The sequence below is a fragment of the Ursus arctos genome, unplaced genomic scaffold (assembly GCF_023065955.2).
Source record: "Ursus arctos isolate Adak ecotype North America unplaced genomic scaffold, UrsArc2.0 scaffold_13, whole genome shotgun sequence".
Classification (NCBI taxonomy): domain Eukaryota; kingdom Metazoa; phylum Chordata; class Mammalia; order Carnivora; family Ursidae; genus Ursus; species Ursus arctos.
In genome coordinates, this window is record NW_026622797.1 from 58,878,120 (window position 1) to 58,950,208 (window position 72,089).

General features: G+C 43.5%; 1 protein-coding gene and 1 pseudogene across 1 annotated transcript; both read right to left on the reverse strand.

Moving 5' to 3' along the window:
- Positions 1-6,715: 6,715 nt before the first annotated feature.
- Positions 6,716-8,169, reverse strand: POU3F2 (POU class 3 homeobox 2). Its single transcript, XM_026511593.3, has one exon. The coding sequence runs from the start codon at positions 8,045-8,047 to the stop codon at positions 6,716-6,718; it is 1,332 nt and encodes a 443-aa protein (XP_026367378.1). The 5' UTR covers positions 8,048-8,169.
- A 1,030-nt stretch (positions 8,170-9,199) lies between these two features.
- LOC113264701 (forkhead box protein H1-like) lies at positions 9,200-54,197 on the reverse strand (annotated as a pseudogene).
- Between the last annotated feature and the right edge of the window lie 17,892 nt (positions 54,198-72,089).

The following is a 72,089-nucleotide window of genomic DNA, read 5'->3' on the forward strand; positions in this document are numbered from 1 at the left end:
ACTGTAACCAACTTCCCCAGGGGCGGCAGCTGTACCCAAGGCTTCTGCCCTCCTCTCCCTAGCCACCACCTCCATCCTCAGCCTCGGGTGGGCGAACCCACCAATCGTTGACTGACCCCCCCCCCAGGGTGTCCCTGGAGAGTGAGAGTGATGGAATAGCTCGCGACGTCGGGGCTGGCGACCCTCCCCCTAAAGATTCGGACGTCGGAGCCGCAGGAGCCGCAGAGTCCCCCGGTCCCTGGCAGACACTGCAGGGCTGTTCAGTGTCCCGGAGCGAGGGCCGGGGTTGGAGGACAGGGAATGCCCGGCTCCTCGCGCCCCTCTCCTCCCTCCGCCGGCAGGCTGGGCGGTGTGGGCCTTCCTTTCAGAGGCCTGGCCTTCCCCGAGGTGGGGGTTCACGGCGGGGCTGGGGCGCCTCCTCTGCGTCCGGGCGCCGGGGAGAAGCCGGCCCGGCAGCACCCTCGCCAGCCTTGGCCAGGCGCTGTAACAACTTTGAAGGAATATTTTGTTAAGGGAGCAAACAAACAAAAAGTTATTAATGTCAAATCATTGTCTCCAGAATCGTGTGCTGTGGAACGTAAAAATTCTTCTGACGGAATGAGATTTCTGAACGGGAAGAGGGAAAGCACTCCCAACCCTTTCCACGAGGATTTGCCTGAACCTTAAAGCCCAGTGATTTACAACGGCTAATTTGTGTTACAAACCCCGCAAGAAACTTTTTCTTTCTTTCCACTCTCCTGCCAAACTCTGGCCATATTTTTGTGTGTGTGGCTATGCCCCCCCCCTTTAAACAACAAACCCGGAGGAAACACTGGTAGGAGGGAAAATAGATGCCCCAAATCAAAAAGGATGTAGATTCGAACGTACTCCACAGCGAGATTTCCTATTGCCGTCGTTCTGCACGCCGAGAGTTAACCGTACACAATTTATAACAATCAAAATCCCCTCCATATTGCTCAGATGGGGTCCTAGTGCTCCCCTGTCTTTCTAAAATCAGTGACAAGTGAGTCTTTGTGGGGCATTTATTTCCTTCTTTTTTCTAGATGACAGCTCCCCATTCTGAGAGCAGAGAGCTGTTTGCCGCCAGCTACAGCCCACTCCAGAGCCCAGGCTCTTCACGGACGAATCGCATATGGAAGTTTTTGCCCCCCTCCCCCCAAATCCCAGACAAAGAGCTATAAAAACTCAGAAAGACGTGAAAGGAATAAACTTTAAGATATAGATGCACTTTTACTGGTGTATTAAATAACATTTCAGACATTTTTTAAAAAAAAGAAATACATCTTCATGTTATCAACAACCAGAATTCTAACAATAAGAGGCCAGGGTTGTTTTGATGGGATATGATATTGTTTCTAAAACCTCTAACAGCTAAGCCAAGCAGAGTTGTTATTAAGGTAAAGGGAAAGTACTACGTGATAAAGTTAATTAACTTTTTTTTTCTTAAAAAATAAAGGAGGAAACGTATTTCCTAGCTTCCCACAAAACACAAGAACAATGTGAAAATATTCTGATTGTTTATCTCCATAACCGAGTGAAGTCCTTAAGAAAACTAAAAAGCCATTTTCTGGCACTCCTGTACCCCCCTCTAGATAAGGAAGCATTGAAATAACTCTGGCCCAAGTTCTACCAAGGTGGGCAAGTTTATTCCTTGATTTTCCAGTGAAGTGGCAAGCCCCTGCCACTTTTGCATTATCTCTTGTACTGAATCAAGCGGTGAGAATAGATACCAAGAGCCCTAGTTCTCTCCTACCACCATCTGCCCCCTGTTAAGAGATTATGCGTCACTGAAAAAAAGTAAACTTTCCTGAATAGGGATAATGTTGGTATAAAATTTAGCTGAACATCCCATTTAGTCCTATTGTCAAGATTCATTGCTAGTACCTCCAGATGCATTTTTCATTTTAAATAGACACTGTCCCTTTTGCCTTACTGAAATATACAAGCAGACCCAAAGAAACACTTTTACCTTTGACCCTCCCTTCACCATCCGTCTTTCTTTTTCGGTTAAAAGCTCCGTTCTTTAGCTCATTCTTTAACTTGTCTAGGAATTCAATAGAATCTAAAACACAGTTCTATAAACTGATTGAAAAATCAACAAAGACAAATCACAGAAGCCAGTGACAAAACGATAATTCCTCTCACCCAGCACCCCAGCACTACCCAAGCTGCTTCCACAGTAAGGCAAGTGAAAAGCAAGAGAAGGCAGCCTGGAGACAGACAGGCACAGGTACCAAAGCACTCACATGCCATTTCCCCCCATTGTTGCGGTTGCACCTCTTTATTAGTTGCTCCTGGAGAAATCAGAAGATAAGAGAGATGAGTGCCTTTATTAAAGCCATTTCATCAGAAAATCTTGCCAACCAGTGTGTGGCTTCCCTGAAGGAGCAGGAGGTGAGGAAGAGTGCTTTTGTGGCTGCCATCTCAAATATACAGGAGGTAACTTCATGGGAACCGAGAATGTCTACAAGTGCCAAGCACAGTATTATTTGTGGCCATTCCCTCTGTCTGACCTTTACCTAACTCTCCCACATGATCGTTTCTCCCCCATCTTACACCATAAATTTTAAAAAGTGACATATTTTGAGGAAACACAGGAGCTCTTTCAGGATGGCCGTATTCTGCATTATTGTCTTTGGGGGAAAGAAAGGGTTTGTCATTGTGGCTGGCCAGCATCTTAGGGATGACTGCCCCACAAATTTCTCCCGGTGGCAGTGATGGAGTTTTTCCCTTTAGCATGTAATACATTCCCCAAACCGGCATTGAAACTGCGTGAGTAGCTTTAGAATCTGAACGGCAAGCATGGGTCAAAACCATGGCGTGTCCGTTTAACACGTGATGGTTTCCAGTCAGTAGCCCCTGTGGCTAAGAACAAAAACTGCCTTCTCAAGGTCCACTAAAATGCCCTGCAGAGGGCAGATGCTGCTTGTTTTCTGCCTACAATGGAGGAGGATATTGACCCAGAACTCAAATCTATACCCAGCTTAAACATTTTACCCATCAGCATGTCTGCGGTCACAAAACACTTCTTCTTTCTGTCACTTCTCGTTCAGACTATTGATAAGATCATTTGGCTGAATCTGTTTGGGACCTGTGTAATATTGACTAGGAGTTAGAAAAGATGATCAGATGTAATAAGCCCAGAAACTGCCTTTCAAAATGGACATTTATACTTAAACCAGTGTTCCAAGGAGGACTTTAAATACATCAGCAAACTCATAAACTAACCCAACACTGCTTGGATGTTGTACTAACCTTAAACTGACTTTGGTAAGTATAATGTTCCCTCTAAGAATCTCTGAAACAATCTGTGATGAGCGTCACAGCCTTGAGTGTCTTCCATACGTTCTTTTCTTTTTTCTCGCCCTGTTTTAGAGCCTATTTGCTTGCCTGGAGAGAAACAGACACTATTGTATAAACCACTGCAAAATCCATTTCTTCCCCTGTAAACCTAACAGGAATAATACACGGGACTTACTTGGTAAACACACATCTTGTATATTGTCAGAATTACTCTTTGTTGAAAGATATTTGTTAATTATTAAAAAGAATAACACCCTTAACTAAGCTTTGCTTTTTTAGATCCCAAATTATGTGAGGACATGTGGGTAAAGATTAAAGTCCACCTAGTTCCACTGATGCTCTCCAAAAACAAAAGCACAATCAGTTAAGGGAAAGGTAACCTGGAAAGAAGATGTAGGGAAATCTGCATTTATTTAAAGGGGACAAACATCTCTTTGTCGGACCATGAAATGGCAAAACAAATGGAAGCTCAAACCCATTGGCCACTTCCATTTAATGCTATAGGTGTAGTGACTGAAAGGGCTGGGACTGATAGTTTTTTACAAAGAAAAGTGAATTAGGATCAGAACAGTAGTCTCTCTTTAAAAAAAAAAAAAGCTCTGAAAGTTATAAACATGAAACCTGGCAGTATACGCATAAAATTTATTCCAAAACTTTATGAAGTATAAAGGAAGGGAAGTATTTTACACACAACTCAACTCAGTCAGTATAAGGTCTAGGGTTTTCTCCCCCCTTAAAACTTGGCACTATCTTTAAAAATAAAATAAAGATATTTCAATAATTAGAACAAACTATGAAGGTATTGTGCATTTCTGTTTTATGTAGATAATAAAATATTACTTTAACATAAATATATAAGGATCTCTGCGTTTTTATTTTCCCCACAAGCACAACCAAATGTACCAAAACAAAGTATTCTTAAAGAGACTGAACAAAAAAAATTACATCCCATATAGATTTTGCTCATCTACTCATTTAAAGCTACAGAAAAACAGTTTCCAGAACCTTTTTGCTTTAAAAGAAATAAATATACATTGAGGCAGGCCACTTAAAAAATGATATGAAAATATTTCCCTGGGTAGCATTAAAAAAAAAAAGAAAAATAGACAAAGAAACATTTAAACTATTTCTGCATTTCAAAAGACAGATATTAAACATATATACATAGTGGTAAGGTTCAGTGGTAACTTTCATCTTAGTAAACCTAGGAGAGTCAGAGGAGCTCTAGACACATCCCCTGAACTCCAGCATCTGACCTTACCCACTTGGTAATAAGAATCTGAAAATTCATTTCCTCCCTTTACCATTGGCTATTTGCCCTGCTCTGGATTGCTTCACTGAAGGCCAGTCCCCACACCTCAGGACCAAGCAACGTGAGGCAGCCCAAGCAGCAGCTCCGTGCCCATCTCCTTGTGACATTCGTTGGGGGAAATGAAATACAGGCAAATAAATATGCCCATTATAAGTCATCATTTATCTTGCAAAAACACTGAAAATGAAACAATCACAGGTGTTTGAAAAGACAATATAAAGCGTATTTCCTAACACCTTAACTACTGAGTGCAATGCTAATCTGATGCTGAACCATCATTTTATGGTCTTGAGAATTTAATTTTTTAAAATAAAAATTTGCCTAGTGCTTAACCAGAAAAAAAAAAAGCCCCAAACTTTTCAGATTACTAAAAAGTGTTTTCCCTTTGAGCGCCCTTTTGTGCTGATTATTTTTAAATATTTTAACTGATCACAGTTTAATGGTATTTATTTTCAATGCAGTTAGAAGTTTTTCACCTACACTTCCCAGTAGAGTCTTTTGTTATGGGAGTTAACCATTTTCCATCAAGATAAGGTAAAGACGCACTTAAAACTACTAACAAAGGGAGAAAAGGAAGATAGAAAATAGCATTTTTTTTTTCCCCAGTTCATTTGGCTTCCTTAGTGAAAGAGGGGGAAACACTGTCCAGGTCAAACTGGTATTTTCTGTAATAAATTATAAGAGAAGAGGGTGTGGGATCTTAAATATGATTTGATAAACAAATGAGCTAATGAAGACAAAACCAGTCTAGAGTGGAGATATTCTCTGTATGCATGTGGGTATTTGTGTGGTAAGAAACAGTCTATGCATACACCATTAAGTTCCCAGATTATTTTCTTTATGTTAAAAAAAAAGCTATTAGAGGAACAAAGTTTAACTGCTGTTGTCAGCACAAATAATTCCTCATAATTAAGTTATTAAAACTGAAGGCAGAGAACTATACAGGGGTTTCTGAAGATATATATTTCCCTAGTTCTCTTCAAAGTGCCACTTTCTGTTGGACAACTCTGGAAATATGTTTAACCTCCACATTTCCTCTGAGCTCTTTCACAATGGGCCCGCCTGATAAAATGAAGCAATCAGTCACTCACTATCGATTTTTCTTTTTCTCCCCTCCAAACCTCCCCCAGAAACACTGCCTGAAAATGAAGTTTACTTTGTGGCTGGTAACAAAAACCAATGCTTGACTCATTTTCCAAACTGGATTCTTGCCTTGGATAAAGTGGATAGACTGTGCACGTTTCCTGAAAGCAGAGAATGATTTATTTTGTATGAAGCCAATCGTTTTTGCTTTGGTAAAAGAAGCAAATAGATGTTACACCAATGTTGGGGTTGGGGAGGGGGACGGAAGGTAGCCAAAGTTCACAAACAGTAAGAAGAACAAGGGGCAACACGAGAACGTTGGAAATGGAGAGTAGCCAAGAGCTGGCTTCAACTCTCTCTGCTGAATAAAACAAAACAAAACAAAACCCCGCAATTTCAAAATTAACGGTGGGAGAAAGAAAAATATGTTCATGAATTTGTTCATGTAAACTTCAATTTTCTTGCAGTGCAAATTTATGTGGTTAAATTGTGACTACATCAAAGAACATGTGTAATTTTCCCTCTTTCCTGATGAGGATCCACATTAAATCAACACAGCAGCATGTGCCAACTCCGAGCATCAGGAAGCTGTTTTGTGTTTATCACGGTTTGGTGGATTTTTTTTTTCTTTTTGGTAATTTATTTAGTTTTGCCAGGTATTTAACTCAGTGCTTGCCATCTCTCTTTCTCTCTCTCTCTCTCTCTCTCGCTCTCGCTCTTTCTCTCTCTCTCTATTACACACTCTCTCCTCACTCTCTCTATGAGACACTCCGCTCCATTGCCTGGGTACTAGCCTGTAAAGGTCAAAACACATCATTACACCTGCTACCATTTAAAGGATAGTCCAGTGCCTTAGTTGCTTTCCTTATTATTATTTTTTTTCTTTTTAAGGGACGGGGAAATAATAATTAAAATAAAAGAACAATCAGAAGTTAGAGAGGGAACAGGGGGCCGGGAAAGGGCCGTGGACCGTAGGGGAGGGGGAGCCCCGCGCTCTGCCCCTCCCCCCGCTCGAGTTCACTGGACGGGCGTCTGCACCCCGTGGTGTGGTGGCGTGTCCCTACTCCCCCCGTACACATCCTCGGCGCCCGGCAGAGTCCCTCCGGGAGGGGTCATCCTTTTCTCTTTCTGTCTCCTGTTACAAAACCAAACTCTCACCACCTCCTTCTCCAGCTGTAAGCTGTCCGCGAGGGAGGTGATCTCCTGGGCCGAGGGCTTGGGGCATTTGAGGAAATGGCTCTCCAGAGCCCCCTTGACGCTCACCTCGATGGAGGTCCGCTTTTTCCTCTTGCGCCCCTGCGCTGCGATCTTGTCTATGCTCGTGGGGCTGCCCGAGGACGAGTCCGCCTCCTCCAACCACTTGTTCAACAAAGGCTTCAGCTTGCACATGTTCTTGAAGCTCAGCTGCAGGGCCTCAAACCTGCAGATGGTGGTCTGCGAGAACACGTTGCCGTACAGGGTGCCTAGCGCCAGCCCCACGTCCGCTTGGGTAAATCCCAGTTTGATCCGGCGCTGCTTGAACTGCTTGGCGAACTGCTCCAGGTCATCCGAGGTCGGCGTGTCCTCGTCCGAGTGCGGGTCGTGGTGCGCGCCGGGGTGGCCAGGCGGGCCCTGCGGGGGCGGTGGGGGCGGCGGCTGCTGGTGCGGGTGCGAGTGCGGGTGAGGGTGGTGGTCTGCGTGGTGCGGCTCGTCGTGCGCGTCCCGCAGGCCGTGGTGGTGCAGCCCCGCCGGCTGCCCGCCGGCGCCCAGCATGCCGTTCACCGTGAAGCTGGGCTGCGAGTAGAGCAAGCCGCCGTTGGACGCTCCCATGGAGGGCGGGAGGTGCGCTGCAGCCGCGGCGCTCCGCCATGCCCCGGGCCCCGGGTGGTGGTTGGCGGCGTGGTGCACCAGATGCGGCGGCCGCTGCTGTTGCTGCTGCTGTTGTTGTTGCTGCTGCTGCTGTTGCTGCTGCTGTTGCTGCTGCTGGTGCTGCTGCTGCAGGGCGCCTGGCCCATGCAGCTCGTCGCCGCGGCCGCCCTGCTGTACCACCACCGAAGGCTTGATGTCCGGCTGGCCCAGGGGGCTGGTGGACCACGGGGAGCCGTCGCCGCCGCCCCCGCCGCCGCCCCCGCCCCCGCCGCCGCCGCCACCGCCCCCGCCGCCGCCGCCGTGGGACAGCGCGGTGATCCACTGGTGAGCGTGGCTGAGCGGGTGCCCGTTGCTCTGCAGCGCGCCGTAGTCGCCCTGCACCAGGCTCTGAGCCTCGCGGTAGCCCCCCGCGCCCTGCTGCATGCCGCCCGGCGGCTCGGCGTGCACGATGGAGGCGCTGGAGGTGAGCAGGCTGTAGTGGTTAGACGCTGCGGTCGCCATGACTCTCGGAGCCGGACTGAGCGCTCCGGTTAAAGGAGCCGCGCATTTGACAGTTACTTTTTCGCCTCGGGCTCCTCTGCTCGCTCGCTCTCTTTCTCTCTCCTCTCTCTCTCCCCCGGCGGGCAGCTCCGACGCCCGCTCCGACGCCTTCTGTTGCTGCTCCTGCTATTACTGCTGCTGCCGCCGCCGCCTCCCGCCCGCCCTCGCTCTCTTTCTCCTCCTCTCCCTCCTTCTTGCTCTCGCTCACTCTCTGACTAGCTCCGCGCTCCCCCCTCTCCCTGCTCTCTCCAGCTCTCTCCCGCTCTCTTGGCAGCGCCAGCTCGCAGCGGCACGCGCCTGGGCCCCGCCCCCTCCGCCCCCTCCCATTGGCTCCGCGCCCTTTGATTTACGTGGATACCGCTAGCAACCTCCCAGGCCGGCGCCACTGATTGGCGTAGAGGTGCCCCCTCCTCCTCCCCCCCCCGCCCCGGGCGCAGAGTCCTCTCAGCCCTCCTCCAGTCCCCCCTCTCCACCCAATTCAGATTCTCTTAGTTCTCACCACCCTAGCTCCCCAACCCCGGGGCTCCTCCGCCCCTCTTGGATGGGCCCCGCCCCCCATCTGTCTCCCTAGCAGACAAGCTGGGCGCGGGGGGGTGGGGGTGGGTGGGTTGGGGTGGTGGGGGCTGGCGTGGCGGGGGTGTTGGTGGTGGGGCGGCCTCAGCCCTGTTTCGACCACAGCCACTTGGAAGACTTGGGTGTGTGGGGGGGTGGCGGGGGTGCGTGTAGGTCTACCTTCTCTTCCTATTAGGGCTGCGGTGGGGGGGTGAAGGAAAGAGAAAAAGAAAGGCTGAGTTGAGCAGAGCCAGGGGTAGTCCCATTTTTATTCACCTTGGGACACACACACGCACACGCACACACCAGCGTTTCTTAAACCTAGAGCCAGAAGCCAGACTTGTGCCCCTGTTGAAGTCTCCTCCCCCGCCCCACGGCTAGAATTTCAATGTCCAAGTGCTCCAAGATGTGCCGACACTTTTGCCCCAAATAAAGGTCCTCTTCTTCCCCCTCCAACCCGCTGCTAGCGAAGGCTCTCTTCCCTTTAGGTTCCAGGCCCAGTTGTCTCCCAGCCCCTGAGCGAGGACCCCATGAGAGGCTGGCTCAGCCTAAGCTCGTCCACTAGTGAGAAACTCCTGTAAAGGCGCGGAACTGCCTGCTCTGACAGCGCAGCGGCCTGGACTGAAAACAAAACAAAACTGAGAAAGTCTCTGTTAAGATTCACACACTGGGGCGCGCGCACACTTTTTGGTTTAGAAAACCAGGAGCCTGGGCGGGCGGACCTTTGCCTTGTGCCAGGCTACAGGAGTGCAGGCAAGAGGTGCGCAGCCTCCGGGTGCGGTGGAGGCGCGGAGGGCCGCTCCGGGAAGCCGAGACGCGGGGCTGCGGGCGCGCTTCCCTGAGCGGCTAGCGTTTTTCGATGCAACTTTTCCGTTAGCTGCTTCGAAACGGAGGAAGGGTGTGAGAAGGCAAATGGGCTGATGGCTAGGGGAATCTTCCTAATTAGTAACTTCTACCGGCGGCCGCGGGTGGGGCTGGTCTAACTCAGCTCTCAGGCGCTTGCTAGCGAAGCTCCCTGCTTAGCCTTCAGCCATGAACTCCACAGCAAGACTGCGGGACCGCACGCCGGCGGCGCCGCTCTACCGAGCGCCAGCGCGTCGCGCGGTCAGTTCCCTAGCCTCCTGGAGCAGGTGCCTGCCGCGGGTTTAGGAGCCTGCGAGCCGGGTAGGAGAGACTCAGGAGCGGACCCAGGCTGGCGCAGCGGGACCACCACGAAGGGCCAAGCGAAGGGCGCGGATACCACGAAGAGAATCAAAAGTTGCTGCCGGGAAGAGAAAAAAAAGACCCCAGGGAAAGTGAATCGTGTCCCCACCTCTCACCCTTGGCCCTGAGCGTTGTAGCGCTGGCGCTGCCGGTGGTCTTGTGTTTGTGAAGGAAGCCAAAACAACGCTCAGGGGGAGCACTTTGGGGCCTCCGAGAATCTTAATCTAGACAGCGAAGTGGAGCGGGCCAGAGAATTCATCACGACTAACGAGGAACGAGCTCTTCGGGGAGTGGCTGAGTTGTTTATAAATCACCACGTTGAGCACCCGCCTGAGCAAGACGCTTTGGCTGAGAATTTCCACGTGCCCTGTGTTTATGAGTGTGTGTGTGGGAGAGAGAAAAATGGTTAGGGGAGGGGCGAGCCCACAGGCCGCCAACCGGACGGACCTGCATCCCCCCACGCGCGCACCCGCGCGGCGAGGCGAGGACACACACCGAGTGGCGCTCGGTTCCAGCGCAAGCGCGGAGCCACTCCGGCCCCGCGCCTGGGGGCTGTTAGGAATCCCGTAACTTTGCCCGGCTAGGAAAAAATGAAAAAGTCCTAGCCTCAGAGCGCGCAGACTCGGCAGCTGGCGCCTAAGGCTCCTCGACTGGGAGCGGAGGGGCTGGGCGGCGGGCAGGACCGCCTCCTCGCGACGCCGGCCCGGAGTTCCCCGCGCCGGGCGCGCGGCTCTCCTGGGGCTTTGGGAGCGCACGGGCTGCGTGCCAGCCGCGTCCCGTCCAGGCCTGCCTCTCCCCTCTGCCCCACCCCACCCCACCCCCGCCCTTCGGCTCGGAGAACTCAGAGATCCCCAAATAGAAGAATCCAGCAGCCGCCGGGAAGGGCCATGTCAGGATACTCAGCAGCTCACCCCCGCCTTCCCCCTTCCAGGGCAGGTGTCTGCTTTCTGGATTTGATTTCGCATTTCTGAAGGGACAAGACCCTTTACAGCCCTTGGGGTGATACAGTCGAGGGAAGAAAAGGGTTTGCAGACGCCTCTCTGAGAGAACCGAGGCGGCTGGGCTCCGAGTCAATTTAAAAGTATCCCCACCTTCCTCTTCTTCTGTCCCCTCCCCCCAACCCTGGGCAAAGGGATCTGGGTGGGGGGGGGGGGTGTGCGCCGGCAAGAATATGCTGCACGTGTACATCAAAACTTCCTGTCTGCAACGGGACTTCACTGGCGATTACCACTCAGATCCATCCCACGTTGAGGTTCCGGGTCTCTACTCCACCCCACCCGCCCCCACCTCATTTCGCTGGCAGGCGCTGGCTCCAAAATGTTCCCAACAGGGTAACCCGGGTAGTTCTATCGGATTAATACACCCAATAAATCCCCGGGAGTACACAAAGCAGTGCCCAACCCCCGGGCCTCAGCCTCTGCACCCCACCCCCAACCTCGGAGCCGGGCCAATCGCCGGGCGGGCAGGGCTGGGCGCGCACTAGGGCTCTGTGTACCACCTCCCCCCGCGCTTCCCCCGCCTCCCCGCTTGTCGCCGGAGGCCCGGTTGGCGCGAACGCCGGGTCCTGGGTAGCCTCAGCTTCCTGTCTGCCTCCCGGCGCGACTCCTCCCTGGGGCTCTGGGAACCCAGACTCTCGGGGGTTCAGCTCCAGATGGGGGCTTCTCCGTCTTCTCTTCCCTCCTCCCACAGTCGCGGGCTCCTTTCTTTGCGGCTGACCCCGCCAGGGCAGAGACTGCAGGTCTGCCTGCCTTTCTCCAACCCGCATAAAAGCACGTTGAAGGTGTCTCGGGGAGACACCTCCAGGTTTTGATTCAGCTCATTCCCTTTCACTGTTCAAAGCAGCTGTTCAAATACAGAGGCTGCTTACGTTGACGTGGAGAGGATTTCAAACAACCCTAAAATGCTTTGAACTGACAAGGTGTCTTGATATCTCCCTCACTCCAGTACGGCTCTCCGAGATCACTCGCTAGGACAATGGCTGAGCAAGCTCTTCCTGCGGACCTCGCTGCCTGGGGGCGGCTGCAGGGTCCCCTGGGCCCATTCCGCGAGAACAGGCTTGAGGCACCCTAAGAAGAGACGCTGGCAAGGGCGTTAGCCCATGCCCTTCCCCTAGGTCCCAGGAAGGGCTGTGCTCTTTCGGCATCCCGACCTGGACTGGTTTGAAGAAGTGGTGCGGACTCCCTCCTGTCTGGGTGCATTGCGAAGAGAGGAAACAACTCAACGTACACGAACTAAACCGAGGAGACCTATATTTTATCTCCACATTGTCACACTCCTCGAAAGAGTGAGCTGGGCCTGGCACCTTAACCCATGGCCCCCAAAGTCTTCACTTGAATAACAGTAATGGTATCAATCTACACACTCTAACATGAACATAATTTATTAACTCATTCATCTACTAAACATACTCACACTATATGTTAAATATCATTGATTTATTTCTATGTACCAGGACATGGCAGAAAAACCACCATACTCATTCCCCATACGTTGTGCTGAAAGGACACAGTTATTAAAATAGAGATGAGATGGTATTCATTTGATAGATCTTAATGTATTTCTTATTTATGTAGTCCCATGGTAATAGAAACCAGGAAACAAAGGGAAATTTCTTAGGAGGTGGCAACTGGCTTAAACTTCGATAAAACTGTCTACTGGTGTTTCCTTTTTAGTGTATCGACCTTGCAGGAGGATTGTTTTCATCCCTTCTTTTCCCACTCCTCCTCCTCCCCCCTTCCTACTTCTCTACTTCTTCCCTTCCCCCCTTCTTCCTCCCTTGTCCCAGTCATTCATTCCTGCCCTTTCTGCTGTCCTGCTAGCCCCCAGATGATGTTTTATTTGGTGGCTAGCTCCCCCACATTTGAATGGAACTTCTTTACTAAGGGCCTACAGAATGTCAAAACTGAGGTTCCCACTTCAGAGCGGCAGCTCTAAACAGCCAATCCACACAAAGAGGCAGCTGGCTGCTTTAATGAAAACCTCCTGAAAGCTTCAAGAACTGCAGTCTTGGGGATGCATTTATTAGGAGCATGGAAAATGCATTTTCAAGGTGCTGGTTCTTATGAGAGACATAAACATTTAACTTCTTTAAAAAACAACAGAAATTAATATCTTTATGTAGCATCACGTCTCCCCATATTTAAAAAATTCTCCTACAGATTTATATAAATTACTGTCTATACATGTATTGTGCCTCTATCTCTATGTCATAAATGGTCTTGAAAAAGGAAAAGTTTTCTAAAAGTTGAAACTTCCATTCTTCATATGCTTGGCAACTCTGTGTTTGTCCACGCCTCACATACAGATGATTCTATTTTATCTTCACTACTGTGTAAACCAGTGAGATGTAATGTTCTAAGTTCAGTATTTGAAATGAAATTATTTGAATTCATGGATATTAATCTCTTCCCCCTTTACTTCCAGTTCTGAATCTTGTCATTAAAAATGATCCCCCCTTTGTAGTCCGCAAGTGAATATTTTATAGACAGGCACGGTTTGAAGACTTCTAAAACCACATCACCCAGGCAGTCTAGCTGTTTCAGGGATTACTTTGAGTAATTTATCAAAGGAAGCCTGCTAAATTTTGAGTGGTGAATATGAGGCCTTACAGGGGAGAAAGCATAAAGGACACATTCCATCAGTGTGCAAGATAAATTCTATTTGGAGTTAATACAGCTTGTTTATATTGAAATATCAGGAACAGAACAGGAGGCAATTGGTGGCTCCTACTTCCCTTCCTGAAATTTCGTTTCTAAAGGGCTAACTAATGACTTCCTAGCAATGGAGCCCAAGGGTGCCCCCCCCCTTAAAGCAGGTGGATGGCTCTTACCAGGAGGGAATGACAACTCTTTGATAAGTTAAAGGCATTTCAACACAAACCTCCTTAACTCTAAAGCATTTTAAAATGTAGCTCTTGCTGCAGTCAGTTCCCTTTCTTGTGCTCAGGAGTAATTTGAGAAGCGGAAGGCAAGGGGCGAGAGCACGCGCACACACCTGCGCCCCGGCGCAGGGGACGAGCGACCTCATCTATTTCGCTGGTGCGGTGTCCAACAGCCAGGGCTGGGTTTCAATCGCTGGGAGAAACAAGGCTGCGTTTGATTGAGGTTGGACTTCGGTTTTCTTATTCTGGCTGCACAGATCAGGAATGCAAATCCCTTCTAAAGTGTACGAATGCACTTGACAATTGTGTTGTTAGTGTCCGGGGGACCGCATCCAGCAGGGGAGGGATGATGCACGGGAGCGAAGTTTTTCTTAAGGGCAGTTAACCACAGCGGTAACAGCTGTGGGCCAGGACTTTCTCCTAGGTTTCTGACTTTTTAAGTCTGTCATTCTAGGCATCTCTGGACTTAACAAAGTTAGGGATGACTATTTTTTTTTAAAGGCAGATTTCCAGAATGTGGGTCCCGGTGATGTGAAGTGTAGCATCGTCCGGGAGACGACGCAGAAAGAGGAAGCTTTAGGCAGATGGGAGCAATGAGAACAGCTCACTCCTCATGTCTTCCTTGGAGTTTTCCATGGCAATCTAGGGCAGCCGGGTCCCAGCATTAAATGCAAAATAGGAAAACAGGACACGGCCGAGTCACAGGCCTGATCATATTAACGCCCTAGGTCAGAGGGAGAGAATAATGAATAGGCGCGGAGCTCAGTTCGTGGAAGGGAACCTAATTAACCTTGGGAGAGTGAAAGAAAGTCAGAGATCATGCCCAGGATCGTGGTTTAGGATGCTTATATTTACGTGAATGTGAGTGTGTGCAGGTGGGTGGGGGAGGGAGGGAGTAGTCTGCTTTGTGCATTATACTAATAATTGCTTTTAATCCCGAAAAAAGCTGGAGTTTGTTCTACTCCGGACCATCCAACCACTCACAGAATCCCGCGGAGAAGGCCCGTGGGAGCGCCCGAGCCCTGCCAGGAGGTTCTGTGTCTCGGCCTCCGCCTGCGTGGGGGATCAGCCCTGGTAGGGAGAAGGGGCTGCGGCGTCCCCGCGCCCTGGCCTGACCTCGGGAGGGACTGCTAGGGAACAGAGCGGGATGGGGGTGGGGGCGTTCCCTGCCACTGAGCCACTGAGCTCCTAGGCAGGTCCTGGCTGCGATCCGGTGGAGGAAGACGAGGGCGAGAAGCGGGAGGCCGGGCCATTGTCCAGGGAGGGCGCATTTTTGTCCGGATGCTGCTGGTTGCTATAGCGAGGAGGGAAATCCAAACAGAAGGGCTCAGTTCGCCTTCTGCGGGCCTGGGAGCAGCGTTCTCTCCTCTCAGCCAAAATAAAAGTGCCGCCCGGGGCCTGGCACCCTTTCCCGGGAGAGCTGACCGCAGGCTCAAGGAGAGGGGCCCGAAGGATCCGGGGACCGAGCGAGGGGAGGGGGTATCCAGCCCCGCAGGGAACGGCCAAGCAGGTTACTGCTGGAGCGGACGGAATGCACCAGCCACAACTCTCTCTCTCTCTCTCTCTCTCTCTCTCTCTCTCTCTCCCCCTCCTCCTCCTCTCTCCCTCTCCCTGTCCTTCCCCTCCCTCTCTCCTCGATCGCACCCGAGGTGACGTCTTTTATTTAGGCAAAACCTCACCACCTCAAACTCCTGTGACTTTCCCAGTGAGCGAAACCCCCTCTTCTCCGGGGCCGCTGGCCGTGTTTGGGCGTTGGGAGCGCCGTCGGAGGAGAGCGCCCTGCGCGCCGCATGACGCTGTACCGGGAAGGAGCGACAATACCAGCGGCAGAAAGACCTGTTTGTTACAAGTTGAAAAATCACTCAAAGGGAAATTTCGCTAGAAAGGCGGGCGGATGAGAAAATTTTCACATTTAAAAAAGACTTTTATTTTGCAGTAGTGTGTGTGGTTTTTTTTTTTTTTTAATGTCTTGCTATTCAACTTTGAAAACTGTGTGGAGGAAAGGTTACAATACAGCCTCTTTACGGCTCATAATTTCTCCCAACAGTATAGCTCAGAATAGCTAGAGGAAGACAGCAATATTTAATTAATTGTGAGATGTCATCTGTAGAAAATTTTGAGTTGGTATTTTTAAAATGGAGGATATTAATTTACTCTAGGTCACGTAAAAAGTTAGGATATTATTTGTGGGGACAAATTATCCACACCAGAAGGGGACAGGATAGTAGGACTTTAAAAAATTAATTCTCTTACTCTCCTGTGACTTTTAAATTCCTTCTCTCCTCACTTCCTCCTTTCTCCTTCTTTCTTTTATTTCTTTTTCTGTCTCTCCTCTCTCTGTGTCTGTCTTTTGCCTAGAAGCTGCCTGAAAACTAGAGAGAGAACACTTTTATTTGATCAGAGGAAGCCATTTGAAAGGAATAGTCAAGAGCTTTTTTCTCCCTCCTCCATTTAAAATATATCCTTCCCTTCCCAGTGACAAGTCCCTTAAAAAAAAAAAAAACAGTTCACACAACTTTGTAAGAAGTTCCTTAATTCATAATAACATTCACATTTTAAAAAATGCTTGAAAGAAATCATGTTAATGAAGAGAACATTTGCAGTAATTTGGTGATAATTATCAGAATCGCCACATATTCGCAGAGGCTTGAACAATACGTGTTCGGAGAAAAGCAAAACACATTATTTTAATAGTCTGATATGCAAACTATGGACCGTTCAATTATGTGGCTTAATAATGCATACATGATGTGATCTTGTTATTGGGATGGGAAGGTCTGCGGTGAGTCACTCCTAAGACCAAGTGTGCTTTCACATCCAGTAAAATCCATTGCCATGGATCAGGGGCCCCTGCCAAACTGCATTTAAGAGAATAAAAATTAATGACTGAGAATTTGAGCGTTAAATTAACATTAATTATATGACCTGCATGCTGGAAAGATTAAATTTCTTACGCCCTAATTAGATAACGTCTCCTCATATATCAAACAATTTCCATTTTCATTTCCAGGTTTCAGGAAAACAGGGCAAGGTGGGGAGAGGCAGTAGTTGAGGGTTTTCCTTCTCTGAGGTCAGAGTTGGGGTGTCCAGGCACCATCCCCACTGCTTTCCTTTTCTTCTTCCCTTGACTTTGCCATGAAAAGCCCTCAGGTTGGAGGTCATATTACAGAAAAGTAAGCTCATTCGCCACTTTTACTGCCAGTGGTAGTTGGAGAGAAGGGGGCTTGGTGGGCGGTCCCCAAACAGACCTGAAACATTAGAGGGACCCCTTGCAGCTGTCCCAAAGAAGCCTGGGCCACCCGTCAGTGTCTCAGGCCAGGAAAACTAGGTGGTAAGATCCCTGGCAGGGACGTAGAAGAAAGGAAAGTCCACTCAAAATGTACCACAGACCCTTTAGAGTAGAAACGTCTGAGTAGAAGTGCAAGGATGCAAGTGGTCCTCCATGTTGTGTTTGGAAAAGAAAAAAAGGTTTTCTTAGGTGGGGAACAACCCAAGGCCAAGATAACCGTACTCCTTTCTTTTGTGAAGAGGTCCATAAGACGTTTGTCTGCCATCTCTGAAGCAGTGCCCTGACATTTTGAAATCTCACACCATGCTGGCCACAGGCACCCACACCAGTGAGGCTAGTATGGTCTGTCTGACCGTGTCTGGGGCCAACACACTGCTGGCCTCAGCCTCCAGGTGAAGGATGAGACCAGTGTGTGGATGGGTGTGTCTCCAGTACTTGAAACCCTGTTGCCAATGAAGTGGGGGCAGGGAAAGGTCAGGATTAGGGTAAGCAGTACCCCTACTCTACCCCCACCCGGTAGGACAGATGGTCTGTGGTGATGCGTCCCTTCCCTCCATTCCAAAAAAGCAATTTAGGGGTCCCAGGGCTCCGAAGAAAGCTGCCATGTGCATTTGGTTTGGAAACAATGCACAAGGACTTAAATTCCTGGGATTAGAATTCGGAGTTTCCTCTTGGATATTCCGTGTGGCCCCAGACCTCTCACGTTTCCTCCTCCCCCTTCCTCCTCGCCTCCTCATCCCTAGGGACAGTAAAGACTGCCGGGACCTTTCGGACAGCTGCCCGGAGCACCGGGCGGGACAAGCCGAGCAAGATTAAAACCTCAAGGCGGCGGATTCTAAGTCACTCAGAATAGAGTTTTCACGTGTCAGTGTTTCCATTCAGCCACTTTCAGGCTTCTGGGGAAAAGGGCAGGCGTGCGTGAGCGCGAGTCTACGCGGTCGTAAATAGTGTGCTACATGCCAGGGGAAGGGGGGTGGTGTTAGGAAAGTTAGCAGATGCGGGAGGGAGGGGGGTCTCTGCCTGCGGGTTCCCCTTCCCGCGGAGCCGTCGGGCACCGGAGGGATGGTCGCCGCCGTAGGGGCGGTGCGGAGAGGGGAACGTCCCGCCGGGCCCTGCAGGGCAGAGGCTCTGCGAGGCCCCAGGAGGGGCGGCTCTCAACCGTGCTCCGGCCACGCCGGGCCCTGCGGCCACCAGCCCCACGGCGCCGCTGCGCGCTGCCCAACGCACGCTCACTGTTGGCAGTTACTTAGAGCTCTCCGAGTGGCCAGTGGGAGCCAGCCTCAGGGTTGGGAATGCACCTGAAAGTTAGCCCACCCGTTATCTGGGGCTCGACCGTGTCTGCCTCAGATCCGCGCCAAGCCTGGGGCCCCGGGATTGCGGGGCGACGAGGCGGGGCTGGGCTCCGAGGCCGGGTGGGGCGCCTGCACCGGGTCCGGGGAGGCCTGGGGGCCTCGGGAAAGTCTGGTGACCTTTAGAACCTGGAGTGCGCGCTCTCCGGCTCCCCGCCCACCTGCTGATCACCGGAGGTTGGGGGGTTGGAAGGGAGGGCGTAAGGATGGCGGGTAAAGTGGCTGAGGTGAAAGTAAAAACGGATAAAAGATGGTCCTTCCCGCCTTCCCGAAAAATAACAGAAATTTCTCTTTGGGCAGAGAAACGTCTCTCCTGGCAGGTCTGCAGAATTAGAACGTCGCAGCTGTTGTGGCAAGAACTTCGCAGCCCCGCTACTTGGGCAGAGAGAAGCCTCTGTTCGCTCACCAGAGCTCCCTCTTCCCCTCTCCGCAGCGCTTTCGGTTTGAAACGTGTTTCTCCTTCACACAAACCACCCCCCACCCCAGCGTGCCTTTGCTCGAAATGGTTACTCCTTTTAGAAATTGGAAAATCAATACTAGTTTAGCTTCTTCCGTGAGATGATGCACTGTGTAACCTTACAGGGAGGGAAACAGCCGAAGGCACAGCTCCAGCCTCTGGAGAATTTTTTTTTAAAGATTTTATTTATTTATTTGACAGAGACAGCCAGAGAGAGAGGGAACACAAGCAGGGGGAGTGGGAGAAGAAGCAGCAGGCTCATAGCGGAGGAGCCTGATGTGGGGCTCGATCCCAGAACGCGGGGATCACGCGCTGAGCCGAAGGCAGACGCTTAACGACTGAGCCACCCAGGCGCCCCCAGCCTCTGGAGAATTTTACATAGAAATTTACAATGAATGATACTCCTGAGCGCTGCTGAAATATACTTTTGGTCAGTAGCATTACTATAAGCCCAAGACACACCTCTTAGGTACGTATTCACTATTTGGTCGTGCTTGAGGTTTGGTTAAATGATTGATCGGAAACTTGCATTGTGGGTGTTTATTCTTCCTGTTTTCTTAAACCACTTCTTGGATGGTTTCCTGTTAGTTTTCAGATGTCATTTGCAGCACAGACAGATTTCATATGCCTAGTGCAGATTGTCTTCAAAGTTCTAGTTTAAAGAGCATTATGTAAGCCTCTCTCTATTTACATAAGAGCTTTAACTCAAACCTCTCAGAAAACCATTTATTACCAACGGAAACCCATCCATGGGAGGGGCATAACCGACTTGTATCTTTATGACACTCTCAAAAACAGCAGTAGTTCATTCATTTTGAAAAAAGAGAAAAGTGGATGTAACAAAGAATTGGAGTATTTTTCATTTTTATTCAGCTTGGTTTTATATCATTCAAGCATTATTCTTAAGCTTCAGGCAGCGCCAGTATTTATCGGATGCACTTTTTCTCTCTATGGTCAGTATTTAGGCAAGAGAGCTGGCCCTGTCCCCCTCAAGTGCAATCCTAAATGTGAGAACAAAGATCTTTTAGTTAGTAGAATCAATTAAGTACAAATTTTGCTAAATTCTAAATTACTAAAAGGATTCGTGAATACATGATCATTGTAAATAAAAGTCAAGCAATAATACAGTATGTAGGATAAAAAGTTTTATTTCTTTTTTTACTATCTGTACCCTCATCCCATTCCCTTTCCCATAGGTAAGTGCTAGTGTTTCCTTTCTCCCTTTCTTTCTCCCTTCCCATCCTCCCTCCTTTTTTTCTTTCCATCTACTTATTACACCTTGGAGCAGATTCGTATTGTTATACATTGTTACGATTACTTTTAAGAAGATGGAGCCTGGTGAGATAGGAAATTTAGTAATAATGAGTTAAAAATTGGGACACTATAGGAAAACACAATATCTTGTCCCAAATCACATGGAATGCTAGCTTTGGGGTATTGCTGGATGTGTATTACTGCATTAACTGGAAAATAAAGCCATTTAGACATTGGCAACTTCATGTCAATAGAAAAAAACCGCAAGGGTTCTAGGGACATCTTTGCTTAACTATTAGAAGCAAGAAATACTTCAGGACAGTTCTTAGAGTCTGAGGTTCTTCATGCTGGCCAGCTTTTATTTAAACAATCTTCTCTCTCCTTGCAGACGCAGGGCGGATGCTGTTACCATGTCTCAAATGTGGGATTTGCCCCATTAGGGAACTTGTCCTGTTAGGGCATCTTCTCAAAGGATGCCCCTTCTAAGATGTAATTCAGCGCTGTTATGGGTAGTTTTACCAAGGGGATTTGCGAATCAGACAGATTGTGTCTCAAGTGTTTTCTATCACCTGCCACCCTTCTCATCACTCTTTTCCAAAGCAGTTGGAGGGTACATGTCATAGGCCCACAACAATGTATCTCAGTAGTGGAACTGGAATTTAAGACTGTGGTTGGCAGATGGGGAAGGTATTTTAGGCAACAGGCATTCACGGCATTCCTAAAATAAAGCCACATGGACGTGAGTCATGTTCTTTGTCCTCTCTTTAAAGACCTGCTCTACCTCTGTGATGTACCCAGATAGGAAATTTCTCCTGGAAGAACAGTGTCCTAGTAATTGAGCAGTGTTGGAAACATTTTAATGGCATTTGATGTTGTGTTGAAGAATTTACTTCCAGTAACAGGTTCCATGGAACTGACACCACTCTCTGGGGAGAATGACCCATGATTGGCCAATAGAAGTATTTGTCCCCATAGTGATTGGTTCAGGAAGTGCACATGACCTGAACAGACCAATCAGAGCCAATGAGTATTTGGACTCATAATTTTGGCCAGAATGATGAGAAAGGAGGGGGAAAAAAAATAAAGCTCAGATGCCTTATATACTAAGATAAAAGCCTTCATCTTCTACGAACTTTGTTGGGGTGAGAATATGCTAGATAGAAACCAATACAGAGAAAAGTAACATGATATAATTGAGCCCCTGGATTCATCTGTGACTGAGTTGTTTGTGTGTGTGTGTGTGTGTGTGTGTGTGTGTGTGTGTGTGTGTGGTTTTTTTGGTTACTTAAGCCAAGAAATCAGTATCCCCCACCCCCGAAGTTAGAGTTTCTGTCACTTGAAGTTTAAACAGGCCTTGACTCATGGTTCTCGTGAGGGCAGAAGTTTGAGTTAATCATACATCTCAGTTCATGGCACATTATGATTATTGCTTCATGCAAAGCCCTTTACACAGCTATCTTCTTTCTTTCTTACTTCCTTCCCTTCCTCCTTTCCTTCATTCTCCTTTATCCCTATATCTCACTCTGGTTCCTATCTGTCATAAGCCACCATTCTTTTTTTTTTTTTTTTTTACGATTTTATTTATTTATTTGAGAGAGAGAAAGCGAGAGATAGAGCACGAGCAGGGGAGAGAGGGAGAAGCAGACTCCCCACTGAGCAGGGAGCCTGACATGGGGTTCGATCCCAGGACCCTGGGATCATGACCTGAGCCAAAGGCAGACGCTTCACTGACTGAGCCACCCAGGCGCCCCAATAAGTCACCATTCTAATATGTTGTATGTATTCTTGAAAATACATACTGTTTTTCTGAAGGAATTATTTTTAATTCATCTAAATGACACTGTGTTGAATGTCTTGTTCTGTTTCTTGCTCTTTCACTCAGTACCGTGTATTTAATATCTTTTGTGTTGCTTATGTTTACATCTAATTTGTTGCTTCCAACTGCTACATAGTTCTCCTTCATGTGTGTATTAGTCAAGCTCCAGTAGGCAAAAAACAAACCACACTAGGTATCTCAATAGGGAATTTAATATAAGGAGTTGATTACAAAGGTGTTGGAGAGCTGAAAATGCAAAAAAGCAAAGACTAATGGAATATAGACGTAATAATTGCACAAAGAGTAGGGCTGGGAGAACAAATATAAAAGATTGAGGCTATTTAAGCTTGCAAGTTTGGAGGAAAAGCCCCAGGGAGCTGGGACTCAGACCTCTGAAGAGGGCGCGCTCCTCGGCTGGTACGAATACACCTGAGGTAAGAGGAATAGTCTTGAAGAGTTGGGACTCAAACCTCAGGAGGCACCGAGGGCAGGACTAACGAGGCTGCATCTAGGAGGGACACAAAGCATCGGAGGTTAAAATTCACTGCTGCCACCCGGGTGAAGTGTCTTTGCTTGGGTGACACTGACAGGTGTCAAATACTTGGCCACTTCCGTGTTTTGCCTTTATTTTATTTATTTATTTATTTATTTATTTATTTATTTATTTATTTTAAAGATTTTATTCATTTAGTTGACAGAGAGAGAGACAGCCAGCGAGAGAGGGAACACAAGCAGGGGGAGTGAGAGAGGAAGAAGCAGGCTCATAGTGGAGGAGCCTGATGTGGGGCTCGATCCCAGAACGCCGGGATCAAGCCCTGAGCCAAAGGCAGATGCTTAATGACTGCGCCACCCAGGTGCCCCCACATTTATTTATTTTAATTTTTATTTTGCTTTCATGCCAATTGGTACTCACACATACAACTTCCTGTGAAATTTTTCTTTAAAATGTTATGATAATCCTATCATTTTTAATGGGTGTGGATTTACCAATGTATAAAAACCAGCCAATCAATAAATAAGAACAAAACAAATAAACACACACATACTTTTAAGCTATTTTCAATACTGAAGAAGGAATTTTGCAGGATAAACTCAGTCAACATTTCATCCTCAAAAAAAAGGTCTCTGGCTTTGTCTTGCCGAGTTCGGGAATATTCCAGCCTTATTTAGTCCAGGAGAGCAAGCAAACCTCACCTAATTCACTGTGGGGGACAGTATAAGAGCAAGCGTTCACTAAAGCTGGAAGCAGGCGTACTGGCTACTCAAAACAGTTTATAAGAAATGCCCATCCAGCAAATAATGTGTTGTTTACATTAATGTCCGTGAGACTGTCCTCCTTGGAGGACATGCTCAGCTCTTCCAGGAGGGCCCAAGGAAGGCCAGATAAAGGCCAAAAAGGAGGCATTTTCCCTTTTGCTTCATAGTGTCCCCTGGGTACTCCGTCAAGGCTGAGCTGTCCGTGGTACACCGGCTATTCACTGCCTGGCTCTGTGCTATGGGGCTGCCGCAGTACGTACGAAAGTGGAACTTTGTTCTATTTTTCCATCTGAGATACATGAGCAATATCTAATCTTTTCTTACTCTCTTTTTCTACTTAAAAAATCTTTAATTGACCAAGGAAACTCTTTTTACCTTCCTTCATGTTGCCTTTCTCAACCAAACATCAAGTTCTTACTAGTTGCCAAAGGAGGTAAAGCGAATGAGCCACTGTGTTAGGAGATAAGGCTAGCAAATTCCCCTGTGCTTCCCACACACTAGTGGGGGACTATGGATAGGTAAATATTATAAAGTGGCTTGTGACATCTGTCACTCATTTACTGACTAAATTTACTTATTCATTCTGTTGCACATGCCCCCTGTATGCCACGGACCGCGCTAAGCCTCTACAGCAGCGGTCCTCAATCTTGGCTCGCATTAGGTGAGCCACCTGAGAAAACAAAGGAGGAGGTGTTGGTCCACCCTCGGGAGTAATCAGGTAAGTGGTTAAGCTTGGGCCTTGGGAGTTTGAAAACTGCTCGGCTGATTCTCACGTGCAGCCAGGGTTGAGAACCTCTGTTCCAAAGAGGTAAAGACATCATCCCGTTCCCCAGAATTTAATGGCAGGAATAGACAAGTAAGCAGACAATGATAACCCAGTGTGACGAGCCTTATGACAGAGATGGGTACGAGGAGCTAAGGCCCTTTTCCTCCCGTTTTTACAGATGGAGGCTCTAAGAGTCTCCCATGTGAATAGATTTGCCCAGAATCATGGGTTGGTAGCGTCAGAGTATAAATCCAGATCGGTCAAATCTGACTAATCTAAATTGCGACACTAACTCCCAATATAAGGAAACTGAACCTCCCTGTAGAAGGAAAAGATAAGAGCCAGGACTATTTATTTTCATTTTTTTACAAGGGGATTCATAGTGTTTTTGTATGTTCTAATATGGATATAGTATTCATATGAGTTTCTAAAGGTTTGCAAGTGAAAAACTATAACAGCTATAAAAAATACTCTGGTAATTCCATGTTCTCAAAATATTTTCTGAACTAGATAGCCATAAGGAAATCCTGCAAAGGCAATATGTTTACATCCTGATTCCTATGTGTCTTGGAATACCCGCCTAACACAATTGGGCAATGTTTATTTACTCATCATTCTCATGGGAGTACGATAATAGCAAATACAATTCTGGAATTCAGGGTGGAGGCCTCTGTGATAACCTGACCCATAATGATTAACTCTTGAAATATACAACAACGTCATTTGGACACCCCCCTGGCCTTCTCAATGTCATTCTGGTTAGCTGTTTTTGCTTTCCTAGAGACTTCGTAACATCCTCTTATTTTTTATGCGGGAAACTAAAAATCTGAATGTAAAGTTTCTGTTTAAGTTATTCTATTTTAGGTTTTTATTTTTTATAGTTTTTCTTTAGGAAAACTTCTGCCTGTGGAAAAACATCTCAGCTCATCATAAAAAGGGTATACGCAGGCAAAAAGCAAAATAACTTTCCTACATTTTCTACTGATGTTTTATACATTAGTGAGGTTGTGCATGACATGTCCAAATTGAAAAGAAAAAAAAAAAAAACTGAAGCAGCGTCTCTGCGATGTCCATCTGGAGGTTTCCTGAGTAAGGAGTATTAGCCAAACTAAACTCTATAAGAAACCCCTAGCCCTTGCCAAAACAGCACTGGGGCTGGAGCTGACAGAAAAGATGTGAAATAAAGCAGAATTTTACAATTTTAACTACATTGCAGCAGTGACCCAGGGAGAACAAGGGAGTCTAGATAGAGAGTCAACTTCTAAAAATAAACTTTGAAAAGAAAAAAAAACCCAGTGAGGCAAATACTTTATGAGATAATAAACAGTTGAGTGTCATTGAGATATTTAATATATTAGAGTGCTTTTGATTCAGAGATTTCAGAATATCTGAAACTTAAAAATATCACAATGATTCAAATTATGCATATCCATAGAGGGTCTGTTAAAGGTCATATAACCCTTTCATTTTTATCTGTGAGATTGTATTGAATTTCTATTGAGTTGATTGTATAAAAAAGTCCTACAAAATTCAAGATAAATTTTCTCTCCTAGATGTCATCTTATAATAATAATAAGCAATGATTACTAGTTTTGGACATTGTATATAATAAAAACTACTTATTTCCATTCGTGGGTTGATATATGCAAACCAACTTCTTTCTGGGCCACACCCAGGAAGCAGATATTTGTCTTTATTTGGTATCTCAAAGAGACTAAGACCCGAAGGAAATCCAGCATGGGTAACTCAGCATTTGATCCTCAGGAAGTGATTTATGGAGGTTGGAAAGGGCTTTTCCGGGATGCAAAGTTATACATGTGACAGGCAGCTTGCCTTCCATACAAATTGTGTGTGTAACCGGGCTGTTGTAATGTTGCTACTGAGCGGAGCCCCCTGTATGAGAAAGGATGCAAGTAACAACTTCTAACCCCAAACCCAACTGAATTAACAATAAGAAAGTTCTGTTGTCCCACACACCAAGAAATCCTGAGAAAGCGTAGCTCCCATGTTGTTCATTGGCTCATTGATTCAGTAAGAACCCAGTTCTTTCTATTTTTTCCCCCTCAGCTCTCTCTAGTTTTCTCCTCAGCTAGCTTCCCTCAAGGTTACAAAGTGGTTGCTGCGGTTCTAGGCATAAGAGGCAGATACCACGATGTCTGATTGTTGAAGAATATTTGATTCCATGAATCTCTTTAATGAGAAGCAGTTAACTTTTCCTGAAGTCTCCAGCAGGCTACATCCATAGACTGGGACTGGGTGGTCCCTACATGCCCAAACCAGCTGCTGGCCAAGGAAACAGGATCATTCCAATTGGATTCCTAAAGAGGCTAGGAGGAGAATGGACACTTAAATTGGAGCCATTCCAGATAAAGAAGAAGGTAGAATGACTCATAGCTGGGCACAAATAGGTGACTCTCTGGGGAGAATAAAGACAGTGATAGAGGAGAAAGAGAGGGAAAAAATAGTTGAGGGAAATAAAACCCAGAGATGATTCTTCATAACAGCTGGATTTACAGCTGTTGGAAGCAGGTGGCAACAGAGTAGAAGGACTCTAATTGCAGCCACCCTAAGTGGGCCTCTGTGCACACCAGGTCGGCACTGAGGGTAAAACAGAATGGGACACTGGAAGCTTCCTGTATTGGTTACTGAATTAACGTCAGTTTTATTTTTGGTTGATGAAGCCAGTTAAGGTGCTTTTACAATAAAACCTTGCAAGAAGAGGCTGCAGTTGAGTGACTTGCTCAGATTCATATGATACATTTGATGATTCCTTCCACCTGTGCAGCTTGCAAACAGATGTGGAAATAGTCTAGAGTGAATGTCCGATTCTCTCATTCATTCATTCATTCATTCATTCATTCATTTCTTTACAAATATTTATTGAGCACTTATATGCCAAATGCCATTTTCAATTCTGGAATTGATACTGAAATAAGTATAGGGTGTCTGTCATGAAGCTTAAGTTCCAGAGGGAAGAGAAAAACAATAAATATATAAAGAACGGATGGTGTTAAGCTCTATGGAGAAAAATGGAGCAGGTGGGGGTGAGGCAAATTTGGTGTTTTACGTAGTATGTTCAGAAAAAACCTTATTAAAAGGGCTTTTGATCTGAGACCTCAAGGAGGGAGAGGCCTTCTGGTTATCTAGGGGAGGAATGTTTCAGACAGAAGGAATAGAAATGACAAAGATCCTGAAGTAGTGCTGGCTTGAAGGCCAAAAGGCCAGAGCGGCTGGGGCAGAGAAAAGAAGATGGGAAGTAATGGGGGATGAGTTTAGAGAAGTAAAAAATCATGCAGGGCATTGTAGGCCGATGGTCTGCACAGTGTGATCTACAGACCAACAGCCTCAGCATCTCCGGGAACTTGTCAGAAATGCTACATCTGAAACTCTGGGGGGTGGGACCCAGCACTTGGTGTTTTAACAAGACCCCAGGTGATTCTGATTCTGTTTCGGCTAAGGTTTTAGAGCTGGACTTGGAGGCTAACGTAAGAACTTTGGATGTTAATATTTAAACAAAATATCACCTTTTATTTTTATTTATTTATTTTTTTTTCAAGAGAGAAAAAGTGAGCCAGGGGAGGGGCAGAGAGAAAGAGAGGGAGAATCTTAAGCAGGCTTCACACTCATCACGGAGCCTGACATGGGGCTCAATCGCAGGACCCTGAGATCATGACCTGAGCTGAAATTAAGAGTTGGACACTCAACCAACTGAGCCACCCTGGTGCCCCCAAAGTATCACCTTTTAAATAGAGAGAGGATCTGGCCTTACGCTTAGACTATTTCCCCTTACCTTGGTCTGGGCCTTGTCAAATGCTGCCTTTATTTAAAATCTTGAGATTTTGCTCATCATTAATTTTTTGCGTTTCTTTTCTTTTTTAAAAAATTATTTAAATTGAATTAGTTAACATATAATGTATTTTTAGTTTCAGAGATAGAGCTCCGTGATTCATCAGTCTTACGTGACACCCAGTGCTCATTACATCCTGTGCCCTCCTTAATGTCCATCACCCCATTACCCTATCTTTCCACCTCCTCCCCTCCAGCAACCCTCCGTTTGTTCCTTATGATCAAAAGTCTCCTACGGTTTGTCTCCCTCTCTGATTTCCTCTTGTTTTATTTTTCCCTCCTTTCCCTTATGATCCTGTTTCTTAAATTCCACATATAGGTGAAATCATATGATAATTGTCTCTCTGATTGACTTATATCTCTTAGCGTAAACTCTCTAGTTCCATCCACGTCGTTGCAAATGGCAAGATTTCATTTTTTTGATGGCTTAGTCGTATTCCATTGTGTATTTTCTTTATCCATTCTTCTGTCGATGAACATCTGGGTTCTTCCCACAGTTTGGCTATTGTGGACATTGCTGCTATAAACATTGGGGTGCAGGTGCCCCTTTGGATCACTGCATTTGTATATATGGGGTAAATATCGAGTAGTGCAATTGGGTTGTAAGGTAGCTCTATTTTCAACTTTTTTTTTTTTTTAAGATTTTTTATTTATTTATTTGACAGAGATAGAGACAGCCAGCGAGAGAGGGAACACAAGCAGGGGGAGTGGGAGAGGAAGAAGCAGGCTCACAGCAGAGGAGCCTGATGCGGGGCTCGATCCCAGAATGCTGGGATCACGCCCTGAGCCGAAGGCAGACGCTTTACGATTGCGCCACCCAGGCGCCCCTATTTTCCACTTTTTGAGGAACCTCCATACTGTTTTCCAGAGTGGCTGTACCAGCTTGCATTCCAACCAACAGTGTAGAAGGGCTCCCCTTTCTCCACTTCCTTGCCAACATCTGTTGTTTCCTGACTTGTTAATTTTAGCCATTTTGACGGGTGTGTGGTGATATCTCATTGTGGTTTTGATTTGTATTTCCCTGATTTGCATTTATTTTCATTTAAAAATATTACATTAAAACGTTATTTATCTCAATTAATGAGTTTTTGGCATCTCCTCAAAATTTGCACCTGCAATGAATATCTCCCCCATCTCGTTTCACCATCTAGATAAAATAAAGACAGAGGCTAGGAATACACTCAGTGGTGACTCTGACAAAAGATGGCTCAGCAGTGGTGGTAAGACAAAGTTAAACTGGGGAGGCTCAAAAGGGAAAGGGAAGAGAGGAACTGAAGACAGTGAACTTACACTATTCTTTTAAGGAGTTTTGCTACCAAAGAGGAGCAGAGAAATGGTTATTAGCCATAGGGTATGTGGGGTCAAATGTGGGTTTTATTTTATATGGAGAATATTGCAGCATGTTTGAGACAGAGAGAATGTTACAGAAGTGGGGGGTTGATAATACGGAAGAGGGAAAGTATACCATAGATGGGAGCAGATGCTGGACACCTGCATATGGAAATGTGTTGCTGAGAGGGCCCTAGGCTGGGAGTGCAGGGATGTATTTTCAGTTTTACTAGAAGCAAATCAAGGGGTGCCTGGGTGGCTCAGTTGGTTAAGTGTCTGTCTTTGGCATAGGTCATGATCCCAGGGTCTTGGGATCGACTCCCACATCGGGCTCTCTGCTCAGTGTGGAGCCTGCTTCTCCCACTCCTTCCTGCTCGTGCTCTCTCTCACTATCTCTCTCTCTCTCAAATAAATGGATAAAATATTTAAAAAGAAAAGAAGCGAATCGAGTCAGCTGTTAATATGTTCCCGTAACTAACCCTTGTTAACTATTGTATCTGTAACCTGTGTAACGGAATGGGCGTACATTCTCAGCAACTGTTTTGTCACACATACAGGAATGTGATCAATATGGATCATTCTTGTAATGGCCTTTGACGAAGGTCCAGGTCACATGAAGGGAAGTTGCCTGAGTATTTAACCTTTTGATGTTTAATAAGACGTAAGTCGAGAACTCGACTTTCAGAGGAGCAGACAGATGAACGCTCTCAAATGTACTTTCTGTCCACTGGGTTTGTGGCTGGAACTGGATGTCAAACACTTCAAGGTGATTCTGTCAAGCTTGGTGTCTATCAGTTATTCCCATTGTGGAATAAGGACACAGGGCGCTTTTTGGGGACCAAGGGGTGGTATCAATACATTTATTGGGAAAGTTAAGGAGCCTGCTTTGTGCTCTGGCCTGGACACGACGCTTCTGCAATTCACATGGAGGGTCATAGACACAACTGAGGGTTTTTCTCAGAAAGCAGTTGGAACAGTGTTTGCTTAAGACTGTCTAAGGAGCGGTGCCTGGGTGGCACAGCGGTTAAGCATCCGCCTCCGGCTCAGAGCGTGAGCCCGACATTATGGGATCGAGCCCCACATCAGGCTCCTCCGCTATAAGCCTGCTTCTTCCTCTCCCACTCCCCCTGCTTGTGTTCCCTCTCTCGCTGGCTGTCTCTATCTGTGTCAAATAAATAAATAAAATCTTTAAAAAAAAAAAAGACTGTCTAAGGAGCACAGCAGAGACGATTTTAGTTTTAATTTTTTGGGGGGGGCGAGGGGGTGTTACCAGACATCCGTGGCCATATAAAAATGTTAGGTTGCTGCAATATACATTCACCAGCCTGGCATCCTGATGGGCCTCCCAGGGGTACAGAACACACCTCCTCACAGGACAGAATGAATTGGACTCATGAATGGAATTGCTATTGATTTTTTAAAGGTTGGCGATATCAGCCTGGAATTGTAATTATCATTTAACTTTTCTTTTCCTTAGGTTTTTTTTTTTTACCCCTGAAAGTAAGAGGCTAAAAAGGATCATTTGGCACCTAAGAAAGTAGTCGAATAAGCAAACATCACAGTTAAAATATAGTCAAACTAAATATTTTGTGTAGTACGAACTGAATAAATGTGCACTAACTTGGGGTGCCTGGGTGGTGCAGTCGGTTCAGTGTCTGTCTCTTGGTTTTGGCTCAGGTCATGTTCTCAGGCTCGTGATCTCCGGGTCCTGAGACCAGTCCCCACGGCGGACTCGGCGCTCAGTGCAGAGTCTGCTGGGGTTTGTTGCTTCTGCCTCTTCTGCTCGTGCCCTCCGCCCCAAATAAATAAATAAATCTTAAAGAAAAAATGTGCACTCACTAAATTTTGCTGACTTCAGCTGGTGGAGTTAGGGACAAGTAAACCCAGCCATAGCACACCATAGCGTGTGTCTCACATGTCCTTTTTCCTGTCACCAGTGAAGAAAGTCTGTCGTGGGGTGGGCTGAGGAAGTGCAGCCATGTAACTGAGCACCAGCCTGCCCAGAGGAGCCCGGACAGATCAAGGAGGGTGGAAGGAAGGAGCAAAGTCTGGGCGCTATGCTAGATGACAAGGGGGAGACAGGGTGCCGAGGGGCCCAGAGAGGTGTCACAGGGTTAAACTCGTGTAGACACCAAAGTTCTGCTTGGGGAGGATCACAAACTGCTATCCTGGGGTTAAAGTACCAGGATTTTTATGCAACCACTAAGAAGTCCCATCTTTAAGCGGGGAACTATTCAAGTCTCTGGTCTCTTAGAGATGACTCATCTCAAAGTCATTTTATACTTTTGAAATTTGTCAATGATATAATGGGAGCAAAGTTTTTCCTGTAAAGAAGACATAGGCTGTTTGTTCCCTGCAAAGGAAGTGAAAAATGAGGAAACCATCTGGCATTCGCTCAAAATATCTAGATAATTGAGGCCAAAGTATCTTTTAGCTTAATTTTATATCAATGAACATCCTTCATGCTCCCTTCCACATTTGCAGCATAGAAAGTATCTTAAGAAAAGAGCCTGAAATTTTCTAAGAAGATTTGTGAAATACAATGGTTTTTAATACTATTGGGTTGTGCTCTCCATTATCCCTAGCAATTCTGCTCTTCTTGAATTTAATATATATGTGTGTGTATATTTATTAATTAAAGAGATAGTCTTTAAGAATTTTTATAGATTGAAAAGTCCTACCTTTATTGAAAATTTCATAGCATTGATCAGATATTTCTCACAGGTGATGCGATCTCTCTGTTATCTCTCAAAATTTGCATTTCAAAGCTGATTGATAGAAGTCGATGTCCTTTCTGTACAACAGAGATGTAGGATGCATTTCTGCTTAGAAACATTATTATTTACTGCCAGGGTTATTTAATACATTCAGTTTTGCATTTCTAATTCAGGGGCATATATTTGATGCCACATATTCAAGTTCTGTTATAAAAACTCACATTTCTTGGGAAGACGGAGCCATATTTAAAGGACATTTAATAGTTGTTTTCCCCCCTCTACATAAGTGTATCAAGTATTGTTTTTTTATTCTTTTTTTTTTTAAAGATTTTATTTATTTAGTTGACAGAGACAGCCAGCGAGAGAGGGAACACAAGCAGGGGGAGTGGGAGAGGAAGAAGCAGGCTCATAGCAGAGGAGCCTGATGTGGGGCTCGATCCCATAACGCTGGGATCACGCCCTGAGCCGAAGGCAGACGCTTAACAACTGCGCCACCCAGGCACCCCTGTTTTTTTATTCTTAAGTGTGATTATGTGACGGTATCTTCTCATGTCAATGATGAGTACCATCTTTCATTCCTAGTTTTAATCTGGCTATAGATTACTTCCTGGTTTACTGGGAATAAGTGTAAAAGATTTGGGAAACACCGTAACACCTTAAAGAAAAAAAATCTTTATTTCATAGGAAAAATAGTATTAACGCCTAATCACACTTGAAGCCATTATATCAAACTGGTGCTAGTATATTTAGCTGGGTTAATTAAATCTCCTAACTGGTCAGTATTTGGAAGTCACTATCAATTTTGCATCAAAATTTTTCCTAAATTTCATCACCTTAAATGATACAGAAAGATTATATTATATGTCATGTCCTTTAAAGTTTAGAAATTGAATGATCCAATTAGGTTGTAGGCTTGAAGAAAGCAAATTGACCCAGAGTACTAAAAATATAGAATATTGTGGTTCTTCTGAGAAATATATAACAGGAAGTATATGGCAGAAACTTGGTTTTGTCGTTAGTATTCCGTATTCTAAAAAATATATTCCTACTCTTCAAGTTTCTTCTTCTTCTTCCTCTCCCCTTCTTATACCTTTTTCTCTTCCTCTTCCTGCCCCTTTAACTTAGGGTTCAACTCCATTTTCAACAAAAATGGCAAGCATCCACTGGAGATCACTGTAGTTAATTAGCCAAATAGTTAATGAGCAGTGGCTTTTCTTAGTTGAAGAATCAACATGATTCCTAATTTATATTTCTCTACTTTTCCCTAGGCCATTCCTTAACTAGCCATTAACCGAAGATGTAACTCTGATCATTTTGGATGGAATTTGCCTATTTTTCCCCCGTATTTTAAAAAACCTGATTTAGAAGGACCTGGTTTGCCTTCTTACCCTAAGGAACTACCAAGCTGGAAAAAATACACGAAATAAGACTTTTTAAGACATGACATTAGACAATGAAGGACAGTGACTCTTGAGAGATGGAAAACGAAAGAGCGAGCCCTATGATTATACCAGTTTCCTGTCTATAGAGAGTATCAAGGCTATAGCATGGAGGGGGGGACCCAAGTAGATTTTGGTAGTCTATCTGAATTCTATATCCAGTGAAATTTTATTTATTTATTTATTTATTTATTTATTTATTTATTTATTTAAGATTTATTTATTATTCTTAGAGAGAGAGAGCTCATGAGCAGGGGAAGGGGCAGAGGGATAGGGAGAGAAATCTCAAGCAGACTCCCTGCCAAGCTTGGACCCCAATGTGGGGCTCCATCCCACAGCCCCCGAGATCATGACCTGAGCAGAAATCAAGAGTAGTCAGATGCCCAACTGACTGAGCCATCCAGGTGGCCCACAAGTATTTATTTTTAAATAAAAAATTAAAAACTATTTATGCAGCAGGGCGTGGCTGGCTCAGTCAGTAGAGTATGCGACTCTTGATCTTGGGGTCATGAGTTCGAGTTGGGCCCATGTTGTGCATAGACTTTGCTTAAAAATAAAATAAATAAGATAAATTTTAAAAATGTATTTGTCCAGTGTTATTGCGATAAAATTGACACATAACATTATGTTAGTTTAAGGTATATAGTGTGTTGATTTGATATACAAAAGGATTACAACCACAGCATTAATGACTCTATCATGAAAATATTTTTAAAAACAATGGTGAAATAAGGACTTTTCAGACATACAAAAGCTGTCAAAATTTATCACTAGCAGAAGTGTACTGAAAGAAATGTTCATGAAGTCCTTTAGGCAGAAGGAAAGCGATACCAGGTGGAAATCTGAATCTACAGAAAGGAAAGACACTGGATTAGTAACTATGTGAATAAGTAAGATATTTAAGTCTCTTTGAAAGGTAATTGTCTAAAGAAAAAATAATAAATATTTTGGGGTATATGAATAAGTAAAATATATGAGAAAAATAGAACCAAGTTCAGGAAAGAGAAATTAGAGTATATTATTGTAAGATTCTTATGTCCTATACATAGAGTGTATAACGCCATTTGAAGATAGACTATGATAAGTTATAGTATAAATCCTAAAGCAACCACTGAAATAACACAGTGAAGAGGCTTATCTACTAAACCAACAAGGGAGATAAGACAACACCATGAGAAATGCTCAATAAATTTCAAGGAAATCAGAAAAGAGAAAAAGGGGAACAAAGAAAAGATGGGACAAATAGCAAGCAGATGGATGTGGTAGACAAAACCAAATTATATTGCTAATCATATTAAATATAAATGGGCTCAATATCCCCATTTAAAAGAAAAGACTGTCCGATTGGATAAAAAAGCAAGACTCAAATATATACTGTCTACAAGAAATATGTTTGAAGTACAAGGACAAAAATAGGTTACAAGTAGAGGGTGGGGAAAGATACACCATGCTAATCAAACAAAAGCTGGAGTGGCTTTGTTAATATCACAAGAGAGACAAACGACCTTCGAGGCAGGTTTTACAAATTATTCATTCCTTTTTAGAAGTCTGAAATACAAATATTACAAACACTAAACTTTGGCCTGATCTCATTCAATAACATGATTCTTCAACCACAGTTTTAAAAACTGTAGATGCATGTTCCTCCATGCATATCTTTCTTTTAAAATGCTCTTTTCAAGGCTGGAGAGAGAGAGAGAGAGAGTGAACGCAAGGTTGTGTCAAAACAAGCACATCAAGGCAGACTGAATTCTTAGCTCTACAGCTGATTTGGGGTCAGAAGAAGGGACAGAGGAAGTTTTCTTTCTTTCCTCAGGAGGATCCTTCCATTTTTCGTTCCCCGTTTGAAGCTGTTGTACCAATGCCTTGAGGTTTCCCCCAAACATGTTCAGGCATTCTCACTCCACTTGACAGTGAGTTCACCTCTTCAGTTGCTTGGGCTAAGAGCCTTGGAATCATCCTGAATCTTCTCTTTCACACTCCACATCTTAGCAGTTAGCCTGTTTGCTTTACCTTTGAATTAAACCTGCAGTCTGGTTTCTTACCATCTTCACTGCTATTACCTGGTTTGAGCCACAGTCTTCTCTTCCCTGAGTCACTGCGATGGCCTCTTATATGGATTCTCTGCTTTCAGTCCTCTCATTCACCTTGTTCAGATGTTAACCCTGACTGCCTTCTTGAAGTCATAACCATCCTGGCTTCAACCCCTCCCCCCTTCTTAACTACCTACTCTCGACTATCTTATCATATTGTATTTATTATTTTTTGACCTATTATGTAGTCTACTTATTTATTGTGTTTATTGTTATTTTTGGTCTCTCTACACCAGCACAGAAGCTCTATGGGAACTGGAATTTTTGTCTGCTTTTTTCACCGGTGTATATCCCAATGGCCTTAGAACAGTACAAAGTAAGAGGTTAATATTTATTAATGATCGAATGGCCATTTGCAGAAAAGGGTGAAGAATCTTGTCAGAAAATAACAGCATTTTCATCTTTTCCACCAAAATGTCTACCACAGTGCCACATGCATCTCAATTTATATTATTGGTTGGCAAACATCTAAAGCTGACACTTTTAACAGAGGAGAGGATGACTAAAGATTTTGGCCACCTCTGCAATTATTTTATTTTTGTTACATTCCTGTGGTATAAAGATCTGATTGTTCCTATTTGGGTATAATTCTTATATAACCCAGGCAAATGATTAACATTATTAGTTAGGCCTGAGGGGGTAGAATTTTACCTGTTTAGTTTTTGTCAGTTGTCAATCATGGGGGAAGGAGATGTACCTCTCAGAATGGAACATTTCTCTGGGCTTGTGGATGCCTGAGAATCACTCCTAGGCTTTAGCAGAAGGTCTCCATGTTTCTATAGGATCTATACGGTGAGTCAAAGATAGTGCCCAAAGAGAGAGATTTGAAGCAAGAAAGTAGGGAGCCAAAAGCTTTGATGTACCTGACTATGGGGCTACTGGACACACACACACACACACACACACACACACACACACCCTTCCCATCCCCACTGTACTCCCTCCTCAGGACAGTTGTAGAGCAGGACCAGTGCAGTTAAGGATCAAGTCAACCAAGGAAGGAGGTGACCACTTCCTTTCAAGGTAAATCCTTTCAAGGTTGGAGCTCGTTTAAATGTCTGGTTGACATTTGCAGCTTGAGTTTGCTACGCATTTGGCTAGTAGTCTGAACAAGGCGCTATGTTTAAGTAGCCACGAGCTCTATTGGCCATACCTTGCTGTTTGCTGACATTGCAGCGCCCTATTTGACACGGTTGCTATAGCATCCTTTGAGCTGAGGACACATGTTCTATTTCTTTCACAGTCTTCCACTGCAATGGCGTCACTTGCGAATGACCTAGGCTATGACCGTGGTGGCCATAACATTAAGAACAACTAAATCAACTTCCATTTATTGATCATCTGCTATATGACAGGAAATGCACTCAATATTTTACAAGCTTGTAAATGTGTATTGTTATTATGCTGTCCTTCATTTTCAGTGGTTTTCTTAGGCCTCATGACAATCTCTGGAGGAGACGTATTTACTTTTTATCTGCCATATTAAGCGGTGTCATTAGAGAAAAGACTGGGACAGGGATCGGGTGATGGGGGTAGGGAGGTGGAATGTGTAGAGTCACTACCAGCTCATCCACAAACAGATTAAATCTGTGGCCCAAATAACAGTGAGAGCAATCAACCAAGAGTCCCGTTGATGGAAATTCATGGGAGAACTCTTTGGCCAGAGTAACAAAAAAATGAGAGATGGAGGGAGAGATACCAAGGCTTCCCAACTAACTTTAGAAAATAGCTCTGAATCGGAACTTTAATAAAATGAAAATACTTTTGAACCCTGTAATAGTTTCTCTGCATTTCTTGCATATCCGTTCCTTTACTAAGTAAGATAAGAGTCAAAACAAAATTTGCCATTTTTCTATTGTAGTTTCAATTTAATTTTATCCTAACAAATTATATATATATGATATATATGTAATATACATATATATGTAATATACATATATATATATGTAATCTCACACACACATACACACACTGAGGAGCAGAATTGTCAGGTTTAGAGTTTGTGAATGTTTAACTTTACAAGGTTATGTCACATTATTTTCTAATAAGTGGTGCTCATTAAAAAAATTTTTTTAAACTACAGAATTACCCATGATTTATCCCTAACTCCTGCCTGATCACTGTATTCCTGGTTCTTGGCTGCTTACAGGAATCATTTTGATGCATTAATTTTAACACTAACTAACCTCTCTCTATTGCTGTCTCTAATTATGAGGAAGATCATCTTTAATTTATTCCAGTGGAAAGATCTCAGGCCCTGTGCTGAGTAACTCAGAAGATGAAGGAACATCATAATTCCTGGCTCCTCCTAGGAGGTGAATGTATTGGGAAGCTAATGATGCTTAATCTTCAAGACCTCTTATTTGCCCCGGTCCCTACTCACATCATTGGAGAATATTCATTTTTGTATACATTTTTAATTCATAATCTAAAATTATTTTTCTTAAAAAGGCTTCCAACTCATATAAGCTTAAGGTCCCATGAAACCTGACTTTGTCCCTAGTTTCTTTTATGCTATAATCTTTTTATTTTGGGGTTTAATTTACATTTTATAACCTTTGTCGTCCCAATCCTCTGCAATAGCTTTTAAGAGAGTTTTTAAAAGATTCAAAACATTTTTCCCCTGAATATTTGAAAAATTACCTCAAACAACAGACGAGTCATGTAACTCAATAATGGACTCATCCTGGGGGCATCATCCCAGTTTTAGTGAAGTTACTTGGAAATGAGTCAGAATTCTAATAGTTTTCAACACAATGGATTAATTTAATCAATTTAAGTCACTCAGGTTAGTTTGGTTATGATCTGGCTCTGTGTGCCAAATCAGGTTTAAGGGTCAATGTGTGGTATTAGTGTTTCATAGACTTTTCCCAGAGTTTCCCTATAATCTCTGATTTCTCTGAAATAAAATAATGGATGGTATAAGGCGTAATAAATCAAAGAACTATTTATGAGAAAGTAGTGCACTTATGAATAGCTAACAATCTACAGGTGGTTACTAGTATATTTGATCAGTAATTAAAACATATCTTTATTGACTTCTGATCATTAACATCAAGGCATATGACCACAAAAAAAACCCACCACTCATTAAGAGAACAGCAAAGTTGAATTGGAGTATCATCACTGAGTTTCTAGGCAGATTATTTCTCGTGAATGTAACTGTGTGGCAGAGTCCTTTGATTTTTGTTCCAGATCCATGGGGACAATTAGAAAAATCTGTGGTTTCTAACTAATGCCAGAACCTTCTCCAGGGCTTTTATATTATGGCACTCTTTACACACTGATAATCAAAATCCTCTCTCTTGTTATTCACTGAGGACACCAAAGCTTCCAACTATTCAACCATGTCTCTTGTTGGCTCCCCACAGGGGGAGTGAATCGGGCCAGACCTCTACTGAGTGTTTTGCCCTTTCTGTCCCAACCTAACCAAACGCTATGCTTAACCTTCAAAGCCCCTTACATGCCTGGGCCCTATCTACCTTCATTAAAAAATACTTACTTTTGGGGCATCTGGTTGGTTCAGTCAGAAGAGCATGCGACTCTTGCTCTTGGGGTTGTGAGTTTGAGCCCCACCTTGGGTGCAGAGATGACTAAAAAGAAAGAAAGATATTAAGAAAAATACTTTTGTATATAATTTTTGTTCGTAGTGTTTTATTCTTTTTTATAAAAGGGTCCCCAAATGCACACATTTCTTTTTAAAGAATTAGGTAATCTCAGAAGTGGTTTTAGTGTAAGATAATGTTTCTTGAATTTAAAAAACTCTTGGGTTCCTTAGAATATAACCACAGACCTCCATCAAAAAAACTGGTATGGGGGCACCTGGGTGGCTCAGTCCATTCAGCATCTGCTTTCGGCTCAGGTCGTGATTTCAGGGTCCTGGGATCGAGCCCCATGTTGGGGGAGTTCCTGCTTAGTGGGGAGTCTGCTTCTTCCTCTCCCCACTTCTCATGATCTCTCTCGCTATCTCTCTCTCTCTCAAATAAATAAAATCTTAAAAAAAACCCCAAAAACTGATATGGAAAATTTGATATTTTAGTCAACTTGGATGTCCTCAAACTCATCAGGTGAGGCCTTTTCCCATTTAAGCCTCTGCCATGAGAATCTCCTGTGAAGGCTCCTTCCATCCAGACCTCTCTCGCGCCCCTCCTCTGAGGACTTCCTGTCCAGTCCCAGCCTCCCGTCAAATGTATCTGCTAGTTACTCTGCCTCTTCCCAGAGCAGGATTTGCCTTTGCATTTCTTAAAAACCCCAGCAGCACCTCAGTCTCCAACAGGGTGTGCTTTGATCTCTCCCCCCACCTCTGAAAGTAGCACTAATCCATCCCCTGACTATCTCAGACTAGATAATGGGATACTCAGCCAGAGGTAGGATGTTTTTAGCCACAGTATTGCAGCCCCAGTTAATTTGCACAGAATATCTTATTCCGATGTCTCTCTTAGGTAACACTTTCCTTCTGGCGAATGTAAGACTCCTCGAGCAATAATAACTTGCATTTATACAGCCTTATGAACATGAACTCACATAAATCACATTCATTAGTGCCTCTTCCCTTCAGAGGTCCCTTTCCCAGGTGACTCGCGCGTCTCCAGCCTGCCTCCCAAGCTCTGCCTCGCCTCTATTATTGGTATAATCGTACTTGACTTTCCCAGGGGAGGCCCACCTGCCCAGTCCTTTTCTCACTCTTCCGTGACTCTCTCACCAATTTAGCTGAGGCCCGTGACTCGCCCTGCTTGTTCTGATGAGCCCTCCCCACCGGCTGCTCCACTCACCTGTGTCTCCTCCAGTCGGAGTCACTCTCCTCTGGGTTCTTTCCAGAGGACTGAGGTCCTCTGTCTCCTGTCCTTCCTATCATTCTCCCATCCTGCCTGTAATATTGGCCATCTCATCAATGAATCAATACAGCATAGCTTAGTAGTTAAAAGTATAAGCTGGGGTTGACTCTGGCTTGACTGCCAGCGTTCTTAAGAAGTATCCTCCTGTCCTTAAATATTTTAACTAGGGGACAATTAAAAAAAATCTCTCGGCTTCGGTTTTCTCATTTATAAAATGGATTTAATAATAGCACTTACTTCAAGGAGAAGGTGTGAGCGTTCGATGAGAAAATAAATGGTAAAGTATTTATCAAGGTGCTTAACATACAGTCCACAGACAATAAATGTTAATTTTCATTACAGACTTATCCAATAAGATTGCGGTTTGATCCTTCTGTGCCCAGGAGAGTGAGATGTTTACACTTTGCACAACATATCCCAAAAGTTTCAAATCTGAAATGTTGTACTTTATGCAATGTGTTTGATTTATTTTTGATTACGGCTTTTAGTATGACTGTCTCTTCTTTAAGTGTTTGAAAATAGAACATCGTTTTCCCCAACGCTGCGTGGATGGTATTTTTCTGCATAGGCTGAAACTCTCAATGAATAGTCATCTGTGTTATTCATCTTACTGAAGAAATTCTAGGACAGGAACCATATTTTATTATTACCATTCCCATTTCAAAGATGGGGCAATGAAGGCATTGAGAAAAAAGGGAATAAGCCCGAGGTCACAGAATGACTAAGTGGGAAAGAGAAGGCATAAGCCTAGACTTAGTTGGCTCTTTGTGTAATTTTATACCAATATTTTAAAAAATGCACCAAAAAACCTAATCAGAATCTTCTGAATAGCAATCATGTGCTGAAAGATGGTGTATTCTTTTTGCATAAAAGATTTTCTGCATTACAGCAGGGGGCCCTACCCTGATGTGTCAGGAGGAAGAAGAAAATTCATTTCTTATACCAGCCTGTCAGCTGCCCTTTATGATTGAACCATATACCATTAGACAATCACAAACAGTGACAAGAGCTTTTGCTCTGTAGCGATTCTCATGTTTGAATTGGTTTGCTGAAATGCTGCACTGCGCTGCATTACTGGAAAACACTACAAAGGACACACGTGCAGCACCATGCAATATTTATCATTTAGATGGTTAATCTGGGTGTTTTAAATACTACTCCGATTTTGTTACAGTGTATTTGCTACTTGAAGTGGTTTTTTTTTTTAAGAGCCATGTTAAAAGCACAATAAATGATATATTTTTATGGATTAGGTAAATCCTTCGTTGTTGACATAATCACATCCTGAAAGCGACTGAAAATAAAAATATTCCCAATTTTCATATATACATAATTTTGATGGGGTATTTGTAGCAATTTTATCATAGTAAATTCACATCCTCTTAGCTGGTATCATTCTTATACTTACCTTTGGGGAGACTTCTGTAGAAACACAGAAGATCTGTGCTCTGGTATTAACTCCCAGTAGATTACAAAAAGTAATCAGAACCAAATGGAAGATATACTGTCCATCATATGTTTTCAGGCTTGAAGTAGTATTTTTTTTTCCTGCATACGAAAGCAAGTAGGGACCTTTTACATTATCTCTGGTCCCTTTATAACTCCTTGAGTAAGTGTATTGCAAATAAGCACATTTATCATTGAAGACTGTTAGTAAAGAATATGGTATTTATTCAGACGATTCAGAGACACAGCATTTGAAGAGTTTTTAAATTGCTTATTTGGTTTAGAGCCATATTCACTTCTTGACTAAGATATTGTTAAGTGATGAAAGTTAGAAAGCTTATCGTTTCACTGATCTCTGTCATAGTCAATGAAAATATTAATTTTAAAGAATTAAAATGTACGAATAGGCTATGTGAATTTTAATAATGTTTCATGTTTAAATTATTAGAAAATTTAATAGAACATATACTCCTAAGGTTAATTTTAAAGACACTGCATTTCTTGAGTCAACATGAACGCTATGAAGAGATTTCAGGATGAAAAATTAGTACAGAACAAAGCCCACTGTGGAGAATCACTAACCACCAGCTATGATAATAGCCTATTACAAGGCACCTGGTTATACCATGGATTTGATCGCGGAGGTCAGATCGTGTTCTCTGTGTACATAGTGATGCGTGATGCATCCCTTTTCTTATAACTTGGAAAGCACACAATGAGGGGGTTCTGTGTGTCCTCTGGCTCCCGTATTATAACAGGACTCTACGTAATAAGGCCATTAAGACATTTATGAATGCATCAATGGAGACTTAGCTGGAGGTTGCAAAATGCCTGTGGATGGAAAACCCATGCTTGCATATTTATTTATTTATTTAGGATTTTATCCTTACTGCCATAGGATATGGAGTGGCTTCCGTACTTAGAGCAATGAAGTAAATATATCAAAACAAATATTAGCCTTTCAGACAAACATTTTCTCATTAGTCTTCTCTCGGTGAAGAGAATGAGGTTAAAAATGGTTTGAAGTTTCTTAAGTCATTATGTTCTGTGGCTTTTCTAAAATTAGAGTGTCATGTTTTCAGTAACTGTGTTTGTATTTACATAATTTTATTAATTTTTATTACAGTTCAAAGCATACAACCATTTTACCAATTGCCTTTTTGTAATTAGAATGTTACATCTTCACTTTGTTTTGGCTCTCAGTGAACACAGTGGCATCACATTTCATTAGCAAATACAGAACGGTATTTCCTGATGTAATTAGACAAGTGTATTTGGTGTTTAACATGATTTTCATCTTCATTAGAGAGAGAGATGAAACTTATGAGTCTCTTTTATCACTTAGAAACTTCTTCTGCCTTGGAAGAAAATCTCTGTGTATTTTTTTAACATTCCTGTCTGATTTCGTGAGGCAACACGTCCCCTGGATCTGTGCATGTAGCAAATTATGTTAGTTGTCTGGTGGAAGAAGACAAGGGTGGTGTGTGTGTGCAAGATAGAAAGGACCACGCTTGGAAAACGTAACATAAAAATGATCGTTTTGCTCAAATTGATAGAGATTTGGCATTAGACTTGCGCATTTGACGGAGACCTTTCTCCTGAATAAAAGACTATTTTTGAATGTGCCAGCATTCAAAGCATTAAGTACTTGGTTACCTATGGCCCACTCTGCGGAGATCGATGGAGGTTTCGGGTTAAGCAGAAGAGCATGCGCACCAGCGGACAAACTGTTCTTTAAGACACTGGAGGAGCGGCTTCGGTAACAGCCAGTTGTCACGATATCTCCTTCTACTAGAATCAGAAATTATTCATTCACTCTATCTTACTGTGCTATGCAATCAACAACAGATAGAGGGTTTTGAGGCACTTGAAGCTTTTTTCCTTTCTTTCTTTTTTTAACAAAAAAGTCACCTAAGCATGTTGATTCTTTCCCCCTCCCCTTTTATTGGCAATACAATTTGTATATTTCTATTTATATCACCACGGTGTGGCCAGTTTTAATTTGGCTTTTATTTCTATACAATATTGTCCTTCATGAAAATGTCACTAGCAATGGTGTGGACTTACAAATTTTATAGGATTAGGTACTAATTATGATGATATAAATTGGTATTTGGAAGTACATAGAGGTTGCATACTTGTGATATTTTTCATACAGAAAGTTCTTTATGACACTGACTTGAATTAGGATAGTTCTTTTGGTGAGGTCTTCTCTGCAGCAATTTTGAATTAAATTCTTAGTTCAGTGGAACAGGTAGATATCAGTGGACCTTTGCGACTATCTCAGAAATTCAGCACGATAGGATCAAATATAATGCTCTTTCTGTTTGTCATATATGTCTTTTGAAATATTATATGTTTTACTGTATTTCCTCAAGGGATTTGAATTAATTTATCAAAAAAGGCAAAATACAAAATATTAAAAAACTAGGATTAAGGAAAATCGGAAGTAGAGTAAGAGTCAAGATCAGAAACAAAACAGGACCCAGGTGAAATAGCTGTGCTCTGTAGTCCTAAAGGAAATTTCTCCCATAGAGCTGCATATGCGACTGCCCTGCGGAGTGTTCTCAACACTATTCCTATCGCCAATACAAGGAAGCATTTCCGAAAACAAAGCTTTTTTCCTTTGCATTAATTTGAATGAAAGCTAAAGGCAGATGATGAAAAACAGTTTAGTATAAGCAACTCCAGCAGGGGTCTTGACACTATGGTGGTGATGAGAGTGTCTGATATCTCCCTTGGTCCCTCTAGGAGAACAGATCTTAGCAAACCCCTCAAATTCTTCTCCCGCGGGTGGTAGGCAGCTGGAGGCTGAATCTCTGGTGAGGTGCTGTGTGGCATGCATTGAGGTTATGCGTGCTCGTGGTGCTATGAGGGCACACCACGTACCCACCGTCCCTTTGTGAGCTCCTAATTCCTTGTGTAAACTTCTCCTGCCTTGTCGTGTGACCTCACTTTTCCAGCCACAGCCAGAGTTGGCCTGCCATCGGTGCTAAGACCCAGGTCAGCGTCTGAGTGGCCTGGGAAGATATCTCCCTCCACTGTGGTGCTCTGATCTGGATTTGGACTGATTATGGAGACGGCATCTTTGCTCCTAGGGAGCGTGACTTTCAAATAAACAGAAAGAGATGGAGACCAACAGTGTGGCTCTGGGGAAGTGCAGACATACCAGGAATGGAGACAGGCGAAAGCCCTGAGCTAGAGAGAGGACGAGAGGGAAACCGCGAGGCACCCGAACAGCAGACTTCTGGAGCTGCCCTTGAGCTTCTGGCATTGCGGTGGAATCCTGAGTGCTGTTAGGCTTCTTCAGAAGTCTTGCTTGGGGGCATTTTTCCTGCTTCCTTACCACTCGGTATCCTTACAATAAATGCCATTATACAAGGTAATCTGCATATTTTGTTCTTCGTAAAGGAAAAGAGCCAAACACAGGGTCGACCCCTATAATCTGGAGATTAAATGACAGGATAGTTTATTATTCTTTTATAGAAATTAAAGATTCTAACAAAATGCTTACCAGGATGAATCATTATATAGGTTTATGTCGTCTTGTCGTTAGTGATAGAAGCAAAGCATCTAAAATTTCTTCTTAGCATAATTATAAGTAACACCTATTGACGATTATTGAGGCTTATGGTTTTGTTAAACCCGTAAAACATCTAAGAATTATACATAGAAACCGGATAATGCATTTATTTCAATAATAACTCTGGGATTAAAAGTTATGATGTTTTAAAATAGCTCAAGATCTCTTAATTCAGCAGTGTAAATGTTAGAGAGCACTAAGCAGCCCTCTGGAAAGTAAGTTCTTCTATGAGTTAGCGGGTATGGGGCTGGTATCTTTGATTATAATCAGAACAAACAGGTGGACTGCATTTACTGTATTATATTTGTGTTTTGGAGAAACAATGTCATGGCACAATTACCGATCCATTTCCAACAAGAGGAATACGAAATCTGGGACTTCTGAGCCCTCTTATTGTCTCTTCTGACTGTAAAATCAGAATATCGAGTTACAGCGAGGTAATTCTAACGAGGCGAAGTACCTTCATTCTTCAGCCCCTTGAAGAGCACTCTGCTAATGTGATCTCCTCTCTTTAACGTTTCGACCCAAATAGGTGATGACCTTTCTAATGAAACATAAAACCTACAATACGCAACCTTACTAATATATTCTAATGTAACTAGGTCACACAAAAGGCTTAAGTTTGCAATGTCAACTTTTGCCTTTACTAGAATTTCTAGTTATACCAAAAGGGCGTCACCCCTCGCTGTGTCACTATAATCCTACTCCAAATACATAGGAGTCTATTAAATAAAATTTCTAAACATTATCACCCTCTTAAATATAGGAGACTGATGATTAAAAAATAATGAAAGAGTTAAAAGTAATACATTTTTACACATTAGTAACAACCATGCTATATGTAATCATTTATATAATTAAAGACTATTAGATGTATTCTTTTTAAAAAAATTTTTAATTCGAGAGACAGTGAGAGCAAGAAAGCTCACAGAGGGAGAGGGAAAAGCAGACTCACTGCTGAGCAGGGAGCCCGACTCAGGGCTTCATCCCAGGACCCTGGGATCATGACCTGAGCCGACAGCAGACGCTTAATCCACTGAGCCACCCAGGTGCCCCTGTTATATAGATCCTTAAAGAGATATAATTTGATGAATGTATTAAATAGCTCCACGTTTAATGTGCTTTGTAGTTGTCCTCACTAAATGGTTTCCAGGGACGTTGCCCTCCTAGATAAACATCCACAGGGCTGATGTCCTGCAGTGACCACACTTGTCTGTTGAGGTGCTTGCTGAAAACCGACATTTCAGAGTCGCCCCTAGTTCTTTTGAAAAGGTATGAGCCATCTGCCCTATATAGGATTGTCCTATATATATTATATATATATATTATTATTATATGTCATATATATATTATATATATAATATATATATTATATATATATATATAAAGTCACCCAATGACCTCAACGTAGAGTTACTATTTTGCATGAGTTATTATGGGGGGAAGGAAATCAAAGCCCTTTGCATTGCAAGCGTGTGGCTGTGTTCTCTTATCTGGCTCCACATGGCCACTCTAAGCCAAAGTTTCTGGGGCTGCCGCACCCCCCAGAAACCTGACTGGCCCAGGGCTCTCTAGAGATAGCGGGTTGCTTACTTTCCGTGTGGAATGCACGTCACACAGATGACTGTCTGCCAGAACGAAACGGCGCCGACGGAAGTTACTGCAGGTGTGCGATGACCTCCCGCCTTGTGGAGGGGACGGCAGAGCAGGTCCCAGAGGGGCCTCGGAGGGAGCGGGCGGGCAGGTCTGGGGGGGCTTCGCTGCACTGCCCTGCAGGGCGCTCAGCCTGCGCGAGCGGGTGTAGCTGCAGGCACGCCAGCCTCTCCTACTGCACTGAAGAAGAAAGGGGGCGAGGACAGCAGGGAAGGAAAACCAGGGGGAAAACGTATACAAAATTCACCACGTGAATTAGCTGAACCTCTTGTCGCGGGAACTGACGATTTCATGTGAATGTGAATGCCGGGCCGCTCCGCCAGCCTGCAGGAACCGCGCCGCGTCACCGACGAGGTAATTATGAAACCTGCATAGATGGTCACGTAGGAACAAAACAATTGGGAAACTTGTCTCCAGAAAAACATTAAAAGGTCCGCGTTTGTCAGTGAATTAGGGTCTGTTTTCTTCTAACAGCTGCTATTTTGGGAATTCCTCGGAGGATGTTTAAAGAGCAAGTTTTTATATCGAGGTGGCTGCCCCATTGTCGCGGACAGTTGAAACCGGAGTCGGCTATTGAGGGGAGCTAACGGTTTTGGCACTGGTTTTGGGTGTTAAGTATCAACTAACATGTTTATGCCCGCCCTTCAGATGTCCACATACAAAGACCCCTTTCTCTCCCTTCTGGCAAGAATCCAGGCCAATCTTGGAATGCGTAGTCCCCCGCCCATCATTAAGGGCACTGTGTTAATCGTGGGGCTTCATCTGAGAAGCACCCTGGAAAGGAATGCTCACTGACCCACACCATCCACATTTCCGCTGCTGGGGAAATTGCATGCACATGAACGTGGGGTTTTGAAGCAGAACTAAGAACCGATCAAGTTCAAGTTCACTTAAAACTACCTAGAGATTTAATATTTTGGCCAGGCTAATGGATAGGTCATTGAATTGTTGCAACCCGTTAAAAAAATTTGTGTTGTGTTAGAGATGTCTGATACACATCTGTCATATACGTATATCAGATTCGTCCTCACCATTATCTCCATGAAGAACACAGACACTACGTATTTTATTCAGGGATTTGTAGACCCGTCTCAGGCTGCTAAAAAGATGTTCGCCTGATCTCAAACAGTATCTTCAAATTGGGTTTGAGAAATCAGATGATAGCTCTAAGTCCAGCGCTAGAACTGTGCTGGTGTAACTTAAAAAAACCACCACAAAACAAAACATTATTTTCTTTTGTGATCTATTTGGCATCAAAATTGTCTTGATGTTCTATCGGCTTTGCCGAGACTGAAGATTTTAATGAGTTGTACATTTACGAATTTATTAAAACAAAACCTATTGTCAATGGCGAAGAGAAATTTGAATGGTTCTCCTAGCAAACAAATTGCATTGTATTTTTTGGAAAATATAGAAGAAAGGAGTAAATAGTTTCTTTTGTGAATATTGCAGGTTGGACACCTCAACTTGTTGGGGGGAGGAAGGAGTTAAACACAATCTCACATCTAAATTTTTAGGGATTTTTATATCATATACATGATTACTTATTTACTTAAAGTCATGACTTATTTAGGTTACATATAAAGCATTACGGTTTTTCTCAGATGCTTAATTGCTTTTTATGATTCAAAACTATGTCTTGACAACCACCATTCTGTTCTGTCTGTATGAGTTTTGTTTTGTTTTCTTTTGTTTGTTCATTTGTTTTGTTTTTTAGATTGCACACGTAAGTGAAATCATACGGCCTTTGTCTTTCTCTGTCTGACTTCTTTCACTTAATATAATACACTAAAGTTTCATCCATATTGTCAAAAATGGCAAGATTCTGTTTTTTTTATGGCTGAGTAGTATTCCATTCTGTATATACATATATATATATATGTGCATATATATATAATAAATTTAATTTATTATAAATTACAATAACTATATTACATTATTTGAAATATAGTAATATCTTACAATTTATATATATTACATCTTCTTTAGCCACTCAGCCATCTCAGATGGTATCTAGACGTATTGTGCTAATCAATCACATTGTGTGCAAATATCAGATCATTATGCTGTACACCTGAAACTAATACACCTCACTAAAAAAAAATCTCAAATCTTTAGAAAAGCAAAAAAGTTCTCCCCTACATGCCAACTATTTTACGTATTTATGCTGTCCAATTTACATTCTTTCTTTCAAGATATTAGTGCAAGAAAAGAACAGTGAGAACTAGAATAATTTGTTTACTTCTTTAAAAAGTCCTCACACATTAGTTTTATTTATTAATTCCCCAGTTACTTTGCCAGTGTGGTGTCTTTTTCAGGCTAGCACAGGCATGATTCTTCACCCTTCGGGCTGGAACTGTGTTTTTAAAAAATCCTTGGCGACGAGGCCCGAGCTCCTTGCCGGGTGGGACATCTGTCCTGCTTAGTACTGTATGCCTGGCACACAGCTGGCACCCAGTAAATAATTTTTGAATAAATAATTGGATAAAGACCTAAAGACCTTAGTGATTTATGCGAGTGTCGGAGGAAACGTCAGGCCCCGCCCCTCGTCATGTGTGCACTCTGCAGACACCCCAGCGTTTGACAGGCCTACAGCCTGGATAAGGGTCACTTAGGTTTCATGACAACAGGCTACAGCTGCTGGGTCCTTTGAGATCAGGCCACTGTCGCCCTTTGTGCCATTATTGGGAGTAGTCAAACTCACCAGGCCTCCCATTCCTGTTCTCACTGTGGGAGGTAAATGATTTCTACTGGAGAGAATGGGAGAGCAGGGGAGGGGAGGGGGGTAGATGCATCCATTGTTTGTTTCCAGTACTCTCTTCCCCATTCACCTCTGTGTCTCCTCTCTGATCCAACCCCCCCTTTGACTGTAAGGTGGCACCCCACTTCTCTTTGATACTTCTCTCCATTCTCCCTTCATCACTATTCACTATTTAGTCCTCTGGTGTCTCCATAGTCTTGTCACTCCTTGGCATTACTTTAGATTTTTTGCTTCAACTCTGACATTTCAACATCCCATTTTCTGACCATACATATTCCAACATTTTTTCGTTTATCACTCACTGCATTTCTTTTGCAGCCAGGTAAAAACCTTGAAGCCCTTACATTCTAGCTTCTCTCTCTTTTCTTTCTCTTGCTTACAGCCTTTATCCCCTGGCCCCATTGCTCTACACAGCGGCAGAACCTAGCCCTGGTTCAACCTACCTCTTGGCCTCCTCCAGTCCTGCACCAGGCTGCCGTGCCCTATTAGAAGAAGACCACTCGACAAACCAGAAATTTAGTCCTCAACCTTGACGCTCTTTGCCCACTCTCCCCTCCTCCCCCTCCCCCAGCTCTTCCCTAAATACCTCCGAAGTTTGTCCTATTCTCATTTTGCTCACTGCCATGCCCTTAGACGAGGCTGCTATTACTTTTCACCCACGTGGCTGCACTAGCTACCTGGTCTTGCTGCCCTCTCTCTTGTCTTCCTGCTAGCCAGGCTCCACACAGCGGCTATAACGTTCTTTACACATTTTGAATAGGATCAAGAAACTTCACTTCTAATACCATCTAATGGCTCCCTGGTTAAAGGCAGAATCCAAAGTTTTAAAGATGGTGTGGCCCTGTGTGGTCTGGTTCCTATCCATGTTCTGATTTTCCCTCCTGCCTCTTGCTCTCTTTCCTCTAACTCCAGAAGTGATTTTTTTTTTTTTAATGTTGTCTGTTCCTTTACTGTTATCCTCTCCACTACCACTACCAAAACCAAGTAGGGTCGTGGTTTCCTTTCCCCGGAAGGTGCTACCTCATTCCCAGGCAGATGAGGGAGGATAGGTTCTCCCTCCCCCAGCTTGGAGCCAGGGAGGGGAAGTGACACGTGGTGATGGACGGATGGAAGGCACGATAGACGGACAGGAAGGGCCAGAGAAGGTCGGGTCAGGAAGGGGCTACTCCAAGCAAAGCCCTACCTTTCCCATCGGCCTCTGGGGGTAGGAGAGGCACTACTGACCATCAGAGCCAGGGCGGTGCCTAGCGGGCCACAACCCTTTGTGGGGTAGTCCAGTAAGCATCGTGTGTTCTCAGCACTGCTGGTGCCTGGAGTTCCAAGGCACAGACACCTCTTGGTCCTCTTGGCCTTGGTTCCCCCACAAGCCAATAGTGGCAGGAAGGGGTACACGGGGAAAGTGGCTTCTGCCCCGGGAGCCTCACAGGCCAGCCTGGGGTGGAGGGAGCTGGATCTGAGGAGTGGCTGACCCACACATCACGGGTGCTCTTACCGGGTGGCACCCCCTGGAAGAGGGCATCTAGATCCCTGAGCAGCCCTGGGGGGTCATGGGTTTCAGGAGTCTCCCCCCAGTGGGCTGAGCTTGTTGAAGGTGGGCACTGGGGACAGGATGTGGGCGGTAGCGGAGCAAGGGCGTCACCGCATTGGGAGTGTAGGTGGCAGTAGGGGGTGGATAGCTGCCCCCGAGGGGAGGCCCCGCAACTCCCACTGGACATCCCCCAGGGTCTGGGGTATCCTGCGGTAAGCAGAGGGGCCAGGCTCTGTGTTCAGGGGAGAGGGGTGAAGGGTGAGGGCCTGCTGGTTCCCCCCTGGGTAGTCTCCCTCTTTGCTCTCCTGGCCCCAGGGAGGGACAGAGGGGCCACAAAGTCCCCTCAGAGGGTAGGGCTGGAGCGGGCACTCCCTCCTCCCTACGCGCCAAGCACCTGCCCCACCTGGGCCACTCCGTGGTGCCCCCATCCTAAGGTTGCCTAGCGGACACGATGCTGAGGCCCTCACTGGGCGGTGGCTATGGACCGGGCCACCAGGAGGGCCAGCCGTGCAGCACGCAGGGGCCCAGGTCCTTGGCGACAGCTCCCCGCATGCCCCTGCAATGCCAGCACTGGCACGGGGCTGTGTTCTGCAGCCAAGTCACGTAGCCCAGGATCAGGCTCACGGCCACCGACTGCTCACAAGTTGCCCTTGGCCTGGGGCTTCACAGGCTTTTTAGGCACCTTGTGGCAGCATCGGAAGCAAGGTTGGAGGAGAGGTTGTAGCAGATGGAATCCCTCCAGCGCTCGTGGTCGTCCCTGAAGATGGGGACCGGGACCTGGACCCTACGGATGATCTGGGCCAGTTGTAGCCTGTGGGAGGGTGCGGCCTGGGTCACCAAGGCAATCATGGCCAAGGGGGTGTGGGGGTCTTTGCAGGCCACAGATTATCTCGTTCCTCCTCTCTGGAGGCTGGGAGGACAACACTGACCCCGACCAGGAGGCCCCAGGCGTGGTTTGCTGCAGCGCCCCATGCAGGGGAAGCAAGCAACATGCGCAGGGGCCAGCTGGGGGGGGGGGCGGGGAGCAGGGCGCAAGGCTGTGGAGCGCTGTGGGGACAGAGGGCTGGGGGCCTGAGGCCGCCTCAGGTGCTTTTCAGTTCTGCAAATACGCCATGCCCTCTCTTCCCTTTGGGAACTCTCTCTTTTACCCTCCTCTCTACCCTCCCACCTCCAGCTTTATTTCTCCAGGTGACGTCCTACTCATCTTTCCAGTTTTTGTTTACTGCTTCAAGGAATTCTTCTCTGAGATTCCCTCTCCCTCCAACAATATCTGACTCGCACACACGACAGCCCCTCTAGGCTAATACTCAGAATACCGTATTTGAATTGCTTATTCGTCCCCATCTCCCACTATTTCATGAAATCCATGAGGGCAAGGGCTCTCTCTGCCCTGTTCGCTGTTGTGCTCCCAGTGCTTAGGACAATGCCTAGAATATACTAAGGGGTAAATCATTACTTGTAGCAGAGAGTGTAGGGTGATGGGAAAGTAAATGACCAGGAACCAAACTGCCTGGGTTCAAATTCTGAGGCTGCCCATTACTTGCTGTATCATCTTGGATAAGTTACGTAACTCTCTACATCCAGCTTCTTATCTGTAAGATAGGGATTAACAGCGCTTCCCCTGATGTGGTTGTTGAGAGCACGGAATTAACACACGGACTGTATTCAGAGCAACACCTGGCGCAGTAAACACCCAAGGGACTCATTTGTCAGCCTACTGAATGCGGCCATTAAAAAATCATAGGAATCTTATCTACCTGTCTTCCCATCACCTATCCATCTGTATCTAGAGCTGTATCTTTAGCTGAAAATGGCCATTTCTTTACACACCTTTATGAACCAGTTGTGCATGTTAAATTGAAACAGTGACTCAATTAGTCGAACACATTCCCCATTTGAATAACGTAAACATCAACCTGGAATTTCATCTTTTTTTTTCCTGTCTGTTCTTACAGTGATCTCACCCAGCATCACCAGCAGTGAATTTGGCTACCGTGCTGGCCATGTCTGCGTTTATATCCATCTCTACAACCTGGCATTATCAGGCTGACTGCATTCTCAAATTAGAGCTTTCCTTAATTTTTAGAGGCTTGAAATGGTCCTTCATCTACACAGAGTGACCTGAGGCAGAGGCAGTCACACCATTTTTCCAAGGAGAAGGAGATTTCCAAACATCTTTTATAAGCAGGAAAATAGAAGCTTAGAAAGGCCTAGTCATTTGTCCAGAGACATGTATCAGTGAATACTAAAACCAGGATAGAGAGCCGGCATTCTGTGGCTCTCTTGAATTCACAATAAAACATTACAATATGTTATTAGGAAAGAAAAACTCAAGTATGAGAACAGAAAATATGGTATTCTTTTTGAAACTATGACTATGAATTTATGCCACACTGGTCCCATTTTCTCGTACGGTGAAAAGCATCAGTGTGGGTATGTACGTCTATACGTACACGTATGTTTCCCTCTTCCTCCCCTCTCGGTCCCTCCCCCTACCTATCTGTAGATGTAAATACGGTACCGCCCGTGCAAATACAACGAAGCACTGGAGAAGACGGTAAATAACAGCTGCTAGTTCTTCTAGTTGCTCTGGGGCCAGAATTCTGTTCAATTTTTACCTTATCTCTTTGGAGAGCGAGGTGCAAATCTTTCGTCTGTGTCCTCGGTGGCCTGCAGTCTTAAATCCTAGGTTCGGCTATGTGAGCAGTGCTCGTTTTCCTTCTTTCCTTTTCACCCTGTGAATCTTCTGCTATGATGCCCCCTCCACCCCGGAGGACGCTGCTTCCTAACTGCTTTCTCATTAGTCTTGGGCAATCTAGCTTCTGGCTTTTTCACTGGATGTACAAATAACAAAAGTCACCTGTGGTCCTCTGACATTTTCTTAGCTGTGATTCACCTTGCAATGTCTTTCTAGGTAATGCTGTGCATCAACTCTCCGTCGTCGGAAGACACCCCGGCTGTGTGGCAAGGAGCCTGCGCTGCTCCAGGTCACGTCACCCTGGTTCTCTCCTGCTTTGCCCTTCTCAGCTTCGCCATTGGCTCTACTTCCTTCTTGCATGTTCGACAAAGGACTCACCAAATTGAAGCCTCTTCTTTTTCTTCTCTAATCTCTGCACTTGGAGCGTTCCATTCTCCAGTTTGTGCTGAGCTGCACGAAGGGAGGAACTCTCTCTTAGTCATTCTTCTGTATCTATTCCTCATACGTGCACAACACCTGGGTCATGGCAGGTGCTCAGAGAGGTCTGTTGCCTTGCACTTAAGCTGTGCGGATGATTCCAAAATTTAAATCAATAACTGACTTTCTCAACCTCTAGTTCCAATTACATTACCTGCTTTCTGTGCATTTCCAATAACAGTAAAAGTAGCTATTGCTATTAAGCACCCACTGTGGGTTAGTCAGTCTGCTAGGGGATTGCAATACATTATTTGTACTCTGTGCAACACTCCAAGGTGCACATTGTCACCAGTGCTTACTATGGGACAGATTCAACATCCACTTGGATATCTGGTAAGCATCTCAAACTTATGGCCAGTAAAAAACATTTGCCCCAGATCTGCTCAGATCCTGTTTTTCCATCTCAGGAAGCAGACCTCTATTCATGGTTATTCTCCACTTGATGCTTTGCTTTCCAACACCCAATCCATTAACATGTCCAGTTGACTGCAAAAAGTACTTCTAACCTATCCGATTTTCTTCACTTCCCAGTTCAGGCCGTGATCCTCTTCTCCAGGCCAGTGTAAGGGCCTCCTAACTGGGCTTTCCTTTGATTCCCCGCTCGCCGTTCTCCACACGGCAGCCTGTGGTCCTTAATCAGATCATGTTACTGGAGTCATTACATCCTGCTGTGGCTGCAAAAACTATTTACTGGTTTGATTTGATGGTATCGGCAGTGTGGCTGCACTCGTGCTCTACTTTAAGGCAAATGTTTGAAAATTTAAGTTAGCTGAAAGTATAAACTGAGGATTGATTCACCTACGAAGGGATTAACATCTACATCCATAAGCAAACCTAAGAAATGATTATTTTATTAGACAATGCTATACTTTATAGAAACATAGTATTCCTTTAAATAGCAGGCACTTAAAATATTAGCTCATTTAGCATAATTTATTTACAAAACACTTTGAAGGAATATATTGAATACATAATGTGAGGGACATTTGTACCCGCATATGGATAATGTATGCTTCTTAAATCGTATAATCCTATTCAAACAAATGCAAAATAATCTCTCTTATAATATTCGTATTGCCTATAATTTTGATTTTCATTGAAATCTAACTAGTGGAAGAACAAACAACCAAAGACAGAAGTAAGATAGCCAAAGGAGCTGTCGTTCATGGTTCATGGTTCTGGCTTTTTAAAACACTGTTATGCATTTGGGATCAAATTAGCTGGTGCTGGCTGTGAGACTCAGAGATGTCACCTTCTCTGGTTGTTTCTGGACTCAGGTACTCTTGTCCAGAAGGCAAATGCTTGGATACTAAATATAAGTCCTACTTTTTTTTTTTTTTTAAGTAGGCCCCATGCCCAGCATGGAACCCAATGTGGGTCTTGAACTCACGACCCTGAGATCAAGACCTGAGCTGAGAGCAAGAGCCGGATGCTCAGCCTACTGAGCCACCCAGGTGTCCCAAGTCCTGCTTATCTTGATACAGTGTGACAGTTTGCAAAATTTCTCATACACATAGATTCAGGCTCATGTTTTTGAAAAAGTATTTGTAAAAAAAAAAAAAGTCTTTTTTTATTAGAAAAATACGACTTTTAATGATTATCAGTGATTTATCAGTAATGCAAATATTCATCTCTCTTTTGATTTGTGGAGACAGGTTGTGTCTGAGAATTGTTGTGTTAATGTCTGCTTAGCTGGTGCAATTTTCACTAAAAAATATTTACCGATTTGTTAAATGATCTGAACTTGCTCTAATAGAAAAACAAGGGTGGAAAATGTCAAAACTTTTTCTACATTAAAGCGTTTTTTGAGAGGTTTTTTTTTATGCTCTTGGGTTTTTCCTGAAGTTTGTAAGTTTAAGAAATTATTGACTTTGGTGGAGAATTTGTTACTTAAAAGATGTCCTTGTTGACTATTTGCAAATAATGTAGTTACTATTCAGCTGTAAAAAATAATCAAATTAATGTAAGGGAAAACAAAATATGAGGAAATTTTAATCCACATCTCCACCAAGAATGAGATTACATTTTGGAAATTTAAGATGGTCAGATTCTAAATTTTTCTCATTCATTCCCCTTTTTCTTTCTCTTCTTCCCTTCTTTGTGGACTTCTCTTCCTCACGTCAGCTCTTACAGCCAAGGGTTACATCCTAGGTAATCTCTTCTCCCTCTGCATGAAATTTAGCATCACTGCTCGGTTTACTCACTTCCTTGGCTTCAACTGTGCCCATGACAATGACAAGCAAATTTATATCTTCATACTTTACCTCTTCTCAACACCTGAGCTGTTTTTCTAGGAGTAACTCAAACTCAAAATGTGCCAAAGTGAACTTACTACCATGTTAAACTTCCTTTTCTCACATTTCCATCTTGGTTAATGCTTGACCAAGGGACCCACCATCTCCTCTGTGGCTCAGGCTGGAACCTACGTCGTCCCGCACTCTGATCTCCATCTCACTCTCCACCTGTGTTCCCAGGGTCACCAAACCCTGTTAGTGCTGCCACCAAATATCTTTCTGTTCTATTTCTTCCTGTGCAGACCTATCATAATGACTAAAGTCCTCACCATCTCTTGCCAGCGGTTTTGCAACAAAATCTCAACACGTCTACTTGCCTCCAGTTTTCTTGACAGCTGTGGCTGATACCTCACTGTGGTTTTGATTTGTATTTCCCTGATAATTAATGATGCTGAACACCTTTTCATGTGTTTGTTGGCTATCTGTATGTCTTTGGAAAAATGTCTATTTAGGCCTTCTGACCATTTTTTTTTAAATTGGGTTGTTTGTTTTTTTGCTGTTGAGTTCTTTACATGCTTTGGATTTTAACCCTTTATTGGATATCTGATTTGCAAGTATTTTATCCCATTCCATAGGTTGCCCTTTCATTTTGTTGATGGCTTTGTTTTCTGTGTAGAAGTTTTTCAGTTTGATGTTGTCTCACATTTTTTTTTCTTTTGTTGCCTTTGATTTTGGAATCAGATCTAAAAATTCAACACCAACACTGATATCAAGAAATTTACTGCCCATGTTTTCTTATAGGCATTTTATAGTTTCGTGTCCTACATTCAAGTCTTTAACTCATTTTGAGTTAATTTTTGTGTATGGTATAAGATAGTGGTCTAGATTCATTCTTTCCCATGTGGCCATTGGTTTTTCCAGCACCATTTATTGAAGTGAGTGTCCTTTCCCAATGTGTATTCTTGGCTCCTTTGTCATAAATGAACTGATAGGTTTATTTCTGAGCTCCTTATTCTCTTCCATTGATCTAAGTGTCTGGGTTTAATGCAATACCATACTGTTCTGATTACTAAAACTTTGTACTATAGTTTGAGATCAGGGAGTGTGATATCTTCAGCTCTGTTCTTCCTTAAGATTACTTTGGCTATTCAGAGTCTTTTGTGGTTTCATACAAATTTTAGAATTGTTCTAGTTCTGTGAAAAATGCCATTGGTGTTTTGATAGGGATTGATAGGGATTGAATCTGAAGATTGCTTTGGGTAATATGGACATTTTAACAATATTAGTTTTTTCAATTCATGAGAACAGAATGTCTTTCCATTTACTGGTGTCTTCTTCAGTTTCTTTCATTAATGTCTTAGAATTTTCAGCATGTTGGTCTTTCACTTCCTTGGTTAAATTTATTCCAAGATATTTTATTCTTTTTGATGCAATCATGAGTGAGGTTGTTTTCTTAATTTCTCTTTCTGATGGTTTGTTATTAGTGTTTGGAAACACAAAGGATCTGTGTATATTGATTTTGTATCCTGCAGTTGTACTGAATTCATTTGTAAGTGCTAATGGTTTTTTGGTGGCGTCCTTAGGGTTTTCTATATGTAGTATCATGGCATCTGCAAATAGTGACAGTTCCCTTTTTTCCTTTCCTATTTGGATGCCTTTTATTTCTTTTTCTTGACTAACTGACATTCAAGCTAAGACTTCCAATACTATGCTGAACAAAAGTGGCAAGAGGGGGCATCCATGTTTTGTTGCCGATCTTCTGTTCCGTTACTACGATGTTAGCTGTGAGCTTGTCATACATGGCCTTCATTGTATTGATTCTGTTTCTCTATATTCACTTGTTGAGTGTTCAACATCATGAATGGATGTTGCATTTTGTCCAATGATTTTTATGCATCCATTACGATGGGATGATCATATAATTTTTAACTTCATTTTGTCACAACAATATATTTGCAAATATTGAACAATCCTTGTATCCCTGGCATAAATCCCACTTGATCATGTTGTATGGTCCTTTTAACATATTGTTGAATAATTAGTTTCTTAGCATTGTGTTGAGGCCTTTTGCTTTATGTTCATTAGGGATATTGGCCTGTGATTTCCTTCCTTCCTCCCTTCCTCCCTTCCTTCTTCCTTCCTTCCTTCCTTCCTTCCTTCCTTCCTTCCTTCCTTCCTTCCTCCCTTCCTTCCTTCCTCCCTTCCTTCCTTCCTCCCTTCCTTCTTCCTTCCTTCCTTCCTTCCTTCCTTCCTCCCTTCCTTCCTTCCTCCCTTCCTTCTTCCTTCCTTCCTTCCTTCCTTCCTTCCTTCCTTCCTTCCTTCCTCCCTTCCTCCCTTCCTTCTTCCTTCCTTCCTCCCTTCCTTCCTTCCTCCCTTCCTTCTTCCTTCCTTCCTTCCTTCCTTCCTTCCTTCCTTCCTCCCTTCCTTCCTTCCTCCCTTCCTTCTTCCTTCCTTCCTCCCTCCCTTCCTTCCTTCCTTCCTTCCTTCCTTCCTTCCTTCCTCTCTCTCCCTCCCTCCCTCCCTTCTATCTTTCTTTCTTTCTTTCTTTCTTTCTTTCTTTCTTTCTTTCTTTCTTTCTTTCTTTCTTTCTTGTCCTTGTCTGGTTTTGGTATTAGGGTAAATGCTGACCTTGTAAAAATGAATTTGGAAGCGTTCTCTCCTCTTCAGTTTTTTGAAGGAGTTTGAGAAGGATAGCTATTACATCTTTGAATGTTTGGTAGAATTGCCCAGTGAAGCTGTCTGGTCCTAGACTATTGTTTATTAGGGTAAGTTTTTGATTACTGATCAGTCTTTTTACTAGTCATCAGTCTAATCAGATTTTCTATTTTTTCATGATTCAGTCTTAGAAGATTGTATATTTCTAGGAACTTATCCATTGCTTCTATGTTGTCTGGTTTGTTGGTGTATAATTGTTCACAGTAGTCTCTAATGATCCTTTGTATTTTTGTGGTATCAGTTGTAACTTCCTTCATTCCTAATTTTATTTATTTGAGCCTTCTCTCTCTCTCTCTTTTTTTTTCTTCTTGGTGAGTCTAGCAAGTTTGTCAATTTTGTTTATTCTTTTGAAGAACCAGCTCTTAGTTTCATTGATCTTTTCTATTGTATTTTTAGTCTCTTTTCTGTTCATTTTTGCTCTGATCTTTGTTATTGTCTTCTTTCTGCTAACTTTGGGTTTCACTTGTTCTTCTTTTCCTAGTTCTTTTGGTTGTGAAGTTGAATTGTTTACTTTAAAATTTTTCTTGTTTCTTGAGGAAGGACTGTATCACTATGAACTTCCCTCTTAAAACTGCTTTTGCTGCCTCCCAAAGATTTTGGACTATTGTATTTCCATTTTCATTTGTCTTAAAGTTTTTTTTTAATTGCCACTTGATTTCTTCATTGACCGGCTTGTCGTTCAGTAGCATGTTGTTTAATCTCCCCGTAATCGTGTTTTTTCCAGTTTTCTTATGATTGATGTCTAGTTTTATACCATTATGGTTGCAAAAGCTGCTTGGGATGATTTCAATCCTCTTAAATTTATTAAGACTTATTTTGTGGTCTAATATGTGATTGGTCCCAGAAGAATGTTACATGTGAGCTTGAGAAAAATGTGCATTCTGCTCCTTCTGGGTAGAATGTTCTGTATCTATTAAGTCCATCTGGTCTAATGCGTCATTGAAGGCCAATATTTCCTTGTTGATTTTTTGTCTGGATGATCTAACCAATGAGGTAAGTGGGTGCTAGAGTCCCCTACTATTATTGTATTGCTCTCTGTGCCTCCCCTTAGTTCTGTTAATATTTACTTTATACATTTACATGCTAACAATTTTGCCTTAAGAACTTCAAAGTTGCTAAGAGACTAGATCTTAATTTTCCCCACCACGAAAAAAGAAATGATAATGACGTGATATGATAGAGGTGTCAGCTAATACTATGGTGGTAATCACACTGTAATACATAAATGTATGAAATCAGCACATTTTCCTTAAATTTACACAATGTAATATGTCCATTATATATTATTAATAATAAAAAAAACATGTTGGAATCTAGCTATCTGGGTTTATATGTTAGTTTTGCCTAAATGAAAACCTTGGACATAACATTCAACTTATCTAAATCGCAATTTTCTCATCTGTAAAATTTAGGTTATTTTGGAAGGTGTTTGGAGGATTAAATGAGTTAATACACGTTAAGTGCTTTGACGAGTTAAAAAACCCCTTCTTCCGTGTGCATATGGAATTTCACTGTTTCCCAAACAGGCTACATATTGTCTTGCCTTTGGAAATTTGCATGTGGGGTTGTTCCATTCAAGAAGCAACTTAAACGTCCTTTCTCTGGTGAAATTTTCTTTGAGACAGGCTAAATGCATGACTCCTTTCTCTATGTTCCGGTGGGGCCTCATAAAAACCTTCATTACAGCCCCTGTTGAATTGTTTTGCAATTTTTATGTGTGTGTGTCCTCAAACAGACTGTTGGAGTAGATGTTCTTATTCATCTTTTTATTTCCCTCAGTGCCTATCACATAAAAAGTGTTCAATAAACATTTGTTAAAGGAATGGATTAATTGTGGCACTCTCTTTTCTTGAACTCATGTTGTTTCAGTACCATAAAAGATTTTTTTTTTCTAAAAGACAATAGTATTCCAAAGGGAGATTTAATAATTTTGTGACTTGAAAAAAATCCACAGTGTGTTTAGGATGAACATTTTTCTTCTCTGGGAACTTTTATCCTGCTGATGTCAGCAAAATGAATACAGTGTTACCCTGATTAAAATTATCTTAGATTAGGCTTTATTTGATTCTTATTTGGAAAATAGGAAATACCCGGACAAAAAATGTTAAAGGAGAATTCATTCTCTTCTCTTGCGTAATTCTCCTGATGCATTATTGCCTTTTACACTCCAACCTTGCTGATTACCAGGAAAGTTGTTCAGCACCACCGTTAGATATCGTGAGAATTCTTGTGGTTAATCTTGCAAATAAATATTAGCAGTTTTGCTGAATTGGAGCACCATGTCAGAGTAAGTGAAGTCTGGAGTTTGAAGCCTGCCCTCCCAGATTCTCCTTTCCTTCGGGAATCCTCTGCTCTCATGATGACCACTGCTTTTTTCAGCGTCAATTGCCAAACATCTTCCTCAGGAATCCTTCTACATGCCTTTCCTAGCTCCTTCTGGCTCTGGAAATTTACTGATTATTGCTTTCAATCCAAGACAGACCTTGAGTCTTCTGGTCTCATCGCAGGGAAACAGCCTGCACGGCAGCATCTAGAATGCCAGGTTTTGACCCAGAGGAGAGACTTTGGAGCTGGCAATAACATAGCCTTTACCAGGACCCAGTAAGAGACATTTTGTTAATGAAGAGCTCCTCCAAATCATTCTGTTATGGGTAAAGGAGCCCTTGAGTGTCCGTGCTCTCATTCAGTCATTGTGTGTTGTAAACGGGGCACAGACTGTCCGGAAGATTTGGGTTTGAACTTTCTCCCAAAAAGTCTGGTTATGGTTGTCATTGCAGGACTTCTTTCCCAGTTCGGCTGAAAACAAGAATGTAAAATTGGAATGATGGAAATGATTCCCAACTGTAAAATAGGAATGATGCCACTATCTAGGATGAGTTTTTGTAAAGGTTAAATGAGATAACATCGGTCAACTGTTTAGAAATGGCCCTGGCACACTGAAGTATGTCATCATAAAAGACATAACTATTAATAGTTTTACCCATTCAAGCTTTAATTGATGGCTAACTTCATCCTAGCTATTGTGTTAATAACTGAGGCTTTAGGTAATCTCATATCTTTATTGTAGCCTAAATTTTGTGCTTATCTACACTCAGACCCTTTAGACACTTTCCCCAAGTAGTTTTCCACCTTATGGTTGGGATCAATTCCCCTTAGAAAGGGAGTAAATGTTGAGAATGGAAAAGGACAAGACTGTTATTAGGACACAGAATTGATAACCTGTCCCAGAATGCAGTGTGCCACCATGAAAATGATTTGGAGACTGGAGAATCTCCAAAGTTAATCAAGGAGTATTAACAGCTTCTTGCAATCCCTTATATTTAAGGGGAGAGGAGAAGAAGAGACAGGGGATTAAAAGGAGGCCATTTAGTAGCCTAATGTGAAAAGCCCATAATATTTCGTTTGGATTATCAGTTCCAAAATAGTGTGAGTTGTGTCTGGGTTGCATGCTGGTCTCTTTCCCTCTTGGACTAACTTACTTGAATCACTATTTATTTATTTATTTATTTATTTATATTTTTTTATCAATTCTTTTTTTTTTTTTTTAAGATTTTATTTATTTATTCAACAGAGATAGAGACAGCCAGCGAGAGAGGGAACACAAGCAGGGGGAGTGGGAGAGGAAGAAGCAGGCTCATAGCAGAAGAGCCTGATGTGGGGCTCGATCCCATAACGCCAGGATCACGCCCTGAGCCAAAGGCAGACGCTTAACCGCTGTGCCACCCAGGTGCCCCTTGAATCACTTTTTAAAAAAAAAGGAGTTAAGGTTCGAAATGAAGACTAAGATTTTTTAACCTAGACCACTAACAGCTACTGTGCAACCACACTGGAGAGCCTACTCTTTGGAAATATAAAATCAGGATCATTAACATACCACCTTTAAGCACCTTTTCTATAAATTAAGAATATTTGATATCTGAAATTCACTGGAAGAATATTCGCTCCTTTTCCTACACAATTTCAATGGCTTATTCTGCCGTACATGTTAGTAGCACATGTTGCTTCTCTCTCTACAAGAAGAATCTATTTGATACCCTTTCATAGACCTCTGATTAGCTCTCGGTTGCTTGAAGGCTATCATTTGGGGATCATTCAGGGACGTAGTCACCCTCAGAAGACTGGGCAGACTCCTCCAGGGGAAAGCTGCCAAGTTTCTTTTTTGAGTGAATTTCCTCAGCAAAGGTTTTAGTAGTCACGTTGATGGAAAATTGCATTACCTTTCTCCATTTATTTCACTATTGAACCAATAAACATCTTTTCCTGAAATGGACTCTGCAATATAGCTTTTGCTACATCCTTTTACCTTTATAAGTTTGATGGTCAAGGTGTGTGCACTAAAGTTGATATTAACGTTAATGAGATCAGATGAAGTGGAAGTGCAATTTTTAATTTATCACGGTTACTTCATTCAAGCTTAACTGTAACTGGCAAGTTGCAACAAAATGCTTAATGTTATTATGTAAAGCAAAAATTTTACATCCTTGCACACACAGAATTTATGTGACAGTGTAACAAAATAATGAATAATGAATTGGTAATGAATATATACAAATTTTCAGGTAAGATTTTAACTTCAATTTAAGCAATTTTGTACTACATGAAACAAACTGCATATGGCTTAAATCAATTTTTAAATTATTCATCTTTTTAAAAAACAGATTACCTAAAGTAGTGCCTCTCAGACTTAAGTGTGTACTAGCGTTACTTCGAAGGCTTGTCAAAACACGGCTGGCCCTCCTTGTCTCCCCTTCCTTCTAACCACTACCTCCCCAGCTCCCCCCGGGGTTTGATTCTATAGGTTTGGGGTGGGGTCTGAGAATTTACATTTATAACACGGTCCAGAGATGGCTGCTGCTGCCAGTTGCGAAAAGCCACAATTCGAGAACCACCGATCCAGGGATTGTGGTGTAAGAGAAAGAAGAAAGTCTTGGGAAACAGATTCTAGTGTCATTGGCTTCTCCACATACAAGCAGTGTAACTTTAAATGGATCTTCTTTTTGGGGGGCTTATATTTTCATTGGTGAAATAGGGATCAGACTGTTTGTCTTGCCCACTTCCCATGGAAAGGAGCATCAAAGACCGCACTCTGAGTAAATAGAGGACAGTATTAGCATTGACACAGAGTAGGAATTGCTTGACGGAAGCCTTGGCGCTTCTCGGGCTATTATTTACAAAAGGGTACTTTGAATTAATTGAGAAGACCTGTATTACAGAAGGGGAATTCAAACCTCTCAGTTTTCTAAGAGTTGTCTTAATTTACATGCTGCATAAATAGTAATATTTGTAGAGAACCTCGGGACTCCAATACATAATCAGGTCAGAGGAGCTGATTACAGAGACAGTAAATTAATCTTCTTTTAGTACTAATTAGCATAGAAACTTGCTTCTGAGTCTGCATTTACTTAAGAAGACCTACATCTTTTCCTTCTCATTTTTTTACTCACCCAGAAAGCATTTATTGAGGGCCCACTGTGTGCTGGGCAACGTGCGGGAAGCGCTGTTTGGAGGTGCATTCACCGTCTTCACAGTCTGTGAAGATACTCACAGTTCAAAGTAGTAACGGTTACCTAGAGGACTGTGCTGAGCAGTGCAGGAGCACAGAGCGGGGAAGGCCTGATTCTGCCGGAAGGGGTCAGGGAAGGCTTCCCGTTCGTGTTGCTCTCTTTCTACAGCTGTCTTGGAGGCTGCTCCAGTCAGTCAAATAGATCGCCCTCATGATGCACAGGAAAGAGGAGATGACAAGAGAGGAATGCAGTACTTATTTAAGAAAAACAAATGTCTAAAAGCGACTTCTGACTCCTTCCATTTAAAAAACTCTTGCCCCTGAGGATCAAGTAGTTGGAATCATTCATTCACTCATCCATTCATTCACTCAGTCTCTATACTTCAACATTTCAGGGGCTTTTCAAAGCTCCTGAAATAAAATCCCCACTGATTGTCACAGCTGGTAAGGTCACGCACAAGCTGCCGTGATACGGTCAGAGATGGTCACGGCCCCCTCACCTCCTGCCACTTAGCTCCATGATGTCTTGAGCTGCAGTGATTGGCTCTCAATTCCTTTTTTTTTTTAAAGATTTTATTTATTTATTTGATAGAGAGAGAGACAGCCAGTGAGAGAGGGAACACAAGCAGGGGGAGTGGGAGAGGAAGAAGCAGGCTCCCAGCGGAGGAGCCTGATGTGGGGCTCGATCCCAGAACGCCGGGATCACGCTCTGAGCCGAAGGCAGACGCTTAACGACTGAGCCACCCAGGTGCCCCGGCTCTCCATTCTTTACCAAAACACACTCTGGCCATCTCAATGCCTTGGCGTTTGCTGTTTCTTCCACCTGGTTCTTTGCATGGCAAACTCTTCTCATCCTTCTGGTCTCAAGGTACATGTCTTTCACGGTCGTGGATTCTGAAATCCTTCCCCTCCTTCCTGTAATCCCTCATCAGACCACGCTGTCCTGCTCCACGGGAGCGTTTCACCGGTTTTGATGATATGTTGGTGTGCTACTGATTCATTACCGACCTTCCCTGTTCTGTCTTGTCTCCACGGTCAATCATGATGCTTTTTGTACAAAAGAGGTTTTTTAATACCCATTTGTAGAATGAACAAATATTTTTAGAATGCTTGCCAGGGTTAGAAAAATGATTAGTTGAGGGGCGCCTGGGTGGCTCAGTTGTTAAGTGTCTGCCTTCGGCTCAGGGTGTGATCTCAGAATTCTGGGATCGAGCCCCACATCAGGCTCCTCTGCTGGGAGCCTGCTTCTTCCTCTCCCACTCCCCCTGCTTGTGTTCCCTCTCTCGCTGGCTGTCTCTCTCTCTGTCAAATAAATAAATACATAAAATCTTAAAAAAAAAAAAAAGAAGAAGAAAAATGATTAGTTGAGATAAAGCTGAGAACTTTCTTGGGTCCAGACTGCACCGTTAAGAGTAAGCTCACTGGGGTCCACAAACAAGGGCTCTGTTTTCTCAATCGTGAGATTGGGGTTTTTGAACTTCTTCCTGGCGACGCGGCTCCCGGTAGGAGTGAAAGGGACTCTACCTGCTAGAAGCACTACCACAAAGCTTGTGGTCACGCCTTTGCCCCACTAAGCAACCACTGCCTCTCTTGTAAGGCTTGCTGCTATAGATTTGGGGAAACAGTCTGGAAGGATCATGAGGATTCTACCTACATTGAGACTTTCGGGTTAGCCAACTAGCAAGAATTTTTTAGCACCCACAAGGCATAGCATTAGAATAAGTAAGCAGATAAGCTAGGTTACATTTTAATTTAATTCAAGATTTTTTTTTTTTAAAGAAAATGTCTTGCACTTAGTACTAACCTGGGAGGCAAGGGAAAGGAATAAAGGTTTTTGATACATAGTCCCTGTTCTTAAGAAGCTTCCAGCTTAAGGAGGAGACAGGAAGTATGGTTAAGTAACTGTGAAATCAAAATGTAACTGCAGAATGGAATGAACACATTGGACTTTGAATGCTTTAGTCCTAAATGTTCTAGTCTCATGAAATTGCTTTATCTCTATTGAAAAATAGCCATGGTCTCTAACATAAAAGACCTCATGGTTGAAACTAACGCAGTGTTGTCCACTAGAATTTTCTGCAGTAATGGAAATGTTCTGTAATCTGTACTGTCCAGTAAGGTAGCCACCGGCCACATGTGGCTTTTGAGCACTTGAAGTGTGGCTACCGTGACTGAGGCACTGGATTTTTAATTTAACTGAAGTTAAATTTAAAGAGGCAGGTATGACTAGTGGTCGCTGTATTAGGTAATAGTACAGGTCTATGGGGAAGGATAGAATTTGTGTCCACTGGAAGGTTCAGTAGAACCAATACTATATATGTCTTTGTATAAAACAATTTTTTATCATCGGAAAGCAATTTATCAGGGATAGTACTGTGGCACAATATGTGTTTGCTACTATCATAAAATAATAATTCTAAATAATATATTTGGACCATCTGTATCACCTTGAAAATGAGGTGGCTTAAAGGAATGTTTGTTTCTATTTTTAAAGCATGTGTTCTTGAAAATACTCTATTTCTTGAGTTTGCAAACTTTGGTGCTGAGACTTCTGTAATTTTCAAATGATTGTGATGACAGAAGGAAAAAAGTAATTGGAATTGTAGTTGAAGTGGGTACTCTGCAGAATTTTCTTTCACTAATTTAAATAAATCAACATCTTTCCTTGTATGTAAAATTTTTGAAATAAATGCAAAATTGTCTTAAGAAAGGGCTCATAAATATCCATGTACTTTTTGGATATCATTTAGTTAAAGGGCATGGGAGAGAGAGAGGGAATGATAAAGAGAGAGAGAAGGAGGGAGGAGGAAACTGTATAAAGCAAAGCTTTTCAGCAAAATTTGGAAATGGTCTCCAAAGTTAGAGGACTGTCAAGATGTAATTTGCATAATCCATTCATCACAACTCATCCAACAAATATAATCCAGATCAATCACCCACTAGAATCTAATCAGTCACTGGAAAGACACAATTATTCACCAGCTCTGCTCACCTCACCTCACCCACCGGTATCTCCTCACCAATCTTGCCTCAACCCCCTCAGAATATTGAGCAGCCCTGACTCATGCCTGCAAAATACTCCTACCAACTAGCATCGACTCACGAAACCAAGGATCTTAGAGTATTAAAAGCTTTCTGCAAATAAAAAACCCAGCTAACCCATCACACAAAGCCTGCCTGGGGTCCCAATTCAAAATCTGCATTTGAGAAAATGGACGCAGTTTTATCTGGACAGATGGGAATAACTTTCCTTCTGTTTTGCAAAAAAGAGCAACGGGATTTTGAAGAACGACCCCTTTGTGATGATAACAAATGGTGTGCCTTGCTTGACTTCTTCTGATCACGGGCTTTTAGATGCTTTTTTGAGATTTGCCTGCAACAAGTGTCCTTCATCTGGTCTCATCGCATCAGCTTGGGAAGGAAAACACAGCGAGACTTCATGATCTTGGTAGGATTATTTTGTTTTGGGGTGGAATGGTCTTTCAGTATAGCCATAATATTTGCATTTATTTGATTTTTAAAAATTGTATAAAGTAGAAGAAGTTTATGATTCTGGTGCAGGTGAAAGCTGGCTCTGCCACGGCCAGTCAGGGCACAGTCATGAAGAAATTAAACATGAAAGACACTGTGAGCTCCAAAACAGAATCCGTGCTGTGCATGTCTCTGAGTTCCAAGAGGCCCTGAGTCTCAGGGCCCGAGAGATGTGCCCCATGGCCATGTGCCCTGGCTGTTGAGTGCAGTCTGGGTGGTCTGAGAGGAGACACACATACCAGAAGCACCCACACGCCCACTGAATGGATACACTGCGGTTCTAGGAGAAACATCTCTCCAGAGAACATGCTTATCAGAGAGATGTGTGGGTTTTTTCTTTAATAAAGAAGTGGGACCCCAAATAACTTTGATCTGCTTGTCTTTTGTTCCCTACTTATTAGAATAGATGGTTCTTAACTTGCGTGTGTGTGTGAGTGGGTTTTTAGGGCTGGTGATGGGAAGCGTCAGAATGTGTTCAGTAGCTGTTTAGTGAAGGCTGTTCAGGTGGTGATTTTTAAGTGCTTTAGTGGGTATAATAGGGACCAGTTTAGGTGTTTAATTGGGGCCTCTGGACAGCTGTCACAATCTTGCCTGCAACTAGGAAGGACGAAAATGTAAATAATGAAATTCACATAGAAAATTAAACTAGGCTGTGTGCTGGAGATCATTACTTATATGAATTACAAAATGAATATTTTATGTTTGACAGCTAAATTGGTTAATTTTTTTTTAAATAAAGGGTTTGGATCAGTTATAGAAGTGTAAATTTCATCAAAATTTGTCCAGGAGCTTGTTAATACTTCTCACCCTAAATGCATGCAACTCTCATGTGTTACAGACACACTCAGCTATTATTGATGTATTGTAAATGGCCAACTGACCCAGACTTCAATTTTAACTCATCTTTTGGGTATTGAATTCACTTATTTCCCCCCTAGCCTGAATTGGTGTATCTAAATAAAAAAGCTCTTCTAAAAACTCCTCAGAGGCTTCTGAAGTTCTTTGATTGTTAAATCAGACTTACCCTGTGGTGGGGTGGTGGTGGTATTTGGAGCGTATCTCCCTGGAGACCTCAGGAGGCGTGACAAGGTGAGCCGACCCTTGGAGCAGAATGCCTGAGTGGGCCACTTTGCATGTTGTCAACACATGGGCCTGGGTCTCTCTCACAGGAATAGAATCGAGGTGCCGCATATGGATACCAGTGGCATATTGTAACAGGGAGTGTTAATGCCTTGTCATAGCTGTTGATATACGCTTGGAGTTTATTTGGGTTGAAGGTCTACCAGATAAAGGGGTTGAAAGGATTGTTCAGGGTACTAACTCAGCCCTCAGCTCTGGCAGGGCAAGCCAGAAACTTCAGACCAACAGGTGAAGGACACTTTGAATATGCCTACCGAGAAACATTTGAAGGATTATAATGGTCTCCATTTTTGTCATCAAAGTTCCATGACATGGAGGGTGGTCAAGTGCTTCAACTAGACGTTGGAATTAAGAGTGGGAAGTTGCACATTGTATCTGTGTCTTTTGGAGAATTACACCAGTTTAAATAATCACCCCGTGGGAAGGTCTGTGGAAGTTACAAATGTTTTACTTATTTGGAAGGCCCTGTGTGCTGGTGGCCATTTGCGTTTATCTTAGGTGAAGGGAACATTGGGAAAAGGAAAGGAACAGGCATTCTGGGGGAGACATTTAGAGCTACATACACACTGAGGGGGAAGCAGTGTCTAGTTTACAAAAGGAAAGGTCGGGATGTGCGGAGACCAACGCAGTTGTTCTTCTTGAACATTTCAGCCAAATACTCCAGGACAGGATCCTTCAGCTAAGGGCAGGGCTAGACCCCAAAGCCCCCAGGCTCTTGGGCCCGATGCCCAAGTTTGAGTTCCTGCATAGCCAGGCACATCCTAGCATCTCTGTGCCTTAGTTTCCTTGTCTGTAAAATGGGGATCATAACCGTATCTGCCCCACTAAGTTATTATGAAGAGAGAATGATCTATTATTAGTAAAATGCTTTCAATAGTACCTATGCATATTAAATACCATACATGTTCATTAAATAAATACATTAATACTTGGGGTGGCAAGACATTCTTTTTTTTTTTTTTTTAAGACTTTATTTATTTATTTGACAGAGATAGAGACAGCCAGTGAGAGAGGGAACACAAGCAGGGGGAGTGGGAGAGGAAGAAGCAGGCTCATAGCAGAGGAGCCTGATGTGGGGCTCGATCCCAGAACGCCAGGATCATGCCCTGAGCCGAAGGCAGATGCTTAACCGCTGTGCCACCCAGGCGCCCCGGTGGCAAGACATTCTTAAGAAGCAGACCAAGAAGTCAAGGAGATGGATGAAAACTAGTTTTGTATTACTCTGCCTAGCATTGCTTGTACTTACACCTTTCTCTGGAGTACATAGTCAAGTATAATCAGCTCCTTGTCCCTGGAGCTCCCCCAGGTGGGGGTTGTGGAGATAGAGGTCCTCAAAGCCTGGTATAGGCTTCCTGAAGAAGCCACCTATTGTAATCGAAGAGAGCCGAAAGGCCCTCAAGTTTACATTTGACAAGAGTGACTATCGGACAATTAAGTAAATAGCAGAGTCTGAGTCTAAGAGCATTAGTTCAGGCCAGACGTGTAAAGCAAAGTTGAGCCATGCTCTACCTCTGAAATGAAAGCCAAGCTATTTAGGACTGTTGCTATTTTATTATTAACGGTACATCCTAGCCCTATTTCTAGAAGCACCACGAGATGTATTGATGAGTCAAGCTCCATTTCCTTCTGATCAACTAGCGAAGTTTAATTCTCTGTTCATAGGCTTGGTGAGGGTAAATCATGAGCCCATCAGAACCATTCTGTTCTGATGTTGAGATCTAGCTTTGCCCGAGGGAGAAGGCTTGTACTGGAAGGGCATTATTTTGACAAACTATGTAAAACATCTCTGATTCAGCAACATTTTAGTGCCATGGTGGCCAAAATAAAGATGAGCCAGGGCAGACGTTTACCTTTTCACTTTGAGAAAGTAATCCTGAAGTTGTGCTTTTGTTCTTAGACAAGTAGAAATCCTTAAAGAAAAAGTATCTGGTGCCCTGAAGCTGTCTGGGGCGCGCTAGAGGCCAGGCAGAGCAGGGGTTAACAGGATCTGATGGTGTCCCATCAGTCTGTGGGGCTGTTTGTGGGGTGGGTTTCATTGCTTCTCAAGGACTCTTAAGACTGCAACGCGTCACGTGGAAGCATCATTTAAAAATGTCACCGGAGGTGGGCGGAGCTCATGAATGCTGTGCTTGGCAAGCAACTGCAAGGGAAAGGAGTTGGTCCCCGGTGTAAGGAAGAGACCCTAAATGGGAAAACAGGCTTCCTCCAGATCATTTGGTATAAGCAAACAAAGGAATGGTAAATCAGAAACCGAGCCCCTAGTTGGGGCGCCTGGGTGGCGCAGCAGTTGAGTGTCTGCCTTCGGCTCAGGGCGTGATCCTGGCGTTCTGGGATCGAGCCCCACATCAGGTTCTTATGCTGGGAGCCTGCTTCTTCCTCTCCCACTCCCCCTGCTTGTGTTCCCTCTCTCGCTGGCTGTCTCTCTCTGTCAAATAAATAAGTAAAATCTTTAAAAAAAGAAAGAAAGAAAGAAAGAAACCGAACCGCTACAGACGGTGTGTGTGTATGAGGCCCTGGGGACAGTGTGTGTGTGTATGAGGCCCTGGGGACAGTGTGTGTGTGTATGAGGCCCTGCTCGCCCAGCAGGTGCTGAAAACCCGGTGTGGCCCACGTGCCCCCTGGTGGGCAGCTCGCAGAGTCCCTTTCTCCTCC

Coding starts and splice junctions, on each gene's coding strand:
- POU3F2 (XM_026511593.3), bottom strand. CDS start 8,047: ATGGCGACCGCAGCGTCTAACCACTACAGCCTGCTCACCTCCAGCGCC.